At 48.2% G+C, this 72,089-nt stretch overlaps 1 protein-coding gene across 1 annotated transcript; it reads right to left on the bottom strand.

The window, feature by feature from the left end:
- Positions 1-23,549: 23,549 nt before the first annotated feature.
- On the bottom strand, positions 23,550-57,020 carry TSHZ1 (teashirt zinc finger homeobox 1). The gene is made up of 4 exons (XM_068994009.1): positions 56,859-57,020; positions 56,548-56,766; positions 30,399-30,594; positions 23,550-28,089 (listed from the first exon to the last, which is right to left on the bottom strand). The coding sequence occupies exons 1-4, from the start codon at positions 57,018-57,020 to the stop codon at positions 24,830-24,832; spliced, it is 3,837 nt and encodes a 1,278-aa protein (XP_068850110.1). The 3' UTR covers positions 23,550-24,829.
- Positions 57,021-72,089: the final 15,069 nt, after the last annotated feature.

The following is a 72,089-nucleotide window of genomic DNA, read 5'->3' on the forward strand; positions in this document are numbered from 1 at the left end:
CAGTCCCTGGGTCGGGAAGATCCCCTGCAGGAGGGCATGGCAACCCACTCCAGTATTTTTGCCTGAAGAACCCCATGGACAGAGGAGCCTGGTGGGCTACAGTCCACGGGGTCGCAAAGAGACACGACTCCAGCAACTGAGCACACACACACAGACTTACAAAAACAAATATTTTGTTAATCACAGAACCCTCACTGAGGGAAAAAGAAGGACCAAAGAATGTGCTTCAGTAAAAAGCAAAGTCCAGAAGAAAGGAGCACGATATGAAAAATAAGAGCAACCTAATAAATCAGTAAAATTATACTGATAAATATAAATACCGACTAATATTTTGGTAAATTTTGAAAAAGAAGAAATTAATAAAAAGTCTAAGTTTTGAATTTTAAAGAATAATGAAGCAGAAGTTCTAGAATGAGGTCATTGCTAATGTAACTGGGAATTTTAAAAAGTTAATAAAGTCGATCTTGACCACAGAGAGTTTTAGAATTGCTGCTCTAAACGCGCACGGGAGGCAGGGGTGGGAGCCAGGGGTGGAAGTCAGGGGGTTCACGGCAGAATCAAGTGTGCTGAGATCCTCCTCTTTTTCTGAGAGAAGTTAGAGATAAAGAATAAATTTAGATTTAATTAGAAATTTGTCCATCTGCTTAGTGGTATTAGGCAAGTGTTTGCCAGGTTTTTTAAGCCATTTAGGGCTGTTTGAACAATTAGCATTACTAACAAAACAAACTTGTGCTCAATGGAAGATAGTATATTTTGCCATTAAAAGTCATCAAAGTTAAGTTTCTTGAATCCTGAATGTCTTGCAATTACCTTCTAATGTACTTTGCATATTTTTAGACAGAAATAACTTCCCATTTATAGAGAGCGAATAGCTCAGAAAAAAGCCCGCTGATGTCTGTGGTGGGTGTGAGCAGTCATTGGGACAGGGAAAGGTCAGCCACACCAAAGAACTTCCCTGGAGGACTTTCCTGATGAACAAAGTCCCTTTTCTCCCCGACCACGCATGTTTCTAACCCCGTTTGGCCACACGGGTGTCAGGAACGTTCCGTGGAGCTCTGTCTATTATCATGCAGCACATAAATGTGCCAAACTCAACTTTTTTTGTTTAAGTTGAAAATCAGCATGGCTTTCCCAATATCTCATGACGTTATAACTTTGCATATAATAAGCACAGGCTCTAGAAGTGAAGAAGGGTTCAAGATAAGTTCTAGAAGGGGATGGACAGGCAAGAACAATTGTTATTGTCACTTTATAATATTTTTCCTGATGTTACACATACTCACTGTATAGAAGTTGGGGAAATGTTTTTTTAAAAAGGAGGGCTTCCCTGGTAGCCCAGGGAGACCCAGTTTGGATGCCTGAGCTGGGAAGATCCCTTGGAGAAGCAAATGGCAACCCAATCCAGTATTCTTGCCTAGAGAGACGACCCTATGGGCGACGGTCCATAGGGTCACACAGAGTTGGACATGACTGAGCAACTAACACTTTCACCCTTAAAAAAAGGAAAACAAAACTTAGCCATCATATGGCCATGGTGAGTCCTCTAGAGTTCTCCAAGGGCCATACAATCTTAGCGACCATTTGGTCACTGTGGGTCAGGCATGGCGGGAAGCCCTTCACACACACCACCATTCTCCCAAATATTTTGCTCCTGTGGAAATGAAAAAGTGATGACGTAAGTTTCTTGCCAAAATCACACAACTGAGGCGGGCCGGTCAGCAGTCAGACAAGACATCTTCCTCCAAAGCTGAGGCTCTCTCAGCCAACACGGAGGTGCTCCTCCTTTGAATATTATCATCTGCCCGGTTATCAGAGGATTCGCCGAGGTTTCGGAATGCTACCGGCTGCCATGCGGGAGCTGGAATCTGCACCCAGTCTGCTGGCCTCCAGGGTGGCTGTGTCCACCTCTGCTGCTCCAATTCCAACCACACGGGCATCACTGAAGGGACAGGCAGTTCAGAAAGGGATAGGGGGCAGAGGAGGGCTCGCAGGAGCAGACGGCAAAAGCGGCGCATGTGCGGGGGGCCACCTGGCTCTTCTGGGGTCCCAGGAGGACCAACGCGGAGAAGCGTAAAAATAAGAGAAGAATAAGAAAGACGAAAGGGTGGGGCGAGGCAGAAAGGGAAGGAAGCAGGGAGGGAAGCAGGGAGGGGAAAAACGACAGAAAAAATGATTTCCTGTAGATTTAAGCTGTTTTTTTTCAGTTGTTTTCTTACATCTAGTTTGGCAGCAACATATTTTTTAACAACTTGCTATTATCAGCTCTTTTCAAAGTAGTAAACCTAAACTTAGTGAAAGCAACCCTTATTTTCCACATGGATATAGAACAGGTTTACAAAAAAGCTCATTGTACTAAAAAATATAAACTGACATAGCCACCTGGGAAGCCCAGTTATAAGGACATCAACTCTTGCCACTCACATAATTATTCATGTACCTGGGTGGATCTTTGATTATAAGGAAATGAATGGAAGGAGAGAATGATGGGTGGAGAAGGGGGAGGGTCATGGGATGGATAAATGAATGGATGGATGATGGGATGAAGGATGGATGAATAACGGATGAAGGGAGGGAGCGATAGGCTGATGACATCTTGTTAATACAACAGTCTAACATCCAGCTCAAAGAGTAAATACTCCATCAGGACTAGAAATCCCATGCATCTACTGATCACTGAAAAGCTGTCTGTATGCAGCATTTATACAATTCCCCCATACTTACCTAACTTGGTCTCCTTGGCAAAGGACCCCCAAGAGGCCACTTCTACTTATAGGTATTAATTTGTGGAGCTGATCCCACTGAGATTTCTTTTTCAGAAGTTCTAGCAGGGAATGAGGTTTAAATCACCTATAAAAAAAAAAAGTTCAATCTTTACCCCCAACCATAAATAGGCACACTTGCAGAAAGACAGACAGCCAGGTCAACCCCAGTTCCAAGAGGAGATGCACGCATCTTGTTTGAATTTTGCATTCTGTTTGGACTGCTATGGCCCAGGTCAAAGGGTAACCTGGGGTCACAGCATGGGGTCACAGACATGAGAGCTACAGGTCTCTGCCCCACAGGGTCGCAGGCCCCTGACCTGTGTGGAGCTGAACTACCGACTCCCTTCCCTTCCTTGTTGCTGAACTCTCACCCCATGATCAGTGATTTCCGAGACCTCCCGTTCAACTAAGTCCTAAGGCTCAACGCAGCGCTAGACCACAGGTTTAAGGTGTCACATGAATTTTTTCAGTCAACATAGGATTACTTCAAAGCCACCGTCCACATGGGCGCTGGTAAGACTAGATGCGTCTTTGCTGCCGGGGCCCCTCGCAGGCTCTGATAATGTTCCTGTTTGGGAGCACCTGGGCCGGAGCCGGGGGTGCTTGGACCCCTCCCCACCGCGGCTGGTGACCCCGGGCCAGATGCCGCGGCACTGAGGGCCCTCTGCCTCTAAGTTCTGGAGTTTAGAGATTGGCCAACCACCCAGCCATCTGCCCAGTGTGGGTTTCCAGGCCTTCGCCAAACGCGGCCCCTCACAATAGGCCCTGGCCAGGTTCTGCCCCGTTTACAAGTCCATCACCAACCCCTGGACGCTGCCCTGGGCCCTGAACTCCAGGCCACAAGGCCACCATGCTGCGGAAGAGAAGACCCAGCTCACTCCTTCCCAAGGCGTGTGGATGCACAAGGTCGTGAGAGCAGGAAGCGACGACCTCAGTCTGCGGCAGGCACCCGTGTGCTGGGCAGAAAACTCAGACATCAGGCCTGGTGGCGACACCCCAACTAGAGGGTTTAGACACGGCCGAGAACATGAAGCTCGATGACCAAGAGTGGTGAGACTTTCCGCAAAGGAGGCCATACACGCCGGGGGTCAGGATGGAGCGCCTGGAATCAGCCTCAGGAGGGCTGCCCCCACCCCACCTCGGCCTGGTGAGGAGGACCAGGGCCTTTGTCTGTCTTTTCACCGGACATGCAGGCCCAGAGTAGTGTTCGGCTCACTCAGGGGACGAAGAGAGAGACTGCTCTGAGCATGCCGTCTGCAGGAGGAAGTCTTAGGTAGACACTCTGGGTATGTTACTGGCCTCCCAGGGGACTCGGCAAAAATGGGGGTTTCTGAGCACCCACACGTGCTCCCTCCAATCCCAGACTTTCCTCAGGGCTGTGGGAAGAAACAGGGGGCAGGGCTCGGACATCTCCAGGGTGCTGAGGGGCAAGGGCGCAACCCAAATGGGCAAGAGGCTGCTTGAGGTCATGTAAGAAACTGCTAACAGAGGTCACCTCCTCAGGGTCCATGCAAGTTGAAGGAAGACTGACTTATTATAAGTTATTATTTTCAAAATTAATTTACTTATTTTCACTGGAGGCTAATTACCTTACAATATTGTAGTGGTTTTTGCCATTCACTGACATGAATCAGCCATATTTTAACAAAACCTCTACTGAATCCCAGCTCTCTTTGGAGCTTTCCAGGTGGTGTTAGTGGTAAAGAACTTATCTGCTCATGCAGGAGATGTAAGCAATCCGGGTTCGATCCCTGGGATTGAATCCTGGAGTGAGGGCCTTGCAGTCTTTCTGTAAAATAAGGCAAAACACAAAAACCCCACAAAGACTGTGGGGAGTGGGGACCTCCCCCTCGCTATGCATGAGAGGTAGTGTTGCCAGGAAACAACAGCTGCAAAGTGGCTTCAGGGCCAATATCAAAGCACCCATGGTTCCCGGCTTTCTGAGCTCGGTGAGTACACCTGAGGGACATGTGACATCTGCAACTCCTTTGTGGCTCCAGAAACCTGCAGGGCGGGGCAGCCATGAGCAGACAGGGGGTGCCAGCCAGAGGTGGGGGGACCCGCAGGAAAGAGGACTCTTCCAAACGCATGCAGCTGACAATCGTATCTGTGGTTAATAGTTACCTGTTGACTATTGAGAAGCAAAGTCGGGGAAGCCAGCGTGAAAGGCTGTGTGTGGGTGAGCCAACAGGGTGGAACCACCCCAAATTCCGTGGAGAGTTTGGGTCATCGTGGATGGGACGTTTCGGTGCACAGGTGCAGTCCATCTACTGATGTTCTCCTTTGCAAGGCATTGTAAAGCATGTTAGAGAGTAGTGGTGCGAGCCTCTGCCTTTACCTAACCCAAGGAAACGGAAGAATCCCGTTATCCCAACACTCTGCCTAGCAATTGGCTGGGTGTGCGTGTGTCTGTGTGTGTGTGTCTGTGTGTAAGAGAGAGAGAAAAAGAATCTATTTCTTTACAGTGAGAACCTACACTTTCCAGCAGAGCAGTGTTCTGCCTACCACACAAAGCATAACGACAGAGGGATAGAATTCAGTCTGTATTCGCTGGAAATGCTTCTAATGAAAACACCTGAAGGGAGGAATGCTAGAACCAGGGTGAGGTTTAATAACCAAAGATGCTGCTGATACTCGGCTTCTGCAGAGAGATGGTGAGCTGTAGGTAGTGACTGCATCCTATCCGCCAAGTGCTCACTGTCCATCGATTCCAGGAAGAAAAGCTGAAGAATTATGCAGACGTACGCTGGTGGGTGGCCAGGTTTAGGAAAACATGTAGCTGCTTCTCAGTGCCCTTATTGCCCATAAAAGAACATTTCACACGATCAACCCCTCGAATTTATGTGAACCCTAAGGGGTAAATTTCCCGTGCTTTGAAAGGAGACACACTCTCACAATTCTTATTATTGTTAATAGAAACTGTGTTAACTTCTCAGTCACTGCCCCTGGTTGAGGATAAATCGTGTGAGTGAGTGAGTGAGTGAGAGTGTGTATGTGTGTGTGTGTGTGTGTGTGCGTGTGTGTGTGTGTGTGTGTGTGTGTGTGTAAACCCTAAATATGTCTAACTCCCCTATCCCCATGTAGGAGAAAATTATTGCCTGTAAACCTACTTCCATTTCTCAAGAAGCCCTTCTATGTTTTTTCCCCCAATGATACTTTTTAGATCAATGTTTTTAAAGAATAAGTTGGAAAAGAGTGAACATAAGGTCAGGCGATAGCAGTTGTTCTTCGAAAAGAGGACGTCTGTCTGTCCTCTCCAATGGGAGCGAGGTTTTGTAATACCAGCTGATGCCATGTCTCTTCCTACATCTCGGAAGAACCAACAGCAGAAGAGCTGACTCCAGACGGGAAGGAGGGACCAACGGGGACACCAAGAAAGCAAGGAAAGCAAGGCTGTGGCATCTTGGAGGCCAAGTGAGGAACCCGTATCAAGGAAATGGGGGTCCACAGTGCCCAACAAACCCTTGGGAGTGAAGCAGAGACAGAAGCCCTTCCGTTCCCCTCACCCCCAGAGTTCTGCAACTCTTGGACTGTGGCCCACCAGGCTCCTCTGTCCATGGGATTCTCCAGGCAAGAACGCTGGAGTGGGCTGTCATGCCCGCCTCCAGGGGAGCTTCCCGACCCAGGGATCGAACCCGGGTCTCCCGCATGGCAGGTGGATTGTTCACCGCTGAGCCACCAGGGAGGTCCACCAGAAAATCAACAGTGTAGAGGAAGAGAAATGCGATCCTGGGGTCGCATGCAGTTCAGCTCTAAACAATAGTTTAGAAGTCACAGTGACGTAACAATGGACTGTTGATCAAACAGAGCAGATAGTTCTTCTGAGAGCGTGAGGGAGGGCTATATGGGGGAGAGGGATTGTGAGAGGTGAGTAATTGAGCAGTATTATTTTATCCAGAGTAGGAAGGTGTTATGTAGTATCTAGAGCTAAATCACTGACACCTAGATGAAGAAGGCAAAAGTTGACTTAGGAACAGATATTTCCCTATAATCCCTTCCCTGATGGCTCAGTTGGTGAAGAATCTGCCTGCAGCGCAGGAGACCCCGGTTCGATTCCTGGGTTAGGAAAATCTATTTAGTTCCCTATAATTATACAATTATTATATGTATAATTATATAATTTTATCATTATATAATCATTATATTTCTAATTATATAAATATAATTATTCCCTATAATTTCCCTATAATAAGCCCTATAGAAATCTATGCTTTTAAAAATAATGTGTATGCATAAAGTTAATAAAAATGAAAACATGAAGGAGGGAGCTGTGCATCCAAATGGGCTTTAAAGGCAAGAGGGGCTCTTCCACACCTGGCCCTGCAGCCAGAAATTACCCCGGAACCTTCAGTGTCTGGACCGCAGCGGAGCAATTCCCATTTGGCCTGCTTTCGAGGCATTCTCCAGTAACACAACTTCATCACAGAAGTCGCAGGCTTAAAGAAATCTCAGGATCGCTGGAGAAGGGAATGTTCCCCCTGCAACATTCCATAAAAAGATGGGGGAAATCGATGTTTGCCCTGATTCGAGAGTTCTGCTAGTTCTTTTCCCTGAATTTACCTGACACTTTTCTTTCAAAGTATTCAAAGCATTTTTACAGACTCCGTTTTACTAATTGTCACAACATCTCCAACAGGCTGCCTTCCAGGCTCACGGATAGGGAAGGCTGCAGAGAAAGCACAGAGAAGTTCAGCCCCTAGACCTGGAAGGGTGACAAGGAAGCTAAGCTGCTTACGGAGCAATGCGTCTTCAGGGACAGGGATAAACTGCAATCCACCGACGTTTTGAACAACCTGACCATTACATTCTTATGATGAACATGAATGAAAATTGTTTTCTTATGGACTTTAGGAAGACAAATTGCAAACTAATTTTACAGTTTGGAAAAAAAACACTTTTGAAGTAAAGTTGCACAAACTGGTTCAGAGGATTATTTCTCTGAGAAATGTTAATAGGAACAGAGGGGAAAAAAAGAATGATAATCCAAAAATTTGGGGTTAGCCAAAACAACCTTGAAAGAAAACTCTAAGAGTTGCACTCATACTTCTTGATTCCAAATTTTCTACAGAGTTACAGTCGTCAGAACAGGCGCAAAGAACAAAAACAGACAGAAGACCAGCTGAAGAGAAGAGAAAGCCCAGGAAGGAGTCCTTGCATGTGTGAAGGGAAGTCGCTCAGTTGTGTCCGACTCTTTGCGACCCCGTTGACTGCAGCCTACTAGGCTCCTCCGTCCATGGGATTTTCCAGGCAAGAGCACTGGAGTGGGGTGCCATTTCCTTCCTTGCATGTGTGGTTAGATGATTTTCAAAGGATGCCCAGAGAATTCAATGACAGACAGACAGTCTCTCAACAAACAGTGCGGATGCAACTGGGCAGTTACATGCAAAATAGTAAAGTTGGATCCTTACCTTATACCACGTACAAAAGTAACTCAACATGGATCAAAGACTCAATCATAAAAGCTAAGACTGTAAAACTCTTCGAAGAAGGCATGGAGGAGAAGATGACTGGATTTGGCAATGATTCTCGGTTATAATACCGAAAACAGGGGTAACAAAGAGACCAGCCACTGAGTGGGGAGCCAGGAGTTAGCTCCCACTTTGAGATTCTCCCCACCCTGACAGGCCCCTTCACCTACTGAACACTCGTTAAACTTGACAAAAATCAGTGTTTCAACAAAGGGATACTGCGTGTCCCCAATTCTGCACTTTCAGAAATAATGTGTGTGTGCACGTGTGTGTGTGTGCGTGTGCGCGCTCAGTCGTTGTGTGTGTGCACATGTGTGTGTGTGTGTGTGTGTGTGTGCGCGCGCGCGCACTCAGTCGTGTTCAACACTTTGCCACCATATGGACTGTAGTCCGCCAGGCTTCTCTGTGTATTCTCCAGGCAAGAATACTGGAGTCTGTTGCCATTTCTCACTACAGGGGATCTTCCTACAGGGGGTCTTCCTGACCCAGGGATTGAACTTGCATCTCCTGTGTCTCCTGCATTGGCAGGAGGGTTCTTTACCACTGAGCCACCAGGGAAGCAGGCAGAAATAATAACACTGAACAAACACCTCCTTCCAGCTTGGGGTGTCAGCTGCTGGTCTAGTAGGACCCTGTAGTCACCGCACCATCCCCACAGATCAGCGTCTTCGTTGCCGAGAACTGGACGCAGGTTGGGGTGGCTCACCCAAGCTCAGAGGGCTTCCTCAGCTGGGGAGCAGGGTGATAGGCTGCAGTCGGCATGGGCACAGAAGCTGCAGGCTGTCGTGACCCCGGTCACTCCTCAGACACCATTGCTGACACGCTCATGTGATACAACCACATGTTATTCACAAATTTATTGATTACTAACCGACCCCAAATTCACCAATCTCGCCATACAACGTCACTATCGTGCATTTATAAATGCTCTGTGAGCCAAAAATTATAGCACAGAAGACACATCTCTAACTTCCGTAATATATTTTCAAGCCCCATCTTGGAAGAATTTCAGAGTGTTCCTGGCCAAATACAGGCAATTTCGCTGTCTCTCTGAAGCTTATTTTAAAAACACATTACTTACCCTTTGTGGTCAAATCCTTGAAACCAGTTCCTCCTCATGCTGGGGGTCAGCCCTCCATCCTTAGGGGCTGGCAGAGGGAAGTCACTTCTTTCCCGAATCTGACTTCCAAGCCTCAACCACGGCCCGAGGAGGGCGTCCCCTGTGCCCCCGACCCGACCTCAGCACATCTCACAGGAGATGACGAAACTCTGAGAAACAGTACTCTGCACTGCAGATCACCCACAAGGCCAGTGCAGAGCGCAGGCTTCTGCTTTGGCAGTGAGTTATAGCTCTTATTTATCGAGCGCTTACTCGCCCAGACTCCCCGCCAAGCACCCCGCAAACATCGTCTCATTCCATCTCCACAAGGAAGGACATGCACGCTGTTGTCAGCCTCAGACTTCAGACAGGGAAACTGAGCCACACGGCTACTCACCTGTGGTCAGCCCCCATCGCATGAGCCACATGACATCATTTGGACTTGACCTTTCATATCAGAAGTCTTCCCTGTTGGCTCAGAGGGTAAAGAATCTGCCTGCAATGCAGCAGATCCGGGTTGAATCCCTGGGTCAGGAAGATCCCCTGGAGAAGGAAATGGCAACCCACTCCAGTACTCTTACCTGGGAAATCCCATGGACGGAAGAGCCTGGCAAGTTACAGTCCATGGGGTTGCAGGGTCGGACACGACTGAGCTATTAACAGACACACTTTTACATATCAGAGGCACTTGGCCTCAGGCTCTTGTGGGATGTGGAAGGCAGAATTCTACAGTGGCCCCCAACTTCAGGCCTTGTTGTCTACCCTCCCTGGGGGACTGCTTCCCCTGGAGTGTGGGATCAGTCAGATGTCACTGCCTTGATCAGGTATATGGCAAAGGCAAGTGATGCGAGAGGTGGCGAAGGTCACTGGTCAGATGATTTTGAGTTCATCCAAAGGGAGATGATCCCTGGCGGGCCTGGCCTAAGCAGGTGAAGGTGATCCCTAAAAGAGATGCAGTGGAGATGCTCTCCCGCTGGCTGGAAGAAGCAAGCGGCCGTATTGTGGAGGGGCCGCTCAGCAGAGACCGTGGGGGTGCCTTTACTGGCTGGGGCATCAGTCCTACAAGGCAAGGGACTGATTTATGCCAACAGCCAAAGGGTGAATGTTTCTAGACACAAACTAAGCATCACCCAGATTCCCCCAAACAAGCCGTCATAGCAGCCCAGCGCCTGACGTGGCAACATCGTGTCTCTCCAGAGCCTCGCCTCGCTGGGCTCCCTTCGGTTTAACCCAGCGGGAGGAAGGGGCACACCCTCCCTGCCTGGAGATGGCCCTGCCATTGCTGGCTGCACCTTCCAGCCCCCTTCTCCACGATCACTCCCTCCTGCACCCTTGTTCCAGCCCGAGGGGAGGAGTTTCGGCCTGGGTCAGGACTCACAGATCACTGGGGTTTCAGGGGCTTCTGTGGAGCGGAGGAGGGAAACGCCAGCCCCGGGTCCCCAGGAAGACTGCAGAGCCCAACGCCCAGGAAACCAAATAGGAATCCCTCAGAGCTCATGGTGAAGGGTCGGGGGTTCTTCTTGCTTCTACTGAGTCCCCTAAAGTCCGCCTAATCCCTCCCACACATCAACCTGTTCCCCGGTGGGGAGGGAAGCCGGTGAGGCCCGAGGTCCATAGATTGACAAACACCATTCCCTGGCCAACTACCTCTCTGCATATCTGCCCTGGAAACCTGCATGGTGAGCAGGTGGGGACACACGGGTGTGGCACTCCAACCACACGGCTGTTCGGGTTGCCCTTGGACAGCCAACCCAACCCTTCCACAGTGCGTCTCCTGCCTGCCCTGATCCCTCTCTCTCTCTCTCCAACTCAGACTCTACTAATGCTCACATTTTAGGTGTTGCAGCAATCAGATTTTTTTGTTGTTTAGAAATTCACATTTCTTTTTATTTTTTTAATTTTTATTATTTATTCTAACATAGACCATTTAAAAAATCTTTATTGAATTTGCTACAATATTGCCCCTTTTATATGTTTTGAGTTTTGGACCATGAGGCATGGGGGAATCTCAGCTCCCTGACCAGAATGGAACCCACAGCCCCTCCCATGGAAGGCGGAGTCCTAACCACTGGACCACGAGGGAAGGGCCAGGCAGCAACCAGATCCCAGCTGAGCCACTTTGGTGCTAATGGACAAGGATGCGCTTGGAGCAGTAACATTTCCGTGAAGCAGGGAAGGTTTCACTCTCCCAACGCAGACACGTGATTCATCTCATCAACCTACAAGTGTGTTTGCCTATCCGCCACTTTAAAAGAGGTGCTTGAACAAATTTGGGTATTTCTGTGAAGGAGAGAGCATGGCTGTCTAATAAGACAGATTTATAATTGAGCAGATCGAACAATAACACTGGTAGCATTGAGCGCAGGGTGAGACACATTTTGTGTGCTATTGCAACTTTGATGAAAAAGCAGCTGAGGTTAATAAGCCAGTCTGATCTTCAGCCTTTGAATCCCCTGCTCTTTTACATCTGCACGATGCCAATGAAGCTGTGACGAGGGATGGATGGATGTCCATTCACCGAGGCCAGCCAGGGCCTGGAACAGACTTGTGATGTCCATGTTTTTGTATAAAAGTTAGGTGAGTGAGAATATTGATGTCAGGCTGATCACAGCTACAGATGATACCACGCTGGGGCTGATGCACAGCCTTACAAACAAAACAGCAAACCAAATCTGAGTGTCAAGCTGAAAACGTAAGTCTGAGAACTCAACTACACGAGTATGAATGCCGCAGATGTGGGCCCAGAGCTGCACGCCCGCACGAGGCTCGGGCATTTTTCTCGAGATCACGACACACGTCAACAGCGCGGTGCAGCTGGCGGCAAGCCGATTTGAGGACGAGGATGGCCGCCTCCTGTCACCGCTTTGTAGCCCGCTAGGATCAGCTGGAGGTCCGGGCTCACACCAACGTGGGAGCGGGCCAGGCCCCGGCGCCCACTGCCATTCAAAACACAACCCCACTTCCGAAGCCCATCACGGAGCAGACATGAGCGTGGCAGAGGGTTCACGCTGCACAAAGGAGTGACTGCCACAGCAGCATTTTAAGGATCGAGGCAGAATTTCTCTCTTTAGCAGAGCAGCCTTCAAATATCAGGCTTGAAACTGCATTTGTGTGATAAGACGTGATAGAAGGTGGATGGCACGGTGTGAAATGATCTGATAGCATGAGAAATTGTTGTTAGGAGGTGTTGGCACTTGAAAAACAACACATCTTATTCCTATTGGCTTCAGCCTGCGCCTTCCGCGGGCTCACCCTGCTGTGCTCCAGCTTGGAAACCTGCAGAGTTGGAGCCGATACTGACGCCGCCTGTGCTCCGCTCATCTCCCCCTTCTCCTGCAGACGGACGGAGGCCACTGCGAGGGTGCTCCAGCCGAGGCCCATATTATCTGGCTGTACGTTTTTTATTGTACTTTCTACTCTGGTAGAGTCAAAATAAAGTAGTGCCTCTATGTGTAAACACAGAACAGGGTCCTGGTGGTTAAGGATTCTTACTGGCGGATTCTGGTTGGGTGAAACGTATCAAAAACAAGTGGCAGCTGATGTAACTCGAAGTTCGATGCCTATTGAATCATTTCCCCTCATCTCCGGCTTGTCTTCTGGAGGATTCATTCTGTGGGGATTTGGCAGGGGATGGTCACTGTCAGTGTCTTACAGCTCTCAGGGCTTGGAAGAGAAACGTTCCTCTGGGGTAAATGGGCTGCGACGTGTGTTCACAAGTTCCTGGTCAACACATGCCGCTCTCCCCTGGCGACTGGTGCATCTTTTCTTGTTAAATCATTTTTCCTCTCCACCTTCCTACCACCCTTCTTTTCTCAGCTCTGGCCCTTCCCACCTGGGTCCCCATCCAAGTCATTGATGACTAGGATACTGAATCGCTTTGTTACAGGGTCCTACTGCTCTGCCCAGGGATAAGTTGCAAGAGCTCATGGGAGTTTTAAGCTTGCTCGCAGGAGAGTGGGAAAGTGTGCACTGTGTGTCTGTGTCTGTGTGTGTGTGTGCGTGCACACTTGTGCGTGCATGCTCAAAGAGGGGGCTGGGAGAGGGAGAAATACAGAGTACCAGGAATTATCTCTGCATAAAGAAATTAAAAGAGAATATTTTCCAGAGCAATTGGAGCCCATCTCCCGAACAATGACGACAGCTCCTCATTCTCGACAACAATAGAGGGCACGTAGGAGTCAGCTCATTAGAATATCTGTGGCTCTTTTCTGTTCTCTCTGCATTAAGCCCCCATAATGTCAGTTGTCACTTATTAATGACAATTAACTAGTAATCAGCAGTGAGACTCTTCGAGGTGGTCTTTGCCTGACAGGTGAAGAAAGAGAACGTTGCGCAGTGCCACGCGGTGACACGGAGCCTTCAAAGGAGCACAGCATTTCCATAAATTACTTCAGAAAGAGGTTTTCTTTTATACATCCTCTCTAAAGCTTAAGGATCTTTAACCCTAGCAAGGCCACGCTCTCACCCTCTCTTTGCTTATCTTTTCTTACCAAATGAAATCTGCAGACCGTCACCGGTAGAGAGAACCGCACCTCCGTTCACCAGCCCGCGACCGCAATGCAACACTCCACGGCATTCCCGCTCCTTTCGGCTTCCAACCACTCAGTCCTAGTTACACCCACGCAGGACGCCCAGGCCTGCACCTGTTGCATATCACCAGCTGCCCCACTGGCCCGGCGGCCTGATTCTGCCTTCTTGCTGGCACGTTCTCTCTCCTTGAGGTCAACCTGTCTGCTTACCACACTTCCTCAAACAGACGGCAGCATGACCATCCCCTTTCAGAATCACCGTGGAGACCATGAACACAGACCCAAAACAGTCCCCAGTGTGTCCGATCTATGGGGGCCCCGCTCCCGAGCCTCCCCCGAACCTCGGCCCTCCCACTGCTGTCCCGACTGGGACACACAGACCACATCTTCCCACCCTGCGTGCAGGCTGAGTATCCAGCCACCGGCCCCCGGGGCCTTGCGCCTGCTCTCTCATGGGCTCCTCCCACCTGGCTTCTCGATGCTGAGAGTCTGCCCCTCCCGAAGGGTTCTAGGAAGTGGGAATTTTCAAGAAGGAAACTCTTGGAAAGAGAGTGAGAAGGCTAGATTTTATCCCTACAGAAGAAAAACATTTGCTTGACTTCGAGGAGTTGCGGCTTAAGAAAGGCCACACTTGCTCCTGGGAAGTGCCCGATGACACCTGGCAGAGTGGAAATGAATGCCGTCCATGCCACCTGCGAGAGGGGCACTGAGTGAGCATATCGCCAAGGTCACCTGGGAGGAGGGAGCAAGCGCACCACCAAGGTCACCTGAATGTCAGCTGCATCCATTCATGTCAAAGCAATGCCATTAAGACTCCTCCTGGCACGGAAACCACTGGCCAAATGGAGGACTTTTAAACCAGTGTCCGAAATATCAGACTTTCTTGTCCTGATACAGGATCCCACTCTCAATTTAAAAATCTAAGTGTCTCAGAAAAGAATAATGGGGCATGCTTTTATCAAAACAGAAAGTAAGAGGTCATCTATAACTTTATGATTCTTCTTTTTGAAACATGCTCTTCTGAGCAACTAGAGTGATGGCAACGTGGGCATCTCTCTGCAGCTTCTGGTTTTGTCAGGCTTTTGTGACATTGCAAGACTTCCATGACAACAAACAACAGGCTGCTACACACAGTCACACTGGGAACTTCCAGTGTAACCAGAACTTAAAGATGAACATTTGCCTTATATTAATATTTAAGATAGATATTTGAACTGTGGTGTTGGAGAAGACTCTTGAGATTCCTTGGATTGCAAGGAGATCCAACCAGTCCATCCTAAAGGATATCAGTCCTGAATATTCACTGGGAGGACTGATGTTGAAACTGAAACTCCAATACTTGGGCCAACTGATGCAAAGAGCTGACTCATTTGAAAAGACCCTGATGCTAGGAAGATTGAAGGTGGGAGGAGAAGGGGACAATAGGGAATAAGATGGATGGATGGCATCACTGACTTAATGGACATGAGTTTGAGCAAGCTTCGGGAGTTGGTGATGCACCGGCAAGCCTGGTGTGCTGCAGTCCACCGGGTCGCAAAGAGTCAGACGTGACTTAGCGACTGAACTGAACTGAATATTTAAGATAACAATCACAATGAGGGTGGACACTTTAAATGCCCTCTTAAATGAAATACACACTTCACAGTAACCTGAAGATTTAAGCAAACGCTTACCTTCAGATTTCTGTCTATAGACACATTTCAAATTTTAATGCCCAGGCTCCAACCTTGAGAAGCAGTCATAACCAGGACATTCGATATGTAAAAACCCACAGTTTCATGCCAATATCTGAGCTCACCATCCAGGAATTTTGCACATCCAGATTATTCATGACTCAAAAATTGAGTAAGGACAGGAATCTCAAAGGGAGAATAAATAGCTTTGAAAGTGGACATTTGACTTAACCAATTTTTAAGTCAAAATATTACAAACAAAATGAAGGTATTTAGGGCACTCTTTCACTCACTCAGTCACTTGTTATGTCCAGCTCCTTGCGACCCCATGAACTACAGCCTGCCAGGTGCCTCTGTCCATGGGATTTTCTAGGCAAGAATATTGCAGTAGCCATGCCCTTCTCCAGGGAATCTTTCCGACCCAGGGATCAAACCCATGTCTCCTTCGTTGCAGGTGGATTCTTTACTGCTGAGTCACTGGGGAAACCCATTTAGGGTACTACTGTCTCCTAAAGTTAACAAATCAAAACATAAGTCAATATTTGTCTTCCATAATTTTAAGGACTTGAAAGACCCAAAGGTTGAACTTGGTAAGTATAATGATTAATTGGTCAATCATTACTCAGTATAAACTGAGCTTAATGGCATGAGACACGTGTCAGGATGTTATGATTCAATATGTAAATTACACAGGTCATAAAGGATTAAAATTTTTCAGACCTTTCTTACTTTTATTATTACGTAAGAAGATGGGTGAAGGAAAGAAAAAATATGCACCTTCAGTTATAAAATATCTATTTTATACTTTTCTACACCAGAGATGTAATGTACAGCATAGTGGCAGCAATTAATAACACTTAAGGAATCTGCCTGCAATGTAGGAGACCTGGGTTCTATCCCTGGGTTGGGAAGGTCCTCTGGAGGAGGGCATGCCAACCTACTCCAGTGTTCTTGCCTGGAGAATCCCCATGGACGGAGGAGCCTGGCGTGTTGCAGTCTATCAGGGTCATGAAGAGTTGGACAAACTGAGCAACTAAGCACGCATATATTTGAAATTTGCTAAAAGAGTAGATCTTAAAAGTTCTCATCCCAGGGTAAGAAAAATGGTAACTATGCATAGTGATAGATGTTGACTAGACTTACAGAGGTGATCATTTAATAACATACACATGTATCAAATCATTATGCTGTGCAATGGAAACTAATATAACATTACATGTCAATTATATCTCATTAAATTAAAAATTAAAATCCCATGGACAGAGGAGCCTGGTAGGCTGCAGTCCATGGGGTCGCTAAGAGTCGGACATGACTGAGGGACTTCGCTTTCACTTTTCCCTTTCATGCATTGGAGAAGGAAATGGCAACCCACTCCAGTGTTCTTGCCTGGAGAATCCCAGGGACGGGGTAGCCTGCTGGGCTGCTGTCTAAGGGGTTGCATAGAGTTGGACATGACTGAGGCAACTTAGCTGCAGCAGCAGCAGCAGCACGGAAAACAACTAGACCATTCAGGTTTGACCTAAATCAAATTCCTTACAATTATACAGTGGAAGTGACAAATAGATTCAAGGGATTAGATCTGATAGACACAGTGCCTGAAGAACTATGGACGGAGGTTCGTGACACTATACAGGAGGCAGGGAGCAAGACCATCCCTAAGAAAAAGAAATACAAAAAGACAAAATGGTTGTCTGAGTAAGTGAGAAAAGAAGACAAGTGAAAGACAAAGGAGAAAACAAAAGATAAACCCATTTGAATGCAGAGTTCCAAAGAACAGCAAGAAGAGAGAAGAAAGCCATCTTCAGTGATCAATACAAAAAAAAAAAAAATAGAGGAAAACAATAGAATGGGAAAGACTAGAGATCTCTTCAAGAAAATTAGAGATACCAAGGGAACATTTCAGGCAAAGATGGGCACAATAAAGGACCAAAGTGGTATGGACCTAACAGAAGCAGAAGATATTAAGAAGAGGTGGCAAGAATACACAGATCTATACAAAAAAGATCTTCATGACCCAAATAACCACGATGGTGTGATCACTCACCTAGAGCCAGACATCCTGGAATGCAAAGTCAAGTGGACCTTAGGAAGCATTACTACGAACAAAGTTAGTGGAGGTGATGGAATCCCAGCTGAGCTTTTTCAAATACTAAAAGATGATGCCGTGAAAGTGCTGCACTCAATACGCCAGCAAATTTGGAAAACTCAGCAGTGCCCACAGACTGGAAAAGATCAGTTTTCATTCCAATCCCAAAGAAAAGCAATGCCAAAGAATGTTCAAAATACCACACAATTGCACTCATCTCACACGCTAGTAAAGTAATGCTCAAAATTTTCCAAGCCAGGCTTCAACAGTACATGAACCATGAACTTCCAGATGTTCAAGATGGATTTAGAAAAGGCAGAGGAACCAGAGATCAAATTGCAACATCCATTGGATCATCAAAAAAGCAAGAGAGTTCCAGAAAAACATCTACTTCTGTTTTATTGACTATGCCAAAGCCTTGGACTGTGTGGATCACAACAAATAGTGGAAAAATTCTTAAAGAGATGGGAATACCAGACCACCTGATCTGCCTCTTGAGAAATCTGTATGCAGGTTAAGAAGCAACAGTTAGAACTGGACATGGAACAACAGACTGGTTCCGAATCAGGAAAGGAGTATGTCAAGGCTGTATATTGTCACCCTGCTTATTTAACTTAAATGCACTTAAAATAACTTAAAATCATGAGAAGAGCTAGACTGGATGAAGCACAAGCTGGAATCAAAATTGCTGGGAGAAATATCAATAACTTCAGATATGCAGGTGATACCACCCTATGGCAGAAAGCGAAGAACTAAAGAGCCTCTTGATGAAAGTGAAAGAGGAGAGTGAAAAAGTTGGCTTAAAACTCAACATTCAGAAAATTAAGATCATGGCATCAAGTCCCATCACTTCATGGCAAATAGATGGGGAAGCAATGGAAACAATGACAGACTTTATTTTGGGGGGCTCCAAAATCACTGCAGATGGTGACTGCAACCATGAAATTAAAAGATGCTTGTGCCTTGGAAGAAACCTTATGACTAACCTAGACAGCATATCAAAAACAGAGACATAATTTGCCAAGAAAGTTCCATCTAATCAAAGCTATGCTTTTTCCAGTAGTCGTGTATAGATGTGAGTTGAACTATAAAGAAAGCAAAGCACTGAAGAATTGAAGCTTTTGAACTGTGGTGTTGGAGAAGACTCTTGAGAGTCCCTTGGACTACAGGTAGATCCAACCAGTCCATCCTGAAGGAAATCAGTTCTGAATATTCATTGGAAGGACAGATGCTGGAGCTGAAGCTCCAATACTTTGACCACCTGCTATGAAGACCTGACTCATTGGAAAAGACCTTAATGCTGGGAAATATTGAAGGCAGAAGGAAAAGGGGATGACAAAGGATGAGATGGTTAGATGGCATCACCGACTCAATGGAGATGAGTTTGAGCAAGCTCCAGGAGTTGGTGATGGACAGGGAAGTCTGGCGTGCTGCAGTCCATGGGGTCCCAAAAGTCAGACACGACTGAGTGACTAAACTTAACTGATACTAGTTAACTGATAACTAGTCAGATCAAGTTGCAAACATTTCTGTGTGATTTAAGAGAAATAATGGCAAATTAGTCATGGGTCAACTTCTAAGCAGTAGTTGGTGTAAGCCTTTTCTCCTGATTTTAATCTGTCTGAAGGTGACATGCCTTCCTCCTGATCTTCACAGCTTTGGTGTAAGTCTCTTCACATTCCCATCAGAATGGGTCAGACATCCAACTCTGAGTTAGCAATGGCCTTGAACTTGAACTCTTGAAGAAACTATCCTGTGGGACATACTATCTACATAGACATTTTTTATTTGAGAGCAGCTGAGTTACACTATGATGTCAATTTCAGGTATATAGCACAGTGATCCAGTTATATGTATCATTTTTCAGATTCTTTCCCCTTATAGGTTTTTACAAAATATCAAGCATGGTTTCCTGGGCTAGACTTTTGAATTGGTCCTTCTCTCCTCACTTCTCTTCTTTGCGGGTCCCTCTGTGCTGCGTTTAGTCGCTCAGTCGTGTCCACCTTTTTGAGACCCTGTCGACTGTAGCCTACCAGGCTCCTCTGTCCTTGGGGATTCTCCAGTCAAGAATTCTGGACTGGGTAGCCATGCCCTCCTTCAGGGGATCTTCCCAACCTAGGGATCGAACCCAGGTCTCCCTCATTGCGGGCTGATTCTTTACCATCTGAGCCACCAGAGAAGCCCAAGAATACTGGATTGGGTAGCCTATCCCTTCTCCAGGGGCTCTTCCCAACCCAGGAATTGAACTTGGGTCTCCTGCATTGCAGGCGGATTCTTTACCAGCTGAGCTACCAGGGAAGCCTGAAGTCCCTCTAGGTGACCACCTCTCATCTCCCTAGGGCAGTGCACTTTTTTCTGAGATTATCTTTGTTTGCCTAAGAAATACTCATCGTTAGTCATAGAAATCCTGGAATTTGGAGTTTTCCTCCCTATTCCAAGTCAGGCAATTTAAAGACAGTGCCGGTACATGATATACTTGACGTCTTTGGGTGCGTTTTCACAAGCCATCTATCCTAGGAGGACTGGACGAGAAGACACACTGCCCTGTTCTCTCTTGCGCTGGAGCCGCCGGGGAGCTGCAGACCTTCAGCAGCTCCTTTCTCACCCCTCTGTCGTGTGTTTTCTGTAAAATATGCAGATTGGCCACCAAATTTAAATGAGCTCACGATTCACATGAAAGTCTTCCCAAAAAATCATACAAGTCCTTAAGCCATCTTTTCTTTAAATAACATCAACGGACAATAAGCATATTATTAAAATGTCGGTATTACATTGGCTAATTAGTGAAAACAGCCAGAAATTAAAAAAAAAAAAAAATTCTGGTGTTCATGAAGCAAAGGTGGACAGAAACGGTGGCTCCGCTGAGGGCCAGCGGCTGGGGCTGGACAGGCTTTCTCATCAGTGATTTGGGCACAGGCATCCAGTCACGGGACGCAGCAGAAATTTCAGCTTTAGGGACTGAGAAATGGACTATTTCCTGCCGTTATCAGTCAACAAGGAGGTCACAGTCATCCGTGATTGCATCTACCCCCTATGGTGAGCTGGGGAGGGCACTCTGGAAGAAAGAATGCCTGCCCTCTAGCAGCCATCAGACTGCAGCCCCTCCCCTAAGGTGAGCCCCAGGGAGACTCAGGACAGGAAAACGCGGGACGATGGCCCAGGTAGCTGAGGTGCAGCTCAAAGGACTAATTTCAGAGAGCCTGGACTCCTGCATCTTCCCATACACAGAAAAGTCTAAATTTTTTAACTTAGGATATCTGGTTTTCTTTAACAATATCTTGACGTCCAGACTACCTGCCCTTTGTTGCAAAATGTCCACACAACCTGGCTCTGCCCTGCGCCTCCTAGAGCAGTTCTCTCTGGGTCACTGGAAACACTGCCTCCCCAGCTTGAAAAATACCCAGTGAATCAAACATAGTTCTCAACTTTTAGGTTGTAAATACTTTTTTAAGTTCACAGTATTTATTTTAAGGAAATAATCAGAAAAATGCATGGGAATATTGAGTGGAACATTCCTTCTGTAGTCATTCTTAACACTGAAAACTTGATAAGAATCTAAATGCTGCTTTTAAAAATTCTAACTAGTAGAGAATTAATTAGTAAATTATAATACATCTCAGTAAGATTCAAATTTTTTGATATTTAACGAAATGGGAACATATACATTATCTACTAACGGAAAAAGCAAGTACAAAAGTATGTTGTGCATTTGTTTTGTAGAAAATTTTAAAATGATGCTAGCACTAAAATATTAAATGATTTTTCTCTAGATGAAAACATTAGTTGATTTTTATTTCCTTCTTTATTTCATTTTTGTGTGTGTGTGTGTTACACATTTTCTGCAAAGGCTATGTATTACTTTATAAAAGGTATAGAAAAATTATAAATGCTCTCCAAATCTTACTCTTTGGTATTTTTTAATTTTACAATTCAATGACTGGGTTTTAATGGTTTCCACCACCTTCAGGAAAATAATAATAAGTAAGTAACAGAAATTCTACCTTGGAAAAAAGCAGAAACCTTTATTTGTAGGCACAGGTTTCTGAAACTTCAGAAGTCACTTAGATAGGCTTTCAAATGTTTCAAAGCTTTTTGAAGATTACCAAACATAGAAATGGAGGAACATAAATCTTGGAAGTTTTTAATCCCTTCTTTCTGCAAACATGTCTCAAAGTTTGTTTCTCTTACATCAGCTAGCATCATCATTATTTTATAGGCTTTACACCTTTCAAATATCGACTAAATAACAATAAACATCCAGACCCAATCCACATTCAGAGGCATACCTCAAATTTTTAAAAAATCCACATTGAAAGGGAAAAATATTTGATTACTTATTAAACCTGAGGTTCAAGCTGCAAACACAAATGCAAAATAGGGTTGTGTTTGTGTGTACACAAGGTTAGCAGGACGCCTGCCCCCACCAGGCCCACCAGCCTCCTAGAGGCGGATCTGTGGCCAGCTCATGCGAGGCCCTCAGGGCCATTTGCCCCTGGGCTCCGAAGAAGCAGCCTGTTCCCCTGGGAGAAAGGGGGGCTCCCCTGAGAGAGCACAGCGCCACCCGTGGAGTGCATTCAGGGACCAGAGGAAGAAGGCCAGGGTCCGTCTCTTCAAACACTGATGAAGGAAGCAGAAACCTGTAGAAGTAAATCCTCACACAAAAGGCAGCCAACTGGTCCTCTGGATGTTTCCACCTGTATTCACAGGAATCGAGTTTCTGTATTACTAGTGGAGGACACTGCACACTTAACCAACATCACTGCAATTTACTGTTCAGACCCAGCAGAAGATAGAGCTGGCCTGCTTTGCATCTGGACCTGGGGCTGCTGTGGCAGTAACTGGAAGAAGGCTCATCTGCTCCGTGCGGCTGCAGAGACCTCCCTGCGGCTGCAGAGACCTCCGTGCGGCTGCTAGAGACCTCCGTGCAGCTGCAGAGACCTCCGAGCGGCTGCTAGAGACCACAGACCCTCCCCAGGGGCCCGTCCTCCCCGGGGGGTGGGGGCGGGCAGTTCACAGAGCACAGGATGGGGGTGATTAAGAGCACGGCCCTTGGGGCAGAGCCTTGTGGGCTCAGGCCCAAGTTCTGTCAATCGTGGGCCCAATGACCTTGGGCAAGTCTCCCAGCACAGGATCCTTGCCCACAGAGAAGGTGGAGGTAACAGACTGGAGGCCCGGCGGTCTCCCCCAAAAGACCCCGCCCCGCTCTTCACCAGGCTCTGGAGCAACCTGACCAAGGAAGGCCATCCCAAATCCCGGATGAGAGAGAGCAGTGCATTTTATTAAAATTGTACATTTTTTGAGAGGTTTTTTTTTTACCTGAATCATTTTTAAAGTCTGTTGAATTTGTTACAATTTTGCTTTTTATGTTTTGGTTTTGGCCATGAGAAGCATGTGAGACCTCAGCTCCCCAACCAGGGATCGAACCAGCACCCCTCGCATTGAAAGGCGGAGTCTTAGCCACTGGACCACGAGGAAAGTCTCAATTAAAAGTGCAGAAACCAGCCCTTCCTCTTTGGAACAATGCAGAACCAATTTCAAGGCCCCCAGGGTCCCTGTTAGAACAAGATCTGCCATTAGGTCCCCAGATACACACAAAGGATGACTGTAAACATTTCAAAACAGGGCGGGAGGATTCTCCCAAGAAGCACCTCGGGTCCCTCGATGTACAAATCAGCCATCGCTCAATGACTATACTCTGGAATCCAGTGGCACCCAGTGGAATTAAAAATTTTAATTATCATTTAAAAAAAGGAGTACTTATCATCTGAATAAGCTTTTCAGCACACACATCATGAAATGATGGTTCTGAATAGAATTTCTGTTGGTCGACTGCATAAGCAGTACCTCTCGTTGCTGGAATAATGTCTCAGAGGCAGAATAATGACGACATGACAATCTATGTAAATCAAGAACTGCATGTGGGTTTATTTTACATTTGAGAAAACAGTGGATTTAATTGTGTGAACCAAAATGTACTGTACAATATTAATGATAGAACATCAAAATGTATAATTAATAGTGCATCGCTTGCTTTGTCTTCATTTATTTATTTTTGTCTGATATACATGCATCTGGAAAGACGCAGGTGCCAGTAAAATTTCTCTATTTAAATCAAGCTGCAGGAACTAAATTTTATTCAAAAATTGTGGTTTTACATTATATACACAGAAATTTAATATAAAATGACAATATAAAAAGTTAAAAGAGAAAGCATACAGCCAGAAGGTACAAAGAAAGTTGAATAGATTACAATGGTACGATATGTAACATATACGAGTTTTTAAGCTGATGCTGGCAATTTACAAGGAAAGGACGCCAACATTTGCCCCATTTTTTTTTTCATTTACCAACGTAGCACGCTTATAGAAAGGTCGGCTTGTACCAAAGCTTACATTTGTAAATAACTATAAACCGCAGTATTTTACAGGAAAAAAGAAATAGCATTTTTACACATTTTTAAATAATAACTTGCATACTTTTTTTTTTTTTTTGCCAAAAGTGGCATTTTTCAGCATCCAGAGGGTTTGGGCATAGTGGCAACTGGGGTGTTTGCTGTTTTTGTTGTTAGTTTTTGTTTTCTGTTTTAAACGTATGACGTTGTGGCTTCCTAACCCCCACGTCCTAGACAACTTTCTGCTCTCCAACAGCTGCATGCATGCTTCCTTCACAAACCAGTTCTGCATATAAAAGCTTGTTTTTTAATTATTAAATAAGTTTTGTGTCTGACACAGCTTTTGATCTGAATGAAATGCCTTTAAGCCTTTTTTTTTTTTTTTCTTTTTCTTTTTTGAGTGAAAGGCACAGAAATGCGATTGCAGTCCTCACAGGGTTAAATCTGACACTAGGAGGTCCTCTGACCTTTACTGTCATGGGAGCTTTGTAATTTTAGGACGACGTCTATCTCTGTTATTTGTGTCTTTCTTTCCTGCTAAGTAAGTGTCTCTGAGGAGTGTGCCCCACTATCTCCTACAAAAGAGAGCTGAACATCGAGAACAGATGTTGAAAATAAAGGTCAGACTCTGACTCACAGAAAAAGAAAAGGAACATGCACGATCGGACGAAGAGCATATAAATATAGCTACAAAATATGTGTAAGAAAAACCAAGGTCCAGACAGGCGGTCAGCAACCGAGAGCAGGCTGATTTCGGAGGCTCAGGCCGGGCCTAGTGCAGTACGACGGTAGTGCAATGCGCCGCGGGCGCGGGCCCGGGGCTACTGTTTCTCCAGCTCGGTCACATAGATCAGGTGGTCCTCGGGGGACTTGCCGTGGGTCTTGCTGAGGTGCAGTTTGACTGCGTGCTTGCTCGCAAAAGTCCGGTTGCACAGCTTGCACTGGAATGTGGAGCCCAGCTCGTCCTCAGCGGCCCCCGAAGGGCCCAAGGCTTTGCTCGCCAGGACTTTGGAAACATTCTGCTGTTCTTGAATCTGGTTTAGGGGCAACTTGGAGAGATCCTTCAAGCTGAAGCCTAAGTGTGTCTCTAGGTGATTGATGTACGTGGAAGCAGTTCTGAACTGAGAGGCACAATCGTTGCAAAAGAAAACAGGATGCCCTGTGTCCAGGTTCTTCAGGAACTTGGTCCCCCCTGTCCTCCGCAGCTGGTACTTGACATTGGCCAGCCAGTGGCTGATGGTGGTCATGGACAGCCCGGTGAACTTGGAGATGTGGACCCGCTCCTGGGGGCCCAGGTCTGACATGATGTACTTCCCCTCCGCTGTCTCGCGCAGGCTCGAGGCGAACTGGGCCTGCAGGATGAGCAGGTGCTGCGGGTTCCAGTTGGACTGCCGCCCCTTCCGCTTGTGCACGGGCGATAGCTCGTCCAGCGCCTCCTCAAAGCTGCTGCCATCAGCGTCTGACTTCTCCGACACGGTGGAGGGCGTGGAGGACTTGGGTGTCAGCCGCCCTGTGAGGTTCTTCACCATGTCCGAGATGTCCATGAGTGCGCTCTCCCGGAGCGGCGAGGACACGCCATCAGCGGCGCCGGGCACCAGGGGCTTGCTCTTGGACTTGGTCAGGTCAATGGGCTGGTCGCTGTTCTCGTAGAAGTAGCGGTCGGCGGCGCCAGGCGGCTTGGCGGGAGGGGCAGGGTAGGCTGGCTTGTCCAGCATGCTGGTGCTGATCTTGTAGAGCATGGCCAGCGGGTCCAGTGAGGGGCTCACGGGCCTGGATACCTTGCCCAGGTGGGTGTTCATGATGGACTGCAGGGCGCTCAGCGGGTTGATGAAGGAGGGCTCAGGCGAGTGGTCGGTGATGATGGCCAGGTTGTTACAGCCGTTGGTCACTTTGGCCTTGAGGGGCTCCGTGCCATTTGGGGTGTGGGCATCCCCCATGCCCTCCTTCTTGGCCTTCCCCACCTCGGCCTCGGGGCCCTTCTTGGGCTGCGGCTTGCTGCTGCCCCCCAGCTCCTCGGCCCTGGGGAAGTCCTTATTCTCCTTGGCCGCTGGGGACGCGGCCTTAGCCGGCGAGCCCTTCTCCTTCTCTGCTGGCCTCTCCTCCTTTTTCACGCTGACCTTGCCTGTGACTTTCTCTACCAGCTCTTCCATGGCCGACACGTTGCTCTTGTGGGGCGGCGGCGTGAGGCTCCCCGGGGAGTGCAGGAGCGCCCCATGCTCAGCGGATAGTGGCTTCACGCCGCCGGCGAAGGATGGCTGCATCTGGACGCTCTGCACTGCCGGGGGCGGCTTCATGGTGCCCGGCAGCTGGTAGGCAGCGTGGATGCTCGGGTAGCCACCCCACGAGGGCGCGCCATTCTGGGCTTTGCTGATGGCCGTGGAGACCGTGTTCTCCAGGGACTTGAGGATGTCCACACCCCCCTTGGCGCCGTCGTCCAGGTCTTCCTCGCGGAGGTACTGGTAGAGGGCAGTGGGCTCGAACTTCTCGCCCGCGTCCTCACCCTCCTCCTTGATCTTCTTGTCCGCCTCCCCTGCCACCAGGGCCGCCTTGTCCTTCTCGGGCTCCTTCTTCTCCTCCGCCGCGGTGGGGCCCGCGGGAGAGTCAGGCTGCTTCTTGACGTGGGCGGCGGCGGCGGCGGCCGGGAGCCTGGTGTGCGTGGTCGGCGGCAGGGGAATGGACTGGATCTTCTCCTCCACCACGGGGTCCAGCACCAGCTGCTTCCCCTTCTTGGAGGCGGAGGTGGTGACCTTCAGGAAGTGCCCGGTGACCATCATGTGGGCGGTGAGCTGCTGCAGGGTGTCGTGGGAGCTGCCGCACTCCATGCACTTGAGAATCTGGGCCTTGCGGGCCTCGAACTGCCAGGTGTAGCTGGCCCCGTTCTGGTAGCCGTAGCGGTTGTTGGGCGTCACGTAGGGGTTGGCCGTCTTCTGCTCCTTGGCCGCCTCGCTCAGCGCCGCCTCGGCCGCCGCCGCTCCGGCCGGCTCAGGGGAGCCGGGGGCCGCCAGCTCGTGCAGCGCCCGCTTCTTGGTGGAGGGGACCAGCTTGGTGAGGGCCGGCACGGGCTCCTTGAGAGGCACTTTCTGGTAATGCTTCGTCTTGATCATGTGCACGCTGAGGTCCTGCAGGGACTCGAACGAGTGCCCGCAGTACATGCACTTGAGCACCTTCTGCGCGTCCTCCTTGCCCTCCATCTCCATCAGCGAGCGCTTCCGGGGCTTGGACCAGCGCTTGGTCTTCTCCGAGTCCTTGTCCCTGTTGTCGTCCCGGTAGTGCCCCGTCTCGTTCATGTGCACCGTCAGCTCCACCAGCGTGTCGTAGGCGGCGCTGCAGTCCTTGCAGCGGAACTTGCTGGCGCCGGTGAACACCGAGCCGTAGAGCTTGTTGTTCTGGCGGTAGAGCTGCACGGTGCTGAAGAGGCTGGGCTCCGGCAGCAGGCCGTAGGACGACGTCTGCTGCAGCGTCTTGGCCAGGGCGGCCTGGTGCCAGTCGTAGCCTGAGCCACCGCTGGCGCCCGAGCCCGAGCTGGGGGTGCTCGCCGTGGTGCCCGTGGCCCCCGCGGTGCTGGTGGGGGGCGTGGGGGCGGGGGTGGAGCCCTCCTTCTGGGCCGCATCGCTGGTGCTCGTGGTCGAGGCTGACTTCTTCAAGTCCAGGGCCAAGCTGGACCAGCAGGACTCGGAGAAGAGGTTTGCATACACGGCCTTGATCTGGGCCAAGCTGTCCTGGGGGTAGGAGACGCCCTCCGCGCCCTGGCGCTCCTCCTTCTCCTCCTTGGAGGAGGAGCTTTTGAAGTGGGCGGGCTGGTCGCTGTGTTCGCTGAAGGGCGAGCCGTAGCCCGCGTCCTGGTTGGTTGCGGTGCTGATGGGGGAGTTCTGGTAGCTCTGGGCCTCCTTGATCTCCGCCTCCTCGCTGCACGCGAAGTCTGCCTCCTGAACATCCCCGGGCAGCCCATCCTCCACGCTGCCCTCGTCTATCGCTGCTGCTTTCAGTTCTTCCTCAGGAACATAAGCTGGGAGAGAGCAAGGAAACACAGTGAGAGGCGGATGGCACCCCGAGCACACGGCCTCCCCCACGCTCACGCCACCTTTAAAAAGACGTTTCTCATCCCAGGCTACAAGGCCGCCCCCACTTTATACACCGACCCGCTGCAGCGCCAGGGTGGAAACAGGTTTCCACCAAGGCAAGCCCCCCAACCCGGCCGAACTAAACACATTTCAACGGAAGGGCAGCGTCTGCCCTCTCCTTAGAGATGTCGGTCTGGCCATCATAGCTGGATGGGAAGACAACGAGGGAAAGAAACAGAGGGGGCCCCGGCTCCTCCGCCTGCAGATTCTTCCCTCGGTAAGCAACGGGGTCCCTCATGAGCCTCCCCATGGGGGGACCTGGTTGTCAACTTTTACGGAAAGATACCTCATGGACAGGATTCAGTGGTGTCCATAAATAAAGACACGCTTCAATGGTAAGTGATAAATAATCTAGTCTCCACTGAAAAAAGGAGGAAGCAACATAGCACCACCGTCCCCTGCCTGGATGGAACAGAAGTCACCCACAGGAGACACCAGGCAGGTGTCAAAGAGCCCCGGATATACGAAGCAGCATTGTCCACAAGACCTGAAAGGTGGAAACAACCCGAATGTCCGCTGATGGCTGAACAGGTGAACAAAGTGTGGTTTACACACACAATGGGATATTATTCAGCCTTTACAAGTAAGGAGAGTCTGATGCATGCTTCACTATAGACTAAATCAGGGGCATCATGCTCAGTATAACAATGTTAGGTTTCATCACTAAGTCATGTCCAACTTTTTTGCAATCCTGTGTACTGTGGACCGCCAGGCTCCTCTGTCCATAGAATTTCCCAGGCAAGAATACTGGAGTGGATTGCCATTTCCTTCTCCAGGAGATCTTCCCGACCCAGGGATCGAACCCACATCTCTTGCATTGCAGGCAGATTCTTTACCACTGAGACACCTGGGAAGCCTTTAAGCCAGCCACAAAAGACAAATACTTAGGAGTCCCCTTACATGAGACACCTAGAATAGTGAGGTCTACTCACAGAGACAGGAAGAGAACAGTGGTTTCCAGGGTCGGGGGACAGGGAGGAATGGAAAGCTAGCTATTACACTGCTATATTTAAGATGGATAACCAGCAAGGACCTACTCTATAGCACAGGGAACTCTGCTCAGTGTTATGTGGTAGCCTGGATGGGAGGCGAGTTTCGGAGGGAGAGGATACATGTGTATGTATGGCTGAGACCCTTTGCGGTCCACCTGAAACTATCACAACATTGTTACTCAGCTATCAGTTCAGTTCAGTTCAGTCGCTCAGTCATGTCCGACTCTTTGTGACCCCATGAATCACAGCACGCCAGGCTTCCCTGTCCATCACCAACTCCCAGAGTTCACTCAGACTCACGTCCATCAAGTCAGTGATGCCATCCAGCCATCTCATCCTCTGTCGTCCCCTTCTCCTCCCGCCCCCAATCCCTCCCAGCATCACAGTCTTTTCCAATGAGTCAACTCTTCGCATGAGGTGGCCAAAGTACCTGAGTTTCAGCTTTAGCATCACTCCTTCCAAAGAAATACTCAGCTATACGCCAATACAAAATAAAAAGTTTAAAAGAGGGAAAAAAAAAAAAAGAAGTTGGTGTTTAATGGGTTGAGAGTTTCAGTGTGGGAAGATGGAAAGATCTGGAGATGGATGCTGGGTTTGGCTGCATAACAATGGAAACTTAATACCACTGAGCCATGCCCGTAAAATGGTTAAAATAGTAACTTCTAAGTTACAAATATTTTCACACAATAAAAAACTTTTTAACCTAACAATGCCTATAGTAGGTACTACAATGGCCTGCTACGGGCCAAGCTGCACAGAGGGTGACTTCTCAGGGTGAAAGTGGCGTTTCCCAGAAGAAGCTCGGGCTGCTGACAGCTGTCCGGGGAATGAGAGGGATGGAGGGCATATAAACGTCTGGATGGAACCTGGCTGTTTACTGCAGAACATTCCAGATCCTTCACCATGTGACAGGTCTTGTCAGTTCCCAGGGGGACATAACTGCCTGCACCACTTAACTGATCTGACCAGCGTGCTTTTACTTCTTTCTCTTTTCTTTCTTCTTCTTCTTTTTTTTTTTTTTTGGTGTGGAAACAACCAGTGTTCCATCAACTACCTGGGAAATTTAGGGTTAAGATATTTCCAGAAAGGCCCTATTAAAATGCACTGATATGACCTGAGAGGGTGTCTCATTAAGTAGAATCACTCATTATCACATTATCAGAGCCGGACCCCGAGGGAATGTGGCGGGCAGCGCCGCATTTTCGGGGACAGTGATGGAGAGACAGAGAAGGAGGCGGCTGCCCAGAGGCTGGACGCAGGGCAGGAGGGAGCCTCACGGGAACGTCCATGCTTGCCCACCAAGGGCTCTGCACACGGATGCACACACGGTGGACACTCGCACTCCGCCGGGCCTTTCAGCTCCCTGCCTGCCCTCCGCTTCTCCACAGGGCTGGCCCGCACCTGGGCGGCGGCGTGACCAGGGAGGCACATCCGCAGCTGCTTCCCAGATGATGGCAGTCCTGCCTCGGTCCACTAATGGCTCAGGGAACCACAGCCCGTGGGTCCTGCTCTGAGAGCGTGAAAAATAATCGACAGCGCGAGCCCGCAGGGTCACACAGGCGTCCACACCTGCCTGAGGCTGTAGCCCCCTTGGAAACTGACCGTGAACTTGACCGCTTTCTCCTTTCCCCATGACCACTACAGGTTTAGGACAGTCCAGGGTCCCAAGTACCCACGGCTGCCAGAAGACCGAAGCCCCGGTCACACCCACCGCCTGCAGGCCGCCTGGCCCTGGCCTGGACACCAGGCCCAGCTCTGAGGATTCCGACAGGGACACTTGAGGCCTCAGGCATCCTGGGCAGAGCCCTCTGAAGACAGAGGCACTGGGTTCCCGGGGTTTTGGCCGGACTCCCAGCCGCCCCCCACAGTGTACCCTCTGTGCCACATTCTGGGGTCACCTAGAAGGTGGTCACCTAGTGGGGAGGCTGCCCACTAGACCCAGACGGCCCACTTTCATGAAAAGAAGATCCACACCAGCAACCGACTGAAGGGAAGCCTTTGACCGGACACGTCTGGCTCAGCCGGGGAGCCCAGCGCTGTGCTGGCACCCTGCCCAGCGCTGCACCGCCTGCAGGCTGCTGCCCCCTCAAAGGACGGCCACAGGCTCCATCGCCCGCCCGCAGCAGGCGCCGTCGGGCGTGAGCAGTGAGCAGACCGCTTTCCTCTTCCTCTGGAAACAGACGGGGGCTCCCTCTACCTCCAGGGGGTGTTCAGCACCCACCGGTCAGGCATGTCCACATCCCAGCAGAGCGGGTGTCCTCAGAGCTAGGCACGTCCCGGCCTGTCCTCCCCACCCCCGACACTGACCCGTCTGCACCCGGGAGACCCAGGGTGAGCTCAAACGCCTCTCACTCTGCCCTCTCCAGCCCCAGGGCGACAGTCACTGCTGGAACCACAGAAAGCATACCCTGGCCTCCTACGGGGCACTAGTTTCTGCCATTCTGTCCTTGGACACCGGTCCCCCATTTTCCAGGGGGTGGAGAGGTGGGGGACGCCTAACAGGCCTGCCTTCTGGGGCTCATCTCCCAGGGGAGACACAAGCAGAGCGGGGGAGCTCTAGGGGACTTGGGGCACAGCCTGGGGCCCGCAAGCGTCCCCCTATTGGGCTGAGCACGCCCAGCTCCCTGACGCCCCATGGGGATACAGTCCTCCCACTCCCTGGCTCAGTCACACTCCTGGGAGCTGACTGTGCTCTCCAGGATCAGGGTGCAGCTTTCTGCATCCACCCTGCCTGTCCCCCTGCGGGGCCCCTCTCCCTCTGCGGCCTCTTTCCGGCAGACCTTGACTACTTCCCTGACTCCTCCAGGGCACGCCCATGACCACCAGATCCATGTCAGTGTGAAGCCCCTCCGGAGGGGCCCTCGGGTTCTCCCGCCCCATCAGGGGAGGCTGGGCTCCATGAAGCCCTCTTGAGTGCTGTCTGAGCCCAGGTGGCGTTGGGCACACAGAAGGAGCTCCAGCTGCTATGACCCGACCTAGCAAATGTGGGTGTCCCACGGGCACCCCCAGTCAACTACAGACAGACACATGGCTCCCCCTGCCCCTTCAGACCTAGAGGGGCTGCCCCAATAAAAGCTCACTTCCTCCTCCTGAGTTAGGAGTCTCCTAGCTCAGTGGTTACTGAACCACCCCACACAAGCTGTCCACATCAGAAAAGCAGTTATCCTCAGCGCCTTCTGTCCTCCAGCCCTGTCCCCGACGTGGCCTCTGCCCGAATGCGGACCCCCCAGGCCCGTCACCAGACATTGCAGCAGCCTCCCAGCTGGCCTCTTCCCTCTTCTCCGGCCACGCTCTTCCTCCGTGACCCTTGAGCTAAGATCTTTGTTACAAGCCCAGCAGTAGCACAGGGGATGCAAATCCCTCCCTCCACCATGTGTCAGCCCCTGAGCACCCGGGTCCCAGGGGCACCACCCCCCAACCTCTGCTTCTCTGCCTGGGGACGACACTCCTCCTCAACGGGAAGCTCCGATGTCACCTCTTTCGTGAGGCTGCTTAATCCCCTCCGGGAATTCATTCCCTGTGGAATTAAGAGATGTTTACCTGTCTGTCCTCATCATCAAACTGTGAACTCGCTCGTTTAATTAAAACTGCTGGGCACCCCTGCCCACCTCCCGGGCTGGGCATTTTCATTTCTTCACCTCATTTTAACCCTCACAACCCTACAAGGCAGTGTCCCTGATAAGCCCATTTTACAGATGAGGAAATGGAGTCTCAAGAAGTTGACCGACTCCCCCTACGTCACACAGGAGGCAGACAGATGAGGGGCTCAGGACTCAGAGGCGGGCCACCTGATTCCCAGCCCGAGGCCCCTCCACTCACCATCTCAGGACCCAGTTACTATCCTTTGCTGTGTTAGCATCTCAGTGCTGAAAACCCTTGGAGTAAACGCTTGTGAATGAAGTCGTGACCCCAGGTAATTCTGTATCCCTAGTGGTTCAGTGGAAAAGAATCTGCCTGCAATGCGGGAGACCCAGGTTCAATCCCCGGGTTGAGAAGATCCCCTGGAGAAGGGAAGGACTACCCGCTCCAGTACTCTTGCCTGGGAAATCCCATGGACAGAGGAGCCTGGCAGGCTCTGGTCCATGGGTTCACAAAGAGTCAGACATGACTAAGCGACACACACTTCCACTTTCTAATTCTGTATCAGTATTTAGGACACTTCTTCTGTGCCCTTCATGCTGTTATGAATGAAAGAATCCCAACACAAAAAGAGTAAGAGGAGAGAAATATCTAGTGCATGATGCTTTGCTTATGCCTATGAGGCAACACTGAAACCTTTGCTTTAATGACAAGGAGAGATCCATTAAATGGAAAAAGCAGAAGACAAACCTATTCACAGCACAATGGGAAAATCCTCTTAGAAAATATTAGTAGTTTTTTTTCCTAAATAATGAATATATGGGTTTGTTGACTGAAGTGGCTCTTAGTAAATAGCTCTGTTTTCAAACTCTTCAGTGTTTTCAATTCAACACACACGAATTAGCCATTTCACACCATTTCTGGAATAAAATAGCTGGAAATAGCCCCTAGCCAGACCCTGGGAATTAGGGAGCCAGAGAAGGGCAAGGCCCAGCCTAGGGGTGGGAATGTGGGAAGGGCTTTGTTGGTTGTGACTTTTGTGTTTTTTCATGTTAAAAGGTAAGAAGTGGGGAGCATGACGGAGGGGTGCACGTGGTATCGGGGTTCCTGCAGCAGGATCTCGGGGGCGCTGAGAGTCTGCCCGCGCATCTGCCACCTGCCTCCTTCCTGCCCGACTCCTGCTCCCTCACCGCCCCCAGGGGGGTCTCCACCCAGCCTTCCCCAGGGAGGGAGCCGGGGGTCCCACTGACAGGCGAGGAGCTGGCAGGGCCTCTCCCGAGACCCTCAGTCCCCAAGCTCAGTGGCCACAAGGCTCCATCACTCCATCTTCCGCCAACATGGTCCCTGTCCATTTCTAGACTCCCAGAATTCCTACCTTATCACACACTCTTCCACTGTATTTATCCCGATAAGCTCTTATTTTTGGCTATTTCCCTGTTCTACCATGTATTATCAATTAACTTTTCAACTCTAATTTACAAGGGACACAAGGAAATACAGACCCGGGGCAGCTGGGGGCGGGGAGACTCGGTCCTAGGTCCTCACACTGGACGCCCTTCTGACCGGCTCCTCCCTGGAGGCACGGGCCCGGCAGCATCAGCTTTGGAAAGAAGTGCACGCGCCTCCCCAAGCAGCCCTCGCCTCCCCCCTCTTCGCATACCACCCTTTCTAGGGGTCCTCGGACCAAGCTCCAGTCTGTGTCACCCTACCCCATGGTGCTTGTGGTCACATGAACACACGGACGATGAGCCGCCCACAGATGCCAAGGGTTTCAAGGGATTCTTTGAAAGCAATGTCTAAGCCTCTCTCTCCACCCACCCCTCAACAACCACCCCCACCTTCCAAAACTGGGCTTGAACCAGGAGCCTCAGAAGGATCCAGAAACGAACGGGTTTCGCTAGAGAATCTGGGCCTGGGGCAGGTGGACAGGGTTGTGCAGGTCTGCAGGCTGGACCCCGGGGTGTCTGGAGGCAAGGCCACAAGGCTTCAGTAGCAGGCGGGACCCAGTCCTTTGTTCCTGTCATGTTGGCATCAGGGAGGAAGGGGCCACATAGACACCCCCCCCATATCTGTCCCACCCAGCAAGTCCAAGAGCGACCCCAAGTGCACAGGGGCTGGGGGTGGCGTTCACCTGCCCGCACCCGTCGGGTCCAGGCTGTGGGGCCACCATCGTAGCTCCGGGTTGAAGGACAGACCCCCATCATCATCTGAGGACAGACTCACGGAAGGGACAGACTGACCCAAACGCTCCACTCACGGATTCCGTCCTCAGGGCCTCTGTCTCCCCAGCGCTGGGGCTGCAGGAAGGATGTGTAGGAACGTTAGACACACCGCCCTCATCACCAAGCTCCACTCTGAGCTCATCCAGCCCTGCGATCGGACCCTTAAGAGGAGCCAGGAAGTGCCCACGACGGGCATCTTCTCGTCCCAGGGAAAGCGGCCTGTGGCTGGCCTCTGTTGCTGTGTAGACGTGAGGTTTGGACAGCGGATTATTCGGGAAGTGCCCTCCACTGCCCTCCTGCAGACTTCCTGACCACAGCTGCCCAGAGGAAGGCGGGGGCCCAGGGGGGTGCACACACAGAGAAGCTCCTGGTTTGGCTCTTGCCCAGGCCCGAGGGGGCAGGCGGCGGAACACACGACCAGAATGGGGTTGGGGAACTTTGTTTATCCGAGCTCCCTTTTCCTCATTAGCACACATAATTGAGAGCTGGCTGTGAACGAGGGAAAGGGAAATTCAAAAGTGACAACTGTGAAACCCAGGCCTTGGCTCTCTGCTTGGGCTCCGGCTCACAGCAAAGACCGAACACGGCTATTGTATTGCCACCTGGTGAAACTATACAGTCAGACCAAATTACATGTTTATCTACATCAAACTAGGTTTCAGACTGGCAAACGTGATGCCCATGGACAGATGGCCGTTATACCAAAATACATCTACTCCAAGGGGCCAATTCACAAAAGGGGCTTACGCACACCTCCGTGATAAACGCACAGCTTCAACTCATTGTAAAATCTCACAGAACACACTTTTCTTCCACATTTATCACTGAGCACTTCTGAAGGAACTTCACCTGTGTTACAAAGACAGCAGCTGGTTCTGACGAAGGTCAGAAGACACTGGGAAATAGAAAATGCAGAGAAAGCAGATAAGGAGTCAGAACCCATTCCTTGCGTCTCTGCAAGAACATTAAATACAAGAGGGATGGATGTTAATTGATGAACCTCAGTTCTGATTTTTTCGCGGGAAGGTTGACAATCTGTCAAGCAAATCTGAAAGGCCGTTTTCGCTCTGATGTGGAAGAAGTGAGACCTTTTCTGTCACTTTGGCCAATTTTAGGGGTCTGGCTCCAATGGCTCGTGTGCGGGTTTGCTAAACCACCTGACTGATAACGAGGATTTCTTTGCGTAAAACCGGACAGAGGCCCTGCTTTAGAATTGTGGAGTCTGCAAATAAAGTGGCCTATGGGTTTTACCCAATTCTAATTAGAAATCCACAGGTAACTCCCTTAAAATAAGTATAACACGTCCCCTTTCTCCCTGGCCCGGAATTCAAGGTAAGTGGGAAACAAACAACCTCATTTCAGAGCGCCCCTCCCAGCAAACACATCAGATATGACTCTCATGTCTGGGCTTTGCTGCAGTTACAACAATGTCACTCAGCAAGTGACAAAGCACAAATCAGAGCTTAAGTCTCAGTTAAAAAGACTGAAAACCTTCTCTGATTTTCAGCAGTGTTAGGAGGAAAAGGGAGAAGGCAATGGCATCCCACTCCGGTACTCTTGCCTGGAAAATCCCTTGGACAGAGGAGCCTGGTGGGCTACAGTCCATGGGGTCGCTAATAGTCGGACACGACTAAGCGACTTCACTTTCCCTTTTCACTTTCATGCATTGGAGAAGGAAATGGCAACCCACTCCAGTGTTCTTGCCTGGAGAATCCCAGGGATGGGGGAGCCTCATGGGCTGCCGTCTATGGGGTCGCACAGAGTTGGACATGACTGAAGCGACTTAGCAGTAGCAGGAGGAAAAAGAAAAGAAAAAAAAATTATGAGAATCTTGAAAAATTAAAGAGAAGTTGAAAGGAAATGAAGAACAAAAGATAAATAACTCCTGTATGAACCCAGGAAAGCAAAACAGCTATTTCACTACTAACGGACGGTGTGTTAATAGACAAAGCAAATGTCTTCTTGATCCACGCTGAAAAGCCAGCCATCTCTAAGACATGCACTACCAATGGCAAGCAAGGGGAAATTGATGTTTTCAGTTACTGCCTCTCCTTTTGGGGTGGGATAAAGACCACATTAGGACAGTCGGATAAGTCTGGGTCTGCAAACCCAGCATTAGCCAAGTAGGTCTGAAACCAGGTCCTGACCTAGATTTTCTACCACCTGAAATGAGAAAAGACTTTCATCAGAGAGAGTAAGATTCACCCTGATGGAGGACATTCAGAAATCTGGAGAGGAGACTTGGGCATGAAACAGCACTTCAAGTGGCTTAAACAAGAATAAAGAAAGGTAACTCGTCATATTCCGAACCCCATGCGGGACTTACGTCTCAGACACGTATCTCCACATTCACATCCAGCAGCTTATTCTCATAAACACACAGGAAAAGGCAGGAAACATCAGGTCTCTGTGGACTGGGGTGTGGGTGTGAGCAGTGCAGGGTATACCCCTGCAGGTCTCAGTGACACACCTACTGTTAACACGACGTTAGGAGAATTTTTGTCTTTACGTTACGGTCGATATAAATTATGTACCAAAGTGATAGATGGAGAACAAGCCTGCCCTACATAATTACTGCTGCACTTGGCTGGGTGCTTAACACAAGGTCAGGTGCACCTGACTTTCTTGAAATCCCCTTAATAACAATAATGGTGTCTGAATCAGTTACATCCACACTATCATATCAGAAAGTATCATTCTCTTATCATAATTGGGTTTCCCCAGTGGCTCAGCGGTGAAGAATCTGCCTGCAATGCAGGAGCCGCAGGAGACGCAAGTTTGATCCCTGGGTCGGGAAGATCCCCTGGAGGAGGGCATGGCAACCCACTCCAGTTCTTGCCTGGAGAATCCCATGGACAGAGGAGCCTGGCGGGCTACAGTCCATGGAGTCTCAAAGAGTCAGGCATGACTTAGCATGCAAACATGCATCATAGTAATTGGGTTTATTCTTACTATTATGTAAATTATCCTAGTGCTCTCCTGGATGCTTTTTTGAAAATTTTGCCTACACAGAGATAGAGAGACTGAGAAAGACATACAGAAACATCCAAGCTTGGACAGAGTAATTATTGGTCGTGATACTTTGTTTTCATCACGAGCTACAATTTTCTAAAAATTCACATGGATACAAATATACAAAATACATTAAAATATTTGTAGACATTTTTTCTTTCTAGCGATGGAACAGAGCAATATATGTTGCGAGGTGAATGAATACAGCTGTTTAGCCTTAAAAGATTTGGATGTGAGCAGCTACTGAATCACAGAAAACATAATCAACTCGACGCGGCTGCATTTTCTCTGCTAGAACCCTCAGCTCCCCTCTGCCCTCACCCACCCCCACCCTGAGGAAATCTGATGAATGAATAAGCGTAGAAACGGTAACTGCAGCATAAAATTCTTCTTCTACAACCACTTACAGAAAGAAATGACATTCCTCCCATCAAATAAAACAAAGACTTCAAATCATCATCTCTGCTACTTCTTTTTGTGTCAAAACAGCTTTGCCATCACTCCCTCCCGCCGCCGCCACCGCCCCCAGCCCTCCTGAGCCCAGCACGCGGCGTGGAGCGTGACGCGGTGAACACACGCGGTGGGTCCTGCCACATGCCAGACGACATGCAGAGGCCGACGGGACGAGCACACGCCAAGCGGGAAGCCGCCAGCCTCCACGTGGGCGTACGGGTGCGTGCAGGTGGGAGGGAATAAAAAATACAAAGACCTCCCCACCACCCCCTAAATGGGAATGAGACAACTGTTCTTATGGCTAGACTTCACTTGTTAAAAATAAATTAACTCTTGTTAGTATTTTTTGCCATAAAAGGTGCCTTCTGGATGCCAGTGTGTCCCTAAAGATGCGCTGCCATCCCTAGCCAGATAAAGCCCCACGTCTTCTGATGCGAGTGGACAGAAGGTGACGTAGACCGTCCCTGAATCTGACACCACCAACGTGTGCCCTGATGGTTGACAGTGTAAACACACACATATTGTCTGGAAAAATATGTTCCTCTCACATGGCAATTATACCACGAGGCACACGCCATCAGCAAATGAGATCTAGATCCTATTTCTCAAATCACAGGCCAACATGTTTTTAGAACATCTTTGTTTCTTTAAAGAAGACAAGATTTGCTCTGATAGTCAACAGGCATTTGAAGAATGGGGAGAAGTGACAGCTGTCTTTGCTTTTTCACGTTTAAGTGTAGCAAAGTTTCAAATTTCCCTGAGTCTGAGTAACCTTGGCTCTGAGCAATTAGGTCTGCAATCCCCCCACAAACCTGCGTCTCAATCTGCACCCCAATTATCCACAATACGAGGGTGTTTTCCTGTGAGTCCTTCTTTCTGTTCCCCGGGGGATGAATTCTCCAGAACTCTGCCCGCTCGCGATCATTGTTCCTGGGAAAGATGAATATAAGTGTGGGCGCCTCGCTGAAAGAGCAGAAGCAACAACGGAAGAAAGCCTTTCCCCATCACGACTTCCTTCCTTAAAGTCAGCTTGAAGTCTCTCCTTCTCAACCCTGCAGACACCAGCCTGGTTACTAGAAATACCCACCCACACAAGGCAACCGGTGCTCATCCACACCTGTCCCTACTGGGGACACACATCCTGATGAAAACGGAGAGATGATGGGTTCTTTCCATCAAAGATGCTCAGCTTCTGCCATGCCCCCAAATTCAGGTACTTGGAATCATTCAGATACCGGCCTGTAGCATAACAGGCTAGAAAACGAAATGTTTCCATTTTTAACTCGCTTGGATTTTAAGTTAATAGCATCGGAAGAATGATAGTGATACTGGAAAATACAAAGTACGAATACAGCATTTTAGTAGGGAAACACGTAGAATAACCCACATTAACATACTCGAATTTACAAGGACGTCACAGCACACGTGGCATGCAGGGTGTTCCTCTCACTAGGAGACCTGATTTTTCTAGAAGCAGGGTGGCTACCCAGGGAAGCCGAATCCCGTTCCAGCTTTGAAAGAAGGTTAGACAGCACTTCTGCAATTCAAATAAAATGGCTCTTGCTCACACGGACAAGGAAGGGGGTAAAATGACTTTTCAGGCAGCGCGAGTTCAGTTCAGTTGCTCAGTCGTGTCCAGCGCTTTGCGACCCCATGGACTGCTGCACGCTGGGCCTCCCCGTCCATCACCAACTCCCGCCTTCTAAAAGTGGCTCCATTATAATCACAGGGAAATAAAGACAAGGCAGGTTCTCCTCCTTCCCTCTAAGTTTTCAAGACAGGGTTCTCAGAGCCATTCTAAGACCACCTTGAACTTGCAGATAACCCTGCGGCAGCCTGCCCCTCCTCACCGCCCCCACCCCACCTTGGAATGAAAAGAGCATGTCATTAGCAGAGGTCTCCCCGGGAGGGCACGGCGCCCTGCACTGGCAATCCTGCCTCGATTCTAATCTCTGAGACTGACTTGCTCTTTCTCTTCCATCTGATGAACTATACATCCCAGCACTCTCCTTAGGGCTCCCGCCACCAAAGGGAGTGTGGACACACGAGTCGAGGCCCCTCCCCGCTCAGCTCTGCCGAGGTGATTTCACTGACATGTTCATTTCCAAAGGGAGTGCGGACGCACGAGTCTAGGCCCCTCCCTGCTCAGCTCTGCCGAGGTGATTTCACTGGCGTGTTCATTTCCATCCCCACTGGCAACACCAGAATGGAAGTCTTTAGCCTGTTTCCATTACTTATACAGATGCCCACGGCACGGCAGGACAGTTGTGAGCCGAGCTCCACACAGCCGGCTCCCCTGTGCTCCTTACAGGAAGCGCAAGGAGGGATGGCCTTCGCTGGACCATATTGTCCGGGCCCCACACCGTCCTCCCTGTTGCCAGATTCATTAACTCGGTGCTCAGCATTTCCCTTGCTTTCTTCGTAAAGTCTGCTGGGCTGGTTGGGCTCACTTAATTTGGAGGAGGAAACCTTTGTCAGCGATGATGCTTGGATCAGGTGCGCTCAGGGGTGAGGAGGGGATGGGGGAAGGGCAGGAAACGAGCCAGGGAACAGGGAACAACCTTGTCGAAAACGTTACCTTCCCAAAGTGGGATGATGAGAGAGGAGTCGGGGAGCGACGCCGGGACTCAGAGACGGCTGTCACTTCAGATAGACACCAGCACGACTCACCTAGACAGGTGACACTTTGGTGCAGCTAAATCCTGCTGCATTATTGAACACCTGGAGATGGGGCTCAGGCAGACTGCAGGCCGGGATGCCTGGGGCACCCAGAGACGTGAATTCAGCAGGTGGAAGGGTTTCACTCCTCATTCACATCCTTAAGTGGGATGGGGATGCTCCTGGCTACAGAGATGGAGATGCTGGTGTCACTGTCTGGGTTCCAGCCTCATGCCCTCTTCCTGCTATTCCCCCCACCGCCCCCGCCGAGATCCACAGCAGGGGTTGGGGCGATGCTCCACGTCATTAGAGGAGACGCGGGGCCCTTATACTCGTCCTTCCTGCTCTTTATAGAAATCTCACGGAAACAGCAACTCCTGGACAGTCTAGAGACGTTTTGCCTTTTGATTCCTTCTGGAAGTCCGCTCAGGGTGCCCAAAGTCAACCCCAAGACCACATCTCTAGAAACGCTGGCTTTGGGTGGGAGTCCTGGACGCTCAAAGATTTCTAGGAAAAGATTTGCAAGTAAAAGATTCATTGGTGGAGCATCAAAAACAAAACCAATCCTATTCCAGCCATTCTACCAGGAAAGCCTTTCTCCACGAGACTGGCGGGATGAGGCCCAGAGCCTCCGCTCCGACCTCTTACCTCGTCTCTGTGTTTCTCTCTTCCCTTCTGTCTGTGTTGGTTCTGTTCACGGAACTGCTTGGGAAGAAACGCTGGACATGTTTAAATTGTCGAGGAGAAAAAAAAAAAAGCACTATTTCGGAAAGAAAGTCTGCAGAGGGAGAAAGAGAGCTCATACTAAAGACCATCTAAACGACCCCGTGGGAGTGGACTGGAAAAAAGATCCACAAAGCCCAGAAACAAGGACGTTTGATGATAACAGATCTCCAAGCTCTGAAGCCACAGCCTGGAAGCAAAAAGGGATATTCGCGTAAATAAATTCTCTGTAGAAAGGTAAGGGGCCCACTGCGATCAGAAGTGTTTTCTCCATGACAACACTGAAGTCCAACCTCAGGTCGGAATGAAATATATTCTGGGATAATGATCCACCCAGAGAGAGAGAGGGAGAGAGAGAGAATGCCTTTTTTCAGCACACTAGAAATTTATTTGAGAGGACTAATAATATACTGTTATTTTTTAAAGAAAGAATTTACTTGTTCTTGGGTAAACATTTCATACCCACAGCATATCTGCCCAGCTGGCATTATGCTTCGGATTAAAATGTCATTGAATAATAATAGGTAATATTTATTGAAGCCTTTCTCTGGACCAGACACTATCTTAAGTGCCCTGCATTTATTAACTGTTAGCCTCTCGCCAGCTCGGTACGGGGAAGGCCTGTGTTTGCTCTCCACGTCTACAGGAGGATGCTGAGGCAAAGAGGCAGGGGGAGCCACCCCTGAGCACAGGTGACCGCAGCTACTTGCCAGGGTTGGGGGGGGGGGGGGGCGGTGTCTGTTTCAGAGCCAGGCTCCTGACATGCACTCAGAGGATGGCACAGGGCCCACTTCTACCAGCAACTCCAAGTGGTATGAGCTTTGATGCATTCTGTCTTTAGAATATGCTGCTTGTAAAAGCAGGTCTTTACATCAAGGTCAGCAAAACCGTCCTCGGACAACCCCGCCTGAACATCAAGGCCAGGGACCAGCTGTGAGCGGCCACAGACGACCATCTTCTTGGGGTCTGCCTTCCGGGACGGCTCCCCTGGAACCCCTTTCCAGCCGTGCTAACTGGCTGGTCGTCGCAGAGAGAGAAAGCAGGATGTGTGACCAGGACCTGTGAGCAGGGGCGTGTGGGAAATTGTGCTTCATGGGGCCCGAGCTTCAATCTGAGAAGCTGAAAAGTTCTGGAAATGGGGGTGGTGATGGCTGAACAACAATGTGGATGGACTTAATGCCATTTAATTGCACACTTTTACATGGTTTAGATGATTTTATGTGCATTTTGCCATGATTTAAAAAAGTGGGGACAAAAAATTAAAAGGATCTGTCTCCGACCATGACCCCTCCAAGGCTCCTCTGCTGAGTCACCTCTCTGCCCAGCCACAGCCTCCCCACTGCAGAACGGGCTCCGTCTGCCCGCTGGCCAGGCCTCCAGGACCCCCAGCTGCACAGGTGATCATGGGTCTGGTCTCTGTCCTGCCTCTGGGCCATGAGCACTGAGAGCAGCTTAGGGGACCTGGGCTCTCGGCAGCTCTCTGGGTGCCTGGAACGAAAATGAGGCTCAGTAACTACCAGTGAGAATGAGGAGGTAAGGGAAGAGGAAACACTAAGCATGACCCAAAGCCCATCCATGCAGCGGAACCCACCAAGGGTGCTGCTTTGCTTGGTTCGCACACACGGTATCCGGGTCCACGTGGCCCCCTCACCTGGGAAGCAGAAATAACTCCGTTTTTCAGCCTCTGGTATACAAGGCCCGTTTAAACATCCTTTTTTAAAGAAACCACACTCCCACTACGTAAGGCAGTCAAACTTAACTTCCTCCAAAGTTCTGAAGGGGTTTCCTGACTTGACGGTGAGCAGGAAGTGCCTACCACGGAGACGGATCATCAAGGGAAGAAATCGGGGCGGGAAAGGGAGAAGCCACCACTCTGGAATCCTGTCTCAGATCCATCTTCCCTGAGCGGTGTGCCTCCCGTTAAATCAGCAAGAATATCTGTCAGAGATATCCCGCTTCACCATTTGCCTGATGTCAAACCTAAATAAACCAGATCAGAAAACCAGCAAGTGGCAGGAGAGAAATGAATGGTGCTCGCTGTAACTCGCTTGGTTTGCCTGCTGATTTCGGGGGGTGGGGGAGGAGGGGCGCCCTGGCAATCACCACAGTCATTTGCAGCACTAATGTCCAATTCAGCCTCGTCTCACTCTCCTGATTTAGGTGGTCAGAGTGGTTTCGTAGCCGACACGGGGAAGCTGTGCTGTTTAGCAGGCTGTTTAATGGGAAACTGGCAGTCTTATTTCTTTTCTAGATTTGGTTTGTCACTGGGTCTCCATTACATGCCACTCGGCTTTGATGTCTTTGGACAGGACTGATCAAAAGATGTCATTTGACCTACACAGCATGGCAGAAACTTGGAGAAGTCTCATAAAGCGACACTCTGGCTGTAAATAAAATGACATTATTATTTCCTCTCTCCTATCATGTAGAAAAGCCAATTATGGTAATGCACTGCATGTCAATGGAAATACAGCAATCTTTTTGGAGCAGTGGCTGCAGACATCAGTATTGCGACTCTCCTTCCTGGGAAAATTTGCCCATTGGAAAATGAAGAGGAAGGAGGTGATAGATGTCTCCAAGACGGTTAATAAAATGCTGGACAGCCAAGAAAAGTGCAAGTCAGCAAAACAATTGGAAGTACAAAATGCAAACTGTTAAGTTTCCAAATTATCTAATAATTTAATCTGCAGTGATCTACATGCCAACACCGAGATGGCCAGTATCACGCCATGCTGTTTCTGAGCGTTTGACTGACAGGAGAGGCGATTTATGGTCCTAATAAACCCATCATACCCACGACTCCTTAAGGAAGCGGCTGCGGGGAGGGGAGAAGGGGTTCTAACCTCGACCCCGAGATTCATCCGGAAGTGACAGCGGGAAGGTGGGAGTCCTGCCCGCCCTGCGTCTGAAGAACGCTGCGTGGTTGGTCTCGGAATGCCCTGCTTTATGCATTTCCACAGGTGTGGAATGTTCCCCAGCTTCCTTCCACTGCAGCCTGTACCAGGACTGAATACGCATACAATATGCTCTCCCTGCCTTTCAGGAGGGAGAACCATTGGCAACAGAGCTTCCCCCAGAGTGGCGTCTCTACTACGGGGAGACCAAAGATGCGGGAGAGCGAGAGCACCTTTCAGCTCCACCCCCAAGGTTTCCTTCCTTCTCGTTAGGACACCGGACTCACTGAGGAGCCCTGCCCTGGTGCCCTGGAAGCCCTCAGCCCCCACCCTGTGCCTCACCCCGGGCAGCTTCCCAGGCCACCCTGCCCTAAGTCCGGGTCAGCGTGCAGCTTGACCCCAGCAGCCAGCATATGCAATGGAGTCTCTTAGGTGCCTGACCAACCCATGTGTCCCCAGTGCAGCGGGAGCTCGCGTTTTCTGTTGTGTGCGTGCCAAATCGCTTCGGTTGTGTCAGGCTCTGCGCGACTCCAGGGACTGGAGCCCTCCAGGCTCCTCTGTCCATGGGATTCTCCAGGCAAGAATACTGGGGTGGGCTGCCACTTCCTTCTCCAGATCTTCCCCACCCAGGGTTAGAACCCACGTCTCTTGTGTCTCCTGCGTTGGCAGGCAGGTTCTTTACCTCGGGCACTGCCTGGGAGCTTTCTGTTGGCATCACTTATTCAAACTGGGAGACAGCAGCTTCAGACAAGCCCATGCAGGATTATGGGCAGAGCTACAACATGAAAATGAGGTTTTCTCCGTGGGGGAAATATTTGAATATATCTGTAATCTTGGTGTGTATTCAGTTTAAGGAAAACTAGAGCCACACAATGACCTTTCACTGAAATCAAGAAAAGAAAGCATTTTTTTCAGGCCCACTAAATCCACGACAGGAATAAAAACCTTGGGACTACATCAGAAAGTTTTTTCCAATGGTCTAATTGTTTTGGGCTGAAAACATCTTTATGATAAGTGGTTCGTAAGCACACATTGCAACCACACCTTTCCTCCCACCCTGCAATTTAATTCTGGTGCATAAAAAAGTGCAAATCCAATTTAGAAGTGGCACTGAATTTTAGTAACTTTAAATAACACTCTTCCTGTCAATAGTGCCGGGGTGTAACAGGACATTTGCAAGGTCCCACACTGCACAAAACAGACTTGCAGCAAGTCTCCTCGTGGACTCAGCCCACGTGCTCTGCAGCCGATCCCCAGGTCATCCCTGTCCTTTCTGGCTCATGCACAAGCCTCACGGTTTGCAGGTGGGAGCTGAAGGGAGCTAAGACCTTTTGTTTCAGCCCCACTTTTTGGCTTTCAAAGGACATCCTTAGGCTGCCACAGAATCCAAGCCTGTGCCTTGTGTTTCCTGACACACCAGTGTGCCTCCTGATCACCATTTACTTCCAATAGCCACTATCACTAATGACCACGTGGAAATCAACATACAAGTTAGATTTTTGTTCACTGAATTGCAGGCAAGGTTGGTAAGCCGCTCTATCTCCCATAAGGCTGCCTCCTTATTGCACTGGGCCCCATGTTTATTTTTCAGGATCTAATTGAAAAAGGCTTCTGAGCTCTAAATGTTGCATGGAGGCCCACTATTTTCTGTGATCTAGAAATCAATCCGTCGCTCTGCCAGTCAAGGGCTCCTTCGGTGAGCTATGGTTTGAGCCACAGTATTCCTTCCTTGGCTTCCCAGGTGGCTCAGTGGTAAAGAATTGTCCAGCAATGCTGGAGATGCAGATTCGATCCCTGGGTTGGGAAGAAACCCTGAAGAAGGACATGGCAACCCACTCCAGTATTCTTGCCTGGGAAATGCCATGGGCAGAGGAGCCTGGCAGGCTACAGTCCATGGGACCGCAAAGAATGGGGCACAACTTAGCACCTAAACCACCACCGCCACTCCTTCCTTGCAGAGAGGACCCTAAGCAGGCGAGTGAGCTGATTACGTCCACGCTCTGTGCAAGGCCCTACCCTAGACTGGCCCATGGTCTGTCCTGGTCTGCCCACGGCCCACGCATGGGGTGCATGTCACAGCCTGCTGCTCCGTCACCCTCCCCGTAGCTCCTCCTGTGGTGGGGGGACTCGGCCACGTGAGTTCAGGGCATCACAGAGCTCTCTGTGCTGACGAGACACCAATGTCACTCCCTCCCATGAAGAGTTTCCTCCAGATCCCACTTCACCCCAGACTGGAAGACTCAGTTCCTTCAAAAGAACACTCTTGAAACCAAAACTGATTCCTAAACACAGAAGGAAAAAGTGATCTATGTTTAAGCATCCTAGCAAAGCATGCGTCAGTAAATATAAGTACTTTACTGCCCTTGAGGTGGGAACTCGTGGGCTTTGTGTAAGGAAAAAAATACTAGATTCATCATCAAATAAGAATTTCAAAGTATTTCTCCATTTCTAAGTTTTGAAGGCATTTCTTCTCGAGATGAGAGGGGATGAGGTGGGGGAGAAGCAGATTTATCCGCTGGATATCTCATTCCCTACCCCAATATTAAATTTTATGTGGGGAATCTAGGAGTTTAAAAGCTTCACATTTTTGTGTAATAAAAAAGAAATACAATATCCTGTTGCTGTGCGTAGTGACACTTTATGCAGGAAAGAAAACCGTTCTCCTTAGCTATTCTTTGAAATACGACTTACGACGTCATTTAATTTTTGAAAACCCTAAGGTCATGTAACACACTTTCTCTGTCATTTGTAAGTACATTAAGTCAGTGGCCATACGACAGTGAAATTATGATAATGGGCTGCTAAAATGGATCAGGCAGGCGCTGCATTTCATGTTAGCTTCAAACAACCGTCAGAGCATAGCTCAAATCAAATATGACAGCAGAAAAGCACGGAGTTTACTTTTCTTAAAGTGTTGCTACTTAGTCAAGTACACACGCGTGATGAGTCAAAAGGACTTACCTTGGTGGTGAATTGCAAAGACAATAATCTCACTGAGAGATAAATTTCTCTTTAAAAAAAAAAAAGATCCTGCCTTAAAATCACAGATGTCACCTGGAGAGGAATGCAGAGGTCAAAGCAGGCTTCTGCCCAGGACATTTCTCCTCCATGAGCCAAGATTTGGACAAGTGAGATGATATTCTGCATGGAAAATCGCTGTTAAACTAAAAATGCTTTAAAACAGGAGCACATAGAATGCACTCATTTAAATAAACACCCATTCCCCCCCAAAAAAACCCTTCTTTTAGGGACACTCTTTCCAAAAATTAAGAAAAGAAAGAAGAAGAAATAGGAAGCAGACATGTACTCTGCTGTGATTTAAATAAATACCCTCCCCCCAGAAAAGATCCTTGTTTTAGGGACAGTCTTTCCAAAAAATAAGAAGAAATAGGAAGAACACATGTATTCTGCTGTGTAGGGCATGTCTTGGAAAAGTATCTTTGAATCAAAGATGCCTAAAGAGTTTGTCGGAGAAGGCAATGGCACCCCACTCCAGTACTCTTGCCTGGAGAATCCCATGGATGAAGGACCTTAGTGGACTACAGTCCATGGGGTCACAAAGAGTTGGAGACGACTGAGCAACTTCACTTTCACTTTTCACTTTCGTGCATTGGAGAAGGAAACGGCAACCCGCTCCAGTGTTCTTGCCTGGAGAATCCCAGGGATGGTGGAGCCTGGTGGGCTGCCATCTATGGGGTCGCACAGAGTTGGACACGACTGAAGCAACTTAGCAGAGCAGCAGCAAAGAGTCTGTAACTATAAATGTCTGCCCCCAACTTAAAAAAAAAAAACAAAAACTGACTTGAGATGGAAGTTTAGGAATGACATTTTGTAACAGAGATTTAAGGATGCATGTCCTGATGCGGATACCCCCATTTATTTCCAATACCCAGCATTTTTGGAGTTCCTTCCTTAGTCACACTGGCTGAACTTGGGCTTGGACCAGGTACTGTGGTCCTGATGAGTGTGGAGACGCTGACAGAAGGACCTCGTGCTCACAGTACAGGCAGCCAACTGGGTCTCCGAAGGAGAAGCTATGCGTCAGAGCACAGTTCCTTTTATAAAGCCCTTCCCCGTTCTTTTTTCTAGACTTTAAGAAGAAAAAAATCCGTCAGTGTAATCGTTCCTGGGAGAACTCGAAGATTGGAGTTGAAGACCACAAAAGCACAACATCCCATCCCCACGTGCAAAAGCTAACAGGATGGCAGAGATAATTGCAGGATAATTATTTTGACAGAAGCCAGTCGAATGCTTCCGTAGCGTACTTTACTATTCCTGTTGAAGGAAAACTACCCATTTTAGATAGATGTTATTCACCAACATATTTACTGGATGACATTTTGTCTTTTATTTCTTTTTGGAAAATAATCGTGATGAAAGGCAGGGCCTTTAAGAGGACAGCTAGCTAGACATGTTTTATGACATATTTCTGATTACTCTACCACGATCCCATAAATGAGTGTTACTATGTAATCTTGTGATGAAGCATCTCCATGTCCACGACCACACTACGCTTTGAAACAAGAGAAGAAACACAAAGGCGAGCTGGGACTATTCGGTGGTCAGTTTCAGCCTGGGCTCCTTGCAACTCTGGAGATGACTGACAGTGGGATTTAATGGAGTATAACTACAGTAGCCTTGAGCAAAGATACAATTATAGCTGAAAAGCATCTTAGGCTCCTGACTGTGGCTAGCATCACGGTATAAATCAACAATTGCTTCTTCACCTTTCTTCTGCAGCCCCCTCCCCTCCACAGTCAAAACACAGCATCCTCCAGAATCAAAAACTTGGTAAAAAGGTCACTCTGTTTTCCTCAATAGCATAAAAATGGTATAGCTAGATCTGACATGCATATGCAAACCAGCTCAGGAAAACACTGATTTTCCTTCACACTGAATTATTGTATCTGCATGAATGTTGCTACAAACACCATGAGGAACAACAAAAACAAAACCAAAAAAACTCTCTATGGTTTAATTGCCAAGAAGCAAACAAGAAACATAGATGTACTATATACAGTGACTGTCTCTTGGCACCGTAACTGCAGCAAACCAAGTTTTTAACTCATAAATACCTATTTGCTACTAAGTCACTTCAGTTGTGTCCGACTCTTTGCGATCTCATGAACTGCAAGCTGCCAGGTTCCTCTGTTCATGGGACTTTTCAGGCAAGAATACTGGAGTGGGTTGCCATGCCCTTCTCCATTTAAGTTTATTTAATTGTAGCAGGCATTCGGGATGCTAACATTTGCCCTCAAGAAACAAGACTTGAAAAATATGCAACATGGTGTCAGAAAATATATTGATTATTGATAATTTAATTATACTGATATTTAACAAAACAAAAAGGTGGATCTCTCTTAAAGGTTAAGAAAGAAGAAAGGAGATTGGAGATTACAAGCACGGTGGCATACATGGAGAAGCAGTAGACCCCGAACTTATAGGAGTTTCCTGTCCTCAGAAAGGCACTGTAACTCAGAGCGATAAAAGACGAACCTGGTTCTGACACGGATGTAATGCTGGTTTGATAGATTACATTCCTGACAAATGAATTCCATGCTCTCTATTTTTTTACAAAAAGATATAACCACGAGTAATACAGATATGCAAATATGTAATGAGCCTGCATACTGAACGGCACGCAGGTTTCTCGCACACACAGCTTCGCTGCAAGGCCGCGTGATGTCACATAGAAAGCCCTGGGCTGACATCAGGAATCTGGACGCTGGTCTTCGTTCCACTGCAGGTCTGGCCGGGGAAACCTGAACGACGGCCAGGGCCACACTAAGTCTTTGTTTCCTCACCTGTGAAAAGGGCAGGGCTGCAGCCAAGGACCCTTACAATCCATGCCAACCAGAAAATGTCAGTGGAGTCTCTTGGAAAATCCAGAACCTCTATGCAGGGACAGTCAATGAACAAGGAAATGGGCCTCTGGACGGGACGTGCAGGACTCGTCATACAGACACCCCGGCATGTGTGATGGGAGAGCATCCCTCCCAGAAGGAGGTGGGGCAGAAGGGTTTCCCCGGGGGACACAGTTGAGCTGCCCTGGGAAGTCAGAAAGGATTCCCAAGGGCAGAGAAGAGTGGGGAGGGTGCCAAGAAGGGGGTCACAAGCACAGGTTGGGGCGTCGGGGTGGGGCACATGGGGCTGGAGGCTGGGAGGTAGGCTTGATTTAATGTATTTTAAAGAGAATAAATGTGGCGTTCTCAGGTTCAAAAGGACAAATCAGACAGTCTAGGCAAGAGGCAAAAGGACGGTCACCGTTTACACCATAAGCCTAGAAGCCGTCTGTGGAGGCCAGAGTCTGCAGACCTCCCACAGCACTGCTGGGCATACAGCAGGCGCTCGGTGAATACTTACTGGATGGGTAAGAGAAAGGATACAGAAGGGCATATTTCTGGACATCCCTGGGGCTCCAGTGGTGAAGACTTTATGCTTCCACAGCAGGGGTCAGGAGTTCAGTCCCTGGCTGGGAACTAAGATCCCACAGGCTGCAGGGCCACAACTACTGAGGCTGTGCACCACAGCCAAGACCTGACTCAGCCAGAAATAAATAAGTACATGCATTTCTTTTAAAACATCTAAAAAGCGTATATTACTGTTTCCAAGACTACTTGATCTCACGCTGCAAATGGACTTACCTTATTCCATCAATTCTTCCTCTTTTTTTTTTTTTTTAACAAAAGGAAAAACTGTTTCCTGGGGTAGATGGTGACCAGAATCATCTGGTAAACTTTCAGGGACCAAATGAACACTCTGAGAAATCAGGCAAGCTGGTTTTATTGCTCTCTTATTTCAGTGTAAGTTTTCTCCAAAGAACAAAAGACCTGGGGACACAGTTTTGCATCTCTCAATGGGATCAGAAAGGCCACCATCGCCTCGGAACCATCAGCCTCTCCCCAACCCTGGAGTCACAGAGGAACAAGCCATTCCCGCCGCTCCTGTGAAGACCATACGCCAACCACCGCAGCTCTTCCATCTCGATACCAAAGGCACCGAGGGCTGGGCTTGAACGATGGCCAAGCCCCATGGAAGCTGTAGCCATTTATTTGCTTGTTTATTACATATTATTATTAAGTCGATCTGTAAAATTATCCTATGTGGAAATGAACATGCTCTCTCACATCAAAACTCCTATTTGATTTCAAATCCCCCAAATCAAGACTTTTCATTTCAGCCAGAGACCCCACAGCATGAAAACAGTGCAAACAGCTAGAGGGGTGCTGAGATTTCCTCCTATCAGTCATATTTAAGGAGCGGATACACTATGTGACTCTGAAATGAGAAGTTATGCTTCCAGCAGGGACAGAAAGAACCAGAAGCCTTGGAGAAAACCAAGCCCCGGCTTTCTGGGAAGTCAGGGGCACGCGTTCTGCTGCAGGCAGAGTCTGCTCTCCCTTCGGGCTGCAGCTCAGGCGGCCCCGCCTCCGGGTGTCTGTCTGTGGTTGAGTTTATGGTAATGGGTGCTCGGGTCAGGCCATGTATTAAGGATGCCCGTGTGGGCTGACAAGTACTCCAGCGTTCTTCACAGAACATCTTTCTGCAGAAAGATGACTGTTGTCCTTCAAAGGAATCACCGTAAATTGGTTACAGTGATGTCGCCATTTATCACAGCATTTTGGGGACTTCTTTTTGGCAGAATCGGTTAGCGAATCTCTTACGAGAGAGAGTTTTATTTATGTCCTAGAATATGCTGCCCTCTCTCTCTCTCTCTTTTTTTTCCTCCCATCATCTACCTATGTGGCCCCCACGGCAGGGGTGTTGACAAAAATTCAGGTTCATCTCTTCTGAGCACACTCTGACCTGCTCTTCTCTGCCTCCATGGGACAGGATGTGGCCAAGGAAACGTGAGCAGCAGTGATGCTGGGTCACTTCTGGGGGTGCCTTTGGAGCCAGTGTGTGAGTCACCCACCAGGTCCCACCACAGTGACCGGTGTCCACAGAGCCAAGGCGGGGCCGCATGCCGCACACGTGGACGTGGATTCAGAGAGGACGGAAGCCCCGGAGATATGGGGCTTGTCACTGGATGTCCTCTTCTGTACGACGCAGTCCTCGCCCTCCTTCCTGCCCCCAAACGATCAAGCTGGGTTGCAGCTTCCATCACCTTGGCAAGTCAGTGAGCTCAGGAATCCCGGCAAGGTGCCTTCTTCCCTCCAAGGCTGGCTGAGCAGTGAAGTCATGGGGGGGCGGGACCCAAACTGAGAACTGGCAGCTGGGAGAAAGGACCATGCTTTTAGTCAGTTGAGAGATTTTAGTCCATCTTCCCTGGATATTAGAGGTGATGTAGGGGGGGTAAGTATGAAAGTAGAGGTCCTCTGAAGTCAGCCTGCCACGGGTCCCTTTAAACTGGGGAAGTAAGGCTTCCCTGGGCGCGCGCACATTTGATAGCTGTACGTTGGTGTCTGACGCCTGGGCTTCAGTGAACGGGGACTATTTCAGGTCAGCATCCAGGGATGGAGCCACAGAGGCAAAGTCCATCAGCACCCACAGGATCCCCCGGGGAAGAGACCGGGGCACCGTCAGTCCCTAGGCACGGCTTCCTCTACAAACACGTACAAACGGGCTTGGCAGCTGGCCTGTGTCTCCAGAGCTAAGGACAGGCAGGCTGAATGTGACGCATAGCAGCGCATCAGAGAAAACAGAAGGAAAAATGAGGACCTCGTCCACAAACAAGCACACACGGTCTGGCGACACTCTCTTGCGTTTTCCAAAGCCACTTACTGAGTTTCAGCGACTCGGCACCAGGTGACTCTCTGCAGGGGCACAAGATGACAGACGGGCTTTGTCTGCATGGAACTCAAAGGTCGGGTGTGAGAAGGACGCCCTCCGCTCCCCTGAATACAGGACAAAGTGTTGCAAGTGCTCTGCTAGAGCCGCAGGTTAGGCAAATGCAAAAGCAGGTGGAATTCTTATCTCGCCTAAGAAGAGAGAAACAATGTTGGCTGGTAAAATGAATCCACGCTCTAATGACCAAGGACCGAGGGGACAGGAGAAGCAGCAGGCTGAGAAGCTGGGCTGGGGCCCTGGAGGAGCCTCTGTCTGCCCTCCTCCGGGCCTCCACCCGTCCGCACACAGGACTTGGCCTGAATGGATGGGCTGGTCACCGTCAACACAGCACAGAGAGGGCATGAGGCTCAAAGTCAGGAGAATAAGGAGTTCATGCCAAGTCTAGGACATCTTATGTGCTCAGTAAGTGGGCAATGGTGACACCTTCCTGGAAAGCAACTTGGCAGCTAAAACTACAAAAGCTCTTTGACTTCGCAATACCCGATTGGGAGATATAGCCCTTGAAGTGAAAGCACACATATGTTCACATATTTATATCCAGCGGCATCGTTTGTGGTGTCCCATAACCAGACATGCCCGGAATAGCCACAGAAGGTGTGAGCTGACCTAACGCAGGCGGCCACACCTTGAAAACCAAAGGAGAGACTGAGACGCTTCTCTGGAGCAAAGACTGTGATGGTTTCCAAGTGAGAAATCAACTACTCAGTAAAGAATTCCAGTTTTTTACAAAATGGAAACCCCACATATAGTACGTATGTTTCCACACACACATATGAGCAAGACAAAGGCGAGGAAGACGGAGCCAGACTGTTCTCGCTAGTTACAGTGAAGGTGAGAATAACAACTTTCTTTAACCATTTGTATTGTGAATACAGGATATACAAGAGACGCGGGTTCAATCCCTGGGGCAGGAAGACTCCCTGGAGGAGGGCACGGCAACCCACTCCAGTATTCTTTTTCTTTAACCATTTGTATTGTGAATACAGGATATACAAGAGACGCGGGTTCAATCCCTGGGGCAGGAAGACTCCCTGGAGGAGGGCATGGCAACCCACTCCAGTATTCTTGCCTGGAGAATCCCATGGACAGAGGAGCCTGGTGGGCTACAGTCCATGGGGTCACAAAGAGTCACACACAACTGAAGCGACTTAGCACACTGCACTGTGAACATTACTCCTTTCTTTATATACATTTATTACTTAAAATAAGCATGTATTGTTTTAAATTTTTAAAAAACTAATACATAAAGAATATGTGAATAAACAGTAGCTGACACTAACATCATCCCTATCATCATCACCATCACCACTATTACTGTCATCATCATCACTGTCATCATCACCTTACCACATCAGCATCAGGACCACCACCATCACCACCTTCATCCCACCATCATCACCATCATCACCACTATTACCTTCAGCATCATCCCACCATCACCATCACCATCATCACCATCACCACCACCATCACCACCACCATCACCACCACCACCACCACCATCATCACCACCATCACCACCACCATCATCACCATCACCACCACCATCACCACCACCATCACCACCACCATCACCACCATCACCACCACCATCACCATCATCACCACCACCATCACCACCACCATCACCACCACCATCATCACCATCACCACCACCATCAGCACCATCATCACCATCACCACCACCACCATCATCACCACCATCACCACCACCATCACCACCATCACCACCACCATCACCACCACCATCACCACCACCATCATCACCATCACCACCACCATCAGCACCATCATCACCATCACCACCACCACCATCATCACCACCATCACCACCACCATCACCACCATCACCACCACCATCACCACCACCATCACCACCATCACCACCACCATCACCACCATCACCACCACCATCACCACCACCATCATCACCATCACCATCACCACCACCATCATCACCATCACCACCACCATCACCACCATCACCACCACCATCAGCACCATCATCACCATCACCACCACCACCATCATCACCACCATCATCACAATCATCACCATCATCCCACCATCATCACTACTACCACCACCATCATCCCACCATAATCACCACCATCACCACCACCATCACCACCATCACCACCACCACCACCATCATCACCATCACCACCACCATCACCACCACCATCACCACCACCACCATCACCACCATCACCACCACCATCACCACCATCACCACCACCATCACCACCACCATCATCACCATCACCATCACCACCACCATCATCACCATCACCACCACCATCACCACCATCACCACCACCATCAGCACCATCATCACCATCACCACCACCACCATCATCACCACCATCATCACAATCATCACCATCATCCCACCATCATCACTACTACCACCACCATCATCCCACCATAATCACCACCATCACCACCACCATCACCACCATCACCACCACCACCACCATCATCACCATCACCACCACCATCACCACCACCATCACCACCACCATCACCACCACCATCACCACCATCACCATCACCATCACCATCACCACCACCATCACCACCATCACCACCACCATCACCACCACCATCATCACCATCACCACCACCATCACCACCACCATCACCACCACCACCATCACCACCATCACCACCACCATCACCACCACCATCACCACCATCACCACCACATCACCACCATCATCACCACCATCACCATCACCACCACCATCATCACCATCACCACCACCATCACCACCATCACCACCATCACCACCACCATCAGCACCATCATCACCATCATCACCACCACCATCACCACCACCATCACCACCATCACCATCACCACCACCATCAGCACCACCTTCACCACCATCACCACCACCATCACCACCATCACCACCACCATCACCACCATCATCACCACCATCACCATCACCACCATCACCACCATCACCACCACCATCAGCACCATCATCACCATCACCACCACCACCATCATCACCATCATCACCACCATCATCACAATCATCACCATCATCCCACCATCATCACTACTACCACCACCATCATCCCACCATAATCACCACCATCACCACCACCATCATCACCATCACCACCACCACCAAGACCATCATTACTATCACCACCATCATCAGCTTCATCACCACAACCATAATCACCATCACCACCACCACCATCACCACCACCACCATCACCATCACCACCATCAAAAGCTTCATCAACACAACCATCATCACCATCACCACCACCACCATCACCACCACCATCATCAGCTTCATCACCACCACCATCATCACCATCACCACCACCACCATCATCACTACTACCATCACCATCATCCCACCATAATCACCACCATCATCACCATCACCACCACCATCACCACCACCATCATCACCATCACTATCACCACCATCATCACCACCATCATCAGCTTCATCACCACAACCATAATCACCATCACCACCACCACCATCACCACCATCACCACCACCATCACTACCACCATCATCATCACCACCACCATCATCACTACCACCACCATCATCACCACCATCATCAGCTTCATCACCACCACCATCACCACCACCACCATCACCATCACCACCACCATCATCACCATCATCCCACCATTATCATCAGGACCACCACCGCCATCACCACCATCATCACCATCACCACCACCACTGCCATCACCACCATCATCACCATCACCACCACTACCATCACCACCACCATCATCACCATCACCACCACCATCATCACCATCATCCCACCATTATCATCAGGACCACCACCGCCATCACCACCATCATCACCATCACCACCACCACTGCCATCACCACCATCATCACCATCACCACCACTACCATCACCACCACCATCATCACCATCACCACCACCACTGCCATCACCACCATCATCACCATCACCACCACTACCATCACCACCACCATCATCACCATCACCACCACCATCATCACCATCATCCCACCATTATCATCAGGACCACCACCGCCATCACCACCATCATCACCATCACCACCACCACTGCCATCACCACCATCATCACCATCACCACCACTACCATCACCACCACCATCATCACCATCACCACCACCATCATCACCATCACCCCACCATTATCATCAGGACCATCATCACCACCATCACCACCACCATCACTACCACCATCATCACCACCACCATCATCATCAGGACCATCATCACCACCATCACCACCACCATCATCACCATCATCCCACCACCATCATCATCAGGACCATCACCAGCACCATCACCAGCACCATCACCACCACCATCATCATCTTGACCACCACATCATCACCATCATCACTACCACCATCACCATCACCACCACTGTCATTGTCATCACTGTCATCACCTTGTCACATCATAATCACTACCATCATCACCACCACCATCACCACCACCACCATCACCACCACCATCATCACCATCATCACCATCATCACTATCATCACCACCACCATCACCACCACCACCACTACCACCATCATCACCATCACCACCATCACCATCATCATCACCACCATCATCAGGACCACCACCATTACCACCACCATCATCACCATCATCACCATCATCACTATCATCACCACCACCATCACCATCACCACAACCACAATTACCACCATCATCACCACCATCATCACCATCTCCATCATCTTCATCACTATGTCTGACAGTCATCCTTCCCAATTTTGACTGTGAGCCCAGCAGAGGACAGAAATCCCAGGTGATCCTTCAGGACAATGTTTTTCAAACTGAGAGCTATAATTCATTAATGGGTCATGAAATCAATCTAGTGGCATTTTAATAATGGAATAGACTATAGTAACAGTAGACAACTTCAGGTAGCATCGCTTATAGTAAAGGTACCTATGTTTTTAATATACCAACACGTATTTATATATCATCATGGAAATATACTTACTACCGTTCAAGGAGGAAAAATATTCCTTTCCCAAAGAGTCTTTAGCATTCCTAATGAGAATGGTAAAGCTAAATCCTCCATTTTTGTAGAGAATATAAATAACTACAATTTTACACAAAAATTATCTAATGTAAACAAATAATTCACATGTGCACTTACTGAAAGCATGGGATTTTAATCTGAAACAAGTGCCTATTAAGATCAGACAGCAGGTAAAAAATACAGGAGATGTTTGTTCAATACAAAATATATGTTCCTAGGGGAAGGGGGTCTGCAGAGAGCACCACTGTGCCATGTGTGCCAGAAGAATCCATCAATTTATCCCAACAAAGCCCAGGTCATGATCACTGGGAGGACAGAGGAAGGCCCTGGTCCAGACGCCCCACCACACCACTAAGCGGCAGATGCCACGTGTAGCTCTCAGGTTAAAGAGAGACGGGTCCTAGGAGAAGGTGCCGTTCCACATGCTGGGGGACCTCCTCTCCTCCTGCATGAACAATGCCCGTGTGCACGGACCTCTCCCGTGTCCCCGTTCGTGACGACAGCAGCGGGCCCTTCCCCAGACCTGTGTGCCAGACCCCCTTCTAAGCACATCAGCTGGCTAAGGTCAGTGACTCCTCATGATAACCCATGATTTGCAAAGACAAAGAAACGGAGGTCACTGCACTAGGAGGTGGCTGAGCTACTGCAACCAGAGAACAGACACACAAGGCAGCTGCAGTTAGGAGCGGTTAGAATCCATGAGAGCGAGGAAGAGAAGATACAAAGACCTGATGGGGAGCTGGAGGTGCTCTGCTACTAGGCTTCCCTCCACGGAGACACCAAATCAGACAGAAATAGTCCAGAACCAAAAGCAAAGACTTCATTAACGTATCTCCAGATACCAGCCTTTTTATCCTGCTAACCCACAACTTCTTAAGCAACCTAAGAGCAATTTTTTTTTAAATGAACAATCTCCTAGATTAGTAACTCACTAAATATCCTCAATCAATAACCCTTAAAAACATTTTCTCCTAGAAAGCACTCGCTCTTTAGGAATATGTTAAACTCATGCTTCCTGTGCTTTGTCCAAGTCAAGATTCTGGAACATCGAGCACACTGTGCTTCTTGTCGGCACATGAGAAGAAGCATGGGTTAGAACAGCAATAAAAAGGACCCATCACTTACAGATAGTTGAGCAGCTTCTATTTACATTAAGGGTTTTGGTAAATGTTTCAAATGAATTACTGCAAAACAGAAGAAATCACATGCTCTCTGGGGTCTTGAGTGATCTGTCAATGTAGGAGGTTAGTTCATTAATGATCTTTCAATTGAAGATCAATTTCATCAAGCTCTTTAACTGTCTTCTTTAAGACGGTGACTAACAGTAGCTTGGCTCCTCCCGTCAGGAATGCAGACAGAACTGGGTGCTTCATACACATCTCTGAGGCAGTAAATATGCATCACCATTATTTTCGGATAAATAGGCAATAAAATCAAGTTATCTAGATATTTTAAAAGAATAGCATTTCCCCATAAGTCTGTCATAAGTAAATGACTTCATCTGAAATGCCACAGCTTAAAGATAAACAGAAGTCTTAGCTGCGAGCATAAAAAAGCCTCCATTGACCTCACTAGCTGTGTTTATATATGTGGGTAAGGGCTAGGTAAAATGCACAGCAGTGATGTATTTCTGTATCTACATTTACATGTGTTGCTTTAGAAATTATCTGAAGATCCCATATTGCATATAATCATAGAAATAACTAAAAACAATCAAAATTCAAACAGAAGAACAGACTATTTGGAGAAGGAATGAAATTTTTCTCACAATTCTTCCACCTAATTCATAAGTCACTAAAACAATGATCACACAGAGATGTTTCTAGAGGACTGCAGTGAACTACCCTCACAGTCCCAGTTCTGGCTTTCATTAAGTGAAAGTCACTCCGACTCTTTGCAACCCCATGGACTATACAGTACATGGAACTCAGGCAAGAATACTGGAGGGGGTAGCCGTTCCCTTCTCCAGGGGATCTTCCCAACCCAGGGTCTAACACAGGTCTCCCACATTGCAGGCAGATTCTTTACCAGCTGAGCCACGAGGGAAGCCCTCTGGCTTTCATCCTAGTCACTAATTCACACATAGGTATCAAGAAATCTCTCCCCTCCCCATCTTGTGGCATTTTAAAATGGGAGAAAGTAGAAACTATCCAGTAAGGGCAATGATAACATAGCTTATTTTAAGGCCAGGCGAAGTTGACTCAATAGAATCACCAATGCACACATGACCTACCACGGGTTATGTAGTCTAGACACCTCTGTAACCCGCCTTGTTTGCTATGACCAGACCTGGGACGCTGTGATCAGCCTAATTTCTGTTCTTTGGAGTCTCAACATTAACTATGAACAGCCACACTGCAACCAGAAGCAACTCTGCATTTATGTTAAAAACAGAACTTAATCGATAAAGTAACTACACAATGCCTACTAATAATAAGCAAGACTATTTTGGAAAATGAATTCTTCTTAAAGAAATCATACTTCCTTACTGATCGCATAGTTATATTGATAGCAGTGCAGTTTTGAAGAACTTTTATTATTAAAGCTTAGAGATAACAGTTTCCATTGAAATATACTTGGTTGTCTATTTAAAGCCATCTGAGCATCTTCAGCGGAGAAGGCAATGGCACCCCACTCTAGTACTCTTGCCTGGAAAATCCCATGGACGGAGGAACCTGGTAGGCTGCAGTCCATGGGGTTGCTGAGGGTCAGACATGACTAAGCGACTTCACTTTCACTTTTCACTTTCGTGCATTGAAGGAAATGGCAACCCACTCCAGTGCTCTTGCCTGGAGAATCCCAGGGACGGGGGAGCCTGGTGGGCTGCCATCTCTAGGATCGCAGAGAGTCAGACACGACTGAGGCAACTTAGCAGTAGCAGCAGCAGCAGCAGAGGCTCTTCAGGGCTTCCCAGGTGGCTCAGTGGTATAGAATCTGCCTGCCAATGCGGGGGACACAGGAGACACGGATGCAGTCCCTGGGTTGGGAAGATCCCCTGGAGGAGGAAATGGCCACCCAGTCCAGTCTTCTTGCCTGGAGAATCCCACGGACAGAGGAGTCTGGTGGGCTACAGTCTGTGGGGTCACAAAGAGTTGGACATGATAGTCCATGCCCACATGCACACACGACCGTCTTTGGGCACTGACGTGCTTTCGTTCATGACTTGGTCAATATCCCCATGAAAATAGCTTCCAAATTAAATTCCTAACAGTTTAAGTTAATAATTCACCTTCATTAAGTGATTTAATTTCTTTAGTGAGCAATAAACAGTTCTTATGACGTTTGTCCAGGATGTAAGTACATATATTTTTCTTCTCTATTCATTCTCCTCTCAAGCCCAAAAAGTAAAATACATGCTCAACAAGATGGTCTATCTGTGATATCCTGCTTTCATAACCGCAGCATCCCTGCAACAATTCTCTTGTGCTTAGTAGAAATCAGACAAAATTCACATGACTATTCCGGGTGAAAAGTACTTTCTTTGAAATATTAAAAACTGGGTCTTTACACAGGTACTCAAAAATACAAGAGGCATAAAACTGGGTCTTTACACAGGTACTCAAAAATACAAGAGGCATTTTCCTAATCTTATTTTTAGATACTGTATCATACATCAAATCAAAAACAGTTACATTTTAAGAAGCAACAATTGGCTTATAGTTTATCTCCAGCTATGGTAGGAAAAAAACATAAAAGACTGGTTAATTATAAAAGGTATGCGTATGTGTAAATAGCAAGCTACCTGCATTTAGCATGTTCGTCTCCTGTTGAGCTAAATGTACACCATGGTCAAGTTCGCACATTAAGTCACAGTCTCACAGTTCTAGTAAGCAGTGCAAACAGCCCCCCACGTCCACCAAGTGTGAAAACGAAAAACGGGGGGGTGAACAGGCAGACATGAGTGCAACCAGACCCACATATGTTGAAACAAAACAGTGGCATTATCCACTCCAAAATGCAGCATCAGACAGAGCATCCCAGACGGGAGAGGAGGAAGAAAGGAAACATACATGTCAGACGGACAGAACCAAATGGCTTCCAGCCAACTCGACTTTACACATACAGTAAAACAGATGAGAAAGTAGGCTTAGCCATTGGGAAATTACATGCTAAAATGTTTCCCAAAAACACAGGAAGGATTTATACTGTCAGTGATTTAAGGACAATGATGAATAAAACCACAACTCTTTAGATCCCGAAGGGAGAGTCATTTGGGGAGGCTGGGTTTTCTGGATAGTTGAAGCTTTACCCCTTTAAACAGAGTTTCATAACCATGTTTAAACACGGGAAAATCTATATCAAATATACTTGCTTTGCCACGTTAATTAAAGCATATGGTACATAGTTAAAATCTTCCTGATGACTAGAATGAAAATCACGAACCGTCGGTAACAACCACAAAGGGGCAAAGGACAATATTCCATTTCCAGTCACTGGCCCGCACTGCTGTGATTCCATGGTTTTCATTCTCTGACTAGTTTTTCTTTATGCTCCTTCACTATGAGGTCTTTGCTACCACTTCTCACTGTTACCGAAGGTGCCTTCTCTCGACTTCCAATTTGCTACTTTTAACTTGCAGTAGCCTAGGACAGAGCTTCATTAATATTAGAGCTGTGCGTAAGAGAGAAACAAAATGTAAACGGTGAGCAAGGACCTGAGAAACAGTCTATGAATAAACACACAGTTCGGTGCAGGGACTTTTGAGGCCCAATGTCCTTTCATTTTTCTTATTCTTAGCTCTGTTCCAGAAAAATAAAAAATGGTAGTTAATTGGTTTCCAGATGGGTGAGGCTTTGCTATGTTCCAAAAAATACAGATGTTTTGTTTAACTGATCCACTTTGCTGTACACCTGAAACTAATACATTACAAGTCAACTATACTCCAAAAAATTTTTAAGGAAAAAAGATATATACATTATAAGGAATGTCTCAAAGCTTCATTGGCATATGATCATATTAAATTTTCCTTGAGTCGCTTATAACGCAGTAAGCATTCACTTTTCACAGGTAGAGATAGGACAGGGTGGCAGAGAAGAACTCACAACACAGTAGAACAGCAAACACAAGAATGTCAATTTCAAATCACACTGTAGCCATACAACACCCGAAGGTTTGATTGTCACCTTTAAACCCAAACAGAATGAAAAAATGAAAATCATTTTACAGCAGCTTAAAGATGAGCGTGAGAAACTACCCCCAAAATGTGAATGTTTAAAAAGACGGTACCACAGACTGAGGCCCAAAGTCTTAAGACTACCTAGATTATTCAACAGGATTTAGGATTAAGCAACAGAAACAGCCACGAGAAATACAAACCCATAAAACACACACACAAATACAAACTCCTGTGGTTTTATAAGTTCTTAAAGATTTACTCACTGTCACCAAATAATTCAGAAAACAAACTGCTAAGTCTATTAGAGAGTGGCACATTCGGACAATAGCTGCCAAAGGCTATCCCTGAAACTAAAGAAGAAGTGAATCAAGACTTCATTATTAACACACTTTTTAAGAACCTGATCCTCTCCCCCGCTTCCTAAACCCTCTAGCTTCTGGGGGGGTTCTGTATTCAAATATAGCCTTTCTCACCGTTTCACCATGCCTACGTCCCTTTTCCTGCCAACTCTCTCTGAAAAGACTTCACTTCTGAAACCTCCAGCCTGAACAGACTGCATGCCTGCTTCCACGGGGCCCGGGTTCTCGCTGACTCTCCCCCAGCCCAGGGAACCCTCTTTCCACCTTCACAACCAGCCCTCTTCCTGCGCTGTTCCTACTCTGGTGGTTTCTAATCCTCACCGATTTCTGCAGAAGATGCTTTAAGCGTCATTCTCAGCTGATATTTGATTTTTTTTTTAAATCAAAAAATTCTCCATTGGGTCATCCTTGCTGAAGAACTACTGTGTTTTTCCAAAATAAAAAAGCCACAAAAGAAAGTAATAATTAAAAAGTACTCAAAATCTAGATTGTAACTACTGTCTGTAAAGGTAAACAATAGCTCACTCAATCTGCTAATAGAAAAAGCTCCCTAGAATTATATAAAACTTCAACAGCATATTGATACACCAATAGTAATCCATTAAAATAGGAAAGTAGCTCCATTTAAAAGAGCAGCAACCAATAAATAAATAAATGAATAACTTACAAGTTAACATAAACAAACAGTATGAGGAAACTATGTGAAAAAAAAACACAAAACTTTATAGAAGTAAATAAGAGGAATAAATTTGAGAATACACCATTTTCATTTTTAGAATGGGAAAATTTTACTGTATGCTGAGTATTCTTTAATTTATTAATTTAATATTATTTCAACCAAACAACCAGAAGTATTATTTTTTAAGCTGATGAAAATGGCTCTAAAGATCATGTAATATAGAAGAATAGAAAAATATTCATGGAAAAAAGAGTAATGAGGAGGGATAGGCACTATGGATAGATTATTCTTAAATGTATTATATAGTTGCAATGATTAAAACAAGGACTATAGGCCAGGAATAGACAGATTTCTCCTTGAAATTAAAGAGAAAATTGAGAGACAGTCCCAAATATACAGAAGAAGTGAGTGGACGATGAAGGACCATTTCAAATTCGATGAAGAAAGAACAGGTTTGTCAATAGATGGAGTTGGGGAAACTGGCTATTTGTGAAAAAAATAGAGGCAGATGCCCATCTTTCACCATACACCAAAATTAATTTCAGATATACCAAATATTCACATACCAAAAAAGTGAATCCATAAAAATTCTAGAAGAAAATAAAACGGAATATTTACATAACATTGAGGGTCAGAAGGGGCCTCTTAGATTTTACTTCAAAGACTGAAACTATGCAGGAAAGGATCAGCTAAACTATACAAAGCAACCGTGACCCAGAGAAATAGACACACCGCCGAGGGGGCTGAGGGTGAGCAGAGCATTTCCAGGAGGCCGGTTGGCAGTGTGTGTCCCCAGACAACTCAAAACAGCCAGACGTTGACCTGGTCATTCAACTTCTGGGGATTTATCAAGGAAATGATGAGGCTACGGCCAACATATACACACCAAGGCCTTAATTACACAGTTGTTTATAACTGTGAAACTGAGAAAGAACTGAAATTCCAACAATGCTTGATTTCTCAAATAAGTTGTGTATCCAATGCAGGTATAAGATGACAAACAGGTCTATAATGACAAGATAAATGTGATATGCAAAAAAAAAAAAAAAAAGCGATGAAAGAAAATATGCAGAAAGAGACTACTCTGGTAAAAATACATGTATAATTTGTATATGTAGGGACTTCCCTAAATGTAGGTGGTTCAGTGGCTAAGACTCCACACTCCCAAGGCAGGGGGCCCAAGTTCGATCCTTGGTCAGGGAAGTAGATCCCATGTGCTGCAACTAAGGGTTCCACAGGCTGCAGTGAAGACTGAAGATCCCACATGTTGCAACTAAGACCCAGCACAGCCAAGTAAATAAATAAATGTTACAAATAATATGCATATGTATACATTTTCCAAGGAAAAGATCCAGAGAAGATATATCAACTTTCGGTACTTCCATGTAAGATTGCAAATAAGCTTCATTTATTTTTATTTTTCACTTATATTTATTTTCCTATGTTCTAGTTTTTCTAAAATAAATATGCATCACTGGTGTCATCTTAAAAGATAACAGAAAAGGGCAAAACCTTATAAGCTGGGTGTTTTTTAACATCAAACCAAAGAAGTCATCTGCTACTATAGACATACTAGAAAGATGAGTTAACATCCTTGTCAGAGCACTTCCAAATTAGCAAGAAAATAAATGAACAAAGCAAAGGAAAAATGAGCAAATAACATGGGCAAAATAATTCAAAAAGGAGGAGAGACATTTGTCTAATAAAATGGAAAAACATTCCCCCTCACTTGGAAGACAAGAAATGCAAACTAGAAACCATGTCAAGATACTACTTCATAACTACTAAGTAAGTTGTCAAAGATTACAGAATTAAAAATACCTGCACTGACAATGGCCCAGAGTATGAATATTCCTGCACTGTAAATGGAGAATCCATTGATTCATTTTGAGAAGAGCTTTGCAATATGTACCAAAGGTTAACTAAGCGATGCCAAGTCAAAAAAAAAGAAAAAAATACCTAAAGAAATAATCATGAAAATGCATAAAATAACACATAAAAAGCTATTTACCGTTTAATGAGTGAAAAAGTAAACTGATAACTACCATCACCTCATTTTTGTTTAAAAAAATATGAGGAAGCCAAAAAATTTTCTGCAGGAACTCAGGTAAGCATGTTCACAGTAGCTACAACTAGGTAAGGTCATCACAAAGTGTGATTTTGGGTTTGTTTACTTACCTATATTTTCCAAATTATCCATATAACATGAACACTTCCACAAAGAGGAAAAATATCTGGTCATGTAGGACTTACTTCCCCATAATTTTCTCTCAAAGTAAAAAGACAAAAATATAAATTCTTCAGTAATGGACTTTACCAGTAAAAATTAGAAAACAAAGATCCATGGATAAAGCAAGGTAGTCAAGACCGCAACAATGATATAGTCCCGTCCAAAAAGCTTGCAGAGGCTGAATTAACAGCCACACACTCACCGCAGCGGTGCTTCGCCTGCCAACATGCCAGGACTGGGGCACCCTCAGGAGACAGGTGGTCTGGGAGTCTGCCCCCTGGCCCCTCCAGCTGCAGGACCGGCCAGGCACTCAGTCGGTCTGGGGTCAGGCCTCCTCCAGGCCCTGCAGGAATCCCACCGAGGATGCCCTGCTTCCCTCCCACCCCTAAAGGCTATGATCGCAGCACCACTGTCCTGAGTTGCCCCACTGTGAGATTCCTCCAGGAAGCATCTCAGATGAAAGGCCGCTAAGCTCTCTTAGGAACACACTCACTCATCATGAGCTAACCTGGACCCTTCGGGTGGCAGAGGCTTCCGAGGAGACGGAAGAGCTCTGCGGGCCCTTCCGGAGGGAACGCTCTGGTTCCAGGAAGGAGGGGGTCCTGGTGAAAGGGCTGGTAGGACTGAAGGGCAGGCTGGCTTGTCTGCACACACATCCACAGGCCAAGCGGGGGCCCACTGTGTCGGGCACCACCCAGGGCTGTGGGGGGCGGAGGGGAGGCAGCCTGCAGCGTGGGCCTGACGCAACATGGGGCTCAGGGCGGAGGGGACACTGGCCACCGCGTGAACACCCCTAGAGTGGCAGGAACTTGAGGCTGAGTTCTTCCAGGCTCTGGGCTGGCGTGGGAACCTCAGGAAAGTGGCGTGCAGAAGCCAAGTTCATTGCCAGTGGGTGGAGTGCAGGGCAGAGCAAAACCTGCGTCCCACCCTGCCCTCCCCTCAGAGATGGCGAAACTGGAGCCCGGGCTCAACAGGTTCGTTTCCCAAGGACCCGCTGCGAGGCTGTGGCCAGGACCCTGGGATCCCTACCCTTTGCCGGGACTGTGTGTTTCCGGGACCACCAGGGGAAGCGCTTGAGGAGGACGGTGCTGGGGGAGGGACGTCTGAACAGCTGGCCTGGCATGAGTCCTGGTGACTAAAAAAAACGGGGTCCCTGCAGAGACACCGCAAAGATGACACAGCAGGGACCTGCAGGCCCAGGAGGCCCGGCGTGGAGGCGAGGCCAGGGGCCCGAGAGCCGCGGGCTTTCACCTCTCCAGGGGCCCGGAGCAGAGAAGCAGGGAGACCAGAGAGGAGCCGGCGGGCGGGGGCACGGGGGCTCCCGGCTGAGCGGCACGGTCTGTCCCCACCTCTGGCAGGCAGCAACATGCAGGTGGCAGCCACTGGCCTTCACCCCAGACCCTGCACCCCTCTCACTCAAGAAGCTGGGGTGGTCCCCTCCCCCGAGAAGCTCAGACACACCCTCCCGAAGAGAAAAGGTTTGTGCCCCGGACCCTGGTTTGCGACTCCCGGCTTCTCACACACACGATTTCTGAATCCTGGCTTCTGCTGCTATTTCTGAACCAGTTACAAAGAAATTCTCGGCTCAGTCACATACAAATTGCAGCCAGGAAAGCGGAGACTATAGAGCAAAACTGAACGGTCATACTTGGCAAAGCGGGACACACACTAGACAAATATATGATCATATTATTAACAGAAAGAAGAGAATTAGGTAAGTAAATATATATACCTATGTCACATTTAATTGAAACATTAGCTTCCTATGTAATATGAACAAAGTGGGCTCTAAATGAGAAAAAAAAAATTTTTTTTAGAATTATGGTGTCTATTTTACTTCAAACCCCCATGAACACCAGCCAATTAACTGTCAATTGTATTGACGAAAATATGTTTATATTTTCAGTTTCCACTTTTCCGAGGGCATCATTAATCTATCTCATGGTTATAAATAACCCCTTGGATGACATATGAGGGTAAGGGAGTATCTAAATAATTCCAAATGAATGCCTGAAATACACACATATTTCATAGGTGAGCATAAAAGAAATACGTGGACCAGAATCCAGTACCTTCTACACTAACCTAAGGATGATTACACTTCTATCACACTCCACATGCAATTTCATCCTATGATATTTCCACGGGGGGAAAAATCATTCATTAAAAGCCAGCAGAATTATTAAGTTGGACCCTCGTAAGAATTCCACACTTGAACTAGAATGCAATTATTGAAGCCGCTGATATTCTGACGAGCTGCACAGCTGACACTGCCTGCAAGCGTGACGAAAATCGTGCCTGTCCAGAGGAGGCCGATTTTTCAGTATTAGAAAAATTCCTGTAACATGTTTTTCATACACATCCTCATGAAACAGTTCTAGATGATTTCTATTATTTCAGATTTCCTCCAAAAAAAAAATGTATCTGCCTACTGCCCTTATCTTTATATTTCAGAAAAGACTGTTTTGTTTTCCTGGTTTTTACATGCAATCGGGAGACAAGGGTTTACTTTCACTTTGCCTGCACCATGGCTCTGAATAAATAAAATCTTCAGCTATTACCCTTTCCCATGAAAATGAACAGGAAGCCAGAAAACAGTAAAGTCTAAACATTTCAAAGGCACACAGCAACAAGTACATTTAATGATAAAGGCCCCAGTGATGTTCACACTTCAAAAGATGGACAAAGCTGTGTTTCACTGCTCTGCATGTGTGCGGCTACCCTTCTGGTTCTCCAATTATACTAAATACAGAGAATATCAGGAAAATGGCAAAAATGGCGTCACCTCTAGATCAGAAAAGGGCTTTCCTGCAAAAACCTTAAAAAGGCAGGCACCCATTCTCACAAACAGAAGAGGGAGGAGGAAAGACATTTCCCAAAATGACATTTCAGGGCATAGTTCTTTTCCAAAGTAAGATAACTTCAGGGGCGAGGCAGTTCTGCAACTAAGTCTAACATCTGTTTTCAGTCATAAAGGCCATTCGATTTCATGGGTTGTGCAATTTGCCATTTAACCAACTTTCTACAAAAGCGTGGTGAAGTGGCAGCTTTCAAAGCAAGGACACAGCCACTTCCCTGGGCAGGAGGGAAGGTCCCGGGGGGCCAGGCAGGAGGGACTAGGGACAGGCTGCACTACCCCCAAAGCTGGGGCAGGCGTGACCCCAAGGCTCCGGACACAGGTAACGTCCATGGCATGGCACCTCCTGGAACCAGGGAGTTTAATCCATCAGAAATCACTGGTACTTGGCAAAAGTGGATGGAAGTAGGCGGTGGGCCGACATAGTCACTAAAAAGAAGCTATGAGCTCAGGGACCCTCTGCCAGGGCACCGACCCTGGGTAGGAACGGCTGCCCCATGCGCCTCCTCCATACACAATCATATCTGGGGCCTCCATTTGCTGGAGCAGAAAGATTATGAAAAAGCCATATATACCGCCAAAATACTGCCAGCTCCAACCCGGAATAAATCCTCCGGGCCCTCACTACAACATCTTCAAGCAGGGCTCAGGACTCCATTACTGTGAATGTTCTCTGGCCCACAGCAAAAAATATTGACGAAATTCCGCTCTTCAGACAGTTATTGTCTCCGTGTGCTTGATAGCAGCCTTCAGAACTTCACCTGCTAGCACTAAATTCTTGAGTTTGGGGGAAAGGAGAGCAAATTCACCACATCTCAAGCCCTTCTTCTGGAGCAGCAGCAAATCAAATTATTCTTTCAATTAAACTAGCTTTGTGCTTAAAAGAAAAGCTCTTTTTATTTTTATTTTTTTCCCTACACAGAGAGAACCAAAGCCATCACTTCTTCTAAACCCCATGACTCGAGCATAACCTAAATGGCTTAGTATTCTTGGATAATACAGTTCATAAAATTAAATCTACTATCAGAGATTTCAGAGTCACTGACTGCGTGCTCTGAGCTCACAGGCAATCCAGGGATGGGGGCCTCTGTGTGGGTGTCCTTCTCAGGCTAACCCAGCCAGGTCTGTGCGCCAAGACAAGGAACCAATGACACCCCGTCAGGGGCTGAGCAGAGATCTGGGGCCCGTGCTCCCCGCCCCTTCCTGAGGGAGGAGACCTCCCCCCTCCCCGTGAAGGGCACAGCACCTCCTCCTGTGCTCCTTTGCTGTGGGACACACATCCATTCCACCATCGTGCTGCAAAACACAGCCCATCCATCTCAGCTGACCTCCTCCCAGAAACCCAGTCTCTCGGAGGGAATGCCCAGCTCACAGATACTGTGTGTTGGATCTCCCCTTCGGAACATCTGGTTTAAGAGAAGCAAAACCCAAAACACCCATCTCAGCGGAATACAGACCTGCAAGGCAAGGATGCTTCAGCAGCTGGGGGGCAGTGGGGGTCAGGGGGCTGGAGAAGGCTACTCAGAAAGATGTGTGAGCACATGCTGGTGGGGAGGAGGTGCCACCCAGTATGCGGGTCTGTTGCAGGAGGCCGTGTCAGTACAGGCCGGGGCCCAGGGCTGGCTGAGCTTTAACTCGTAGAACAATCAGGGCGCTCAGGAGAAGAAAACACCACCTCGTCTCTGTTGTGTACAGGCGACGGGCAGCATGAGATAGCCTGGTGTCGTCCGCTGCGTGCCGTGACAGTGGGTAATTTGCGAGGGACAGTCCCTTTCTAAGCAAGAGGCTCTCCCTCTCCCGGGAGTCTCACACTTAACATCTCTGGTACAAGCCCTGATAAGACGAGAATTTCCCAGACTTGAAATAAATTCTGTGGTTTCAGTAAACAAATTTTATAGGGCCAAAGGGGCAACTCCCTAAAACAAAATAAATCAGGATAAAATGAGAAACCAAAGAGCCAGTGGTTTTAGAAACTCCAGATTCTTATGGTTACCAGAGCCCAAGTCTACATCAGCAGCCCCCAAAAGTCCTGACCTTCTCTTTTCAGCAGAGCTTCATGCGTTTAAAAACAGAAAGTACGATGCAGCACCAGAAGAGCTAAGAAGGCATTTTAAATATCAATAAAATAGTTCAAAATGTACACTGACGTACCCCTAAAAATCTGGGGGTTTCTGTCAAAGTCTTCACTTTTTAAAAAACAGAAAGGATACCTGTGCAGTGCTTTGCTGCGTGTTTCCATAGCTTTAGGTAGCACTGGCCACACTCCTGATCCAGCTTCTAAAAATACCAACGTGGAACTCACCACCTCCCTGCTTTTTCTCTTTTTTACCTAAA

The sequence above is a fragment of the Capricornis sumatraensis genome, chromosome 21, assembly GCF_032405125.1.
Source record: "Capricornis sumatraensis isolate serow.1 chromosome 21, serow.2, whole genome shotgun sequence".
Lineage (NCBI taxonomy): Eukaryota > Metazoa > Chordata > Mammalia > Artiodactyla > Bovidae > Capricornis > Capricornis sumatraensis.

What these genes read in the sequence shown, in the direction of transcription:
- TSHZ1 (XM_068994009.1), bottom strand. Translation starts at nt 57,020, where the DNA reads ATGGTGGTGGTGATGATGATGGTGGTAGTGATGGTGGTGGTGATGGTG. An exon ending in TGGTGATGGTGGTGGTGATG is followed by an intron (nt 56,767 to 56,858) that starts GTGATGATGGTG and finishes GTGGTGATGAAG; the next exon opens with CTGATGATGGTGGTGGTGAT. An exon ending in GGGCAAGCATGGACGTTCCC is followed by an intron (nt 28,090 to 30,398) that starts GTGAGGCTCCCT and finishes GTCTTTTTAAAG; the next exon opens with GTGGCGTGAGCGTGGGGGAG.